This window comes from Diplotaxodon limnothrissa, linkage group LG7 (assembly GCF_057381915.1).
Source record: "Diplotaxodon limnothrissa isolate DT_005_m linkage group LG7, D_limnothrissa_male_GT1.1, whole genome shotgun sequence".
In the NCBI taxonomy this organism is placed as follows: Eukaryota; Metazoa; Chordata; class Actinopteri; order Cichliformes; family Cichlidae; genus Diplotaxodon; species Diplotaxodon limnothrissa.
The window spans coordinates 70,690,800-70,760,766 of record NC_140602.1 but is presented as its reverse complement, the minus strand read 5'-3'; the positions used below and the strand labels follow the sequence as shown (position 1 = coordinate 70,760,766).

The 69,967-nt window shown below is 48.0% G+C and overlaps 3 protein-coding genes across 3 annotated transcripts; all 3 read left to right on the top strand.

The window, feature by feature from the left end:
- The first annotated feature begins 19,339 nt into the window (after positions 1–19,339).
- zfc3h1 (zinc finger C3H1-type containing) lies at positions 19,340–37,912 on the top strand. Its single transcript, XM_085360237.1, has 36 exons — positions 19,340–20,012; positions 20,882–21,268; positions 21,420–21,509; positions 22,278–22,417; positions 22,517–22,925; positions 23,042–23,253; positions 23,328–23,451; positions 23,528–23,619; positions 23,704–23,895; positions 23,977–24,135; positions 24,304–24,441; positions 24,552–24,670; positions 24,748–24,888; positions 24,969–25,143; positions 25,319–25,447; positions 25,877–26,497; positions 26,577–26,686; positions 26,765–26,896; positions 32,759–32,880; positions 32,960–33,061; positions 33,140–33,271; positions 33,349–33,526; positions 33,600–33,786; positions 33,920–34,108; positions 34,345–34,582; positions 34,672–34,777; positions 35,109–35,307; positions 35,384–35,478; positions 35,555–35,665; positions 35,752–35,856; positions 35,931–36,096; positions 36,245–36,345; positions 36,521–36,622; positions 36,709–36,748; positions 36,841–36,903; positions 37,269–37,912. The coding sequence occupies exons 1-36, from the start codon at positions 19,487–19,489 to the stop codon at positions 37,392–37,394; spliced, it is 6,258 nt and encodes a 2,085-aa protein (XP_085216363.1). The 5' UTR covers positions 19,340–19,486; the 3' UTR covers positions 37,395–37,912.
- A 6,094-nt stretch (positions 37,913–44,006) lies between these two features.
- On the top strand, positions 44,007–50,596 carry tbc1d15 (TBC1 domain family, member 15). Its single transcript, XM_085360235.1, has 17 exons — positions 44,007–44,061; positions 44,616–44,714; positions 45,041–45,115; positions 45,298–45,445; positions 45,681–45,888; positions 46,452–46,554; positions 47,214–47,408; positions 47,502–47,630; positions 47,842–47,945; positions 48,065–48,159; positions 48,635–48,751; positions 48,831–48,931; positions 49,003–49,102; positions 49,187–49,284; positions 49,362–49,478; positions 49,550–49,636; positions 49,711–50,596. The coding sequence occupies exons 1-17, from the start codon at positions 44,038–44,040 to the stop codon at positions 49,888–49,890; spliced, it is 1,980 nt and encodes a 659-aa protein (XP_085216361.1). The 5' UTR covers positions 44,007–44,037; the 3' UTR covers positions 49,891–50,596.
- A 3,879-nt stretch (positions 50,597–54,475) lies between these two features.
- tph2 (tryptophan hydroxylase 2 (tryptophan 5-monooxygenase)) lies at positions 54,476–65,630 on the top strand. Its single transcript, XM_085360236.1, has 11 exons — positions 54,476–54,640; positions 60,660–60,794; positions 60,880–61,063; positions 62,639–62,739; positions 63,324–63,391; positions 63,475–63,671; positions 63,888–64,023; positions 64,178–64,304; positions 65,021–65,116; positions 65,206–65,339; positions 65,456–65,630. Exons 1-11 carry the CDS (start codon positions 54,476–54,478, stop codon positions 65,628–65,630), a joined length of 1,518 nt encoding a protein of 505 aa, XP_085216362.1.
- Positions 65,631–69,967: the final 4,337 nt, after the last annotated feature.

Sequence of the window (69,967 nt, the reverse complement as noted above, 5' to 3'; positions counted from 1 at the left end):
TAATAGATCGCTCAGTTTGCATTGTGACAGAGCTGTCTCAATATCCGACCAGATTAAGGTTTTACCCCTAACCCAGTCGCTCACAAATCTTAAATGGGCAGAAAGCTGATACAATCTAATATTAGGTAGATCCAAGCCGCCCCTGGAGCTTGGCAGATGCAACACTGCCATCTTGAGTCTGGGTCTGCGCTTGTTCCAGATGAAAGAGGTGAGCCAACCATTTATGTCCTTCAGTACTCTCTTAGAGAACAAGACGGGGATCATTTGGATAGGATACAATAGCCTGGGCAGCACATTCATTTTGATCAGGGCAATGCGTCCTAGCCAGGAGACAGGAAGTGACGCCCACCGCTCTAGGTCCTGTTTGAGTTTGCCAAATAAGGGTGTGAAGTTGGCTTTGTACAATTGGTCGAGAGACGGGGTAATAAAGATCCCCAAATACACAAATCCATTAGGAGACCATTTAAAAGGAAAGGAAGGAACAGTAGCCGGCATTGTGAAAAGAGTACCGAGAGGCATGGCCTCTGACTTAGCCAAATTGATTCTATAGCCAGAGAAATGGCTAAACCTGTCAATCACCTCAATGAGACTGGGTACGGATGTTACAGGGTAAGTCAAAAGAATCAAGATGTCGTCCGCGTATAAGGTTATTTTATGACACAGCTGTCCAATCTCTAAACTACGTATTGTGGGCGTCGCCCTTATGGCCTCAGCAAGAGGCTCTATGGCCAGAGCGAATAGAAGGGGCGATAAGGGGCAGCCCTGCATAACTCCCCTATGAGTGTTGAAGTAATCAGACCTAAGTCCATTAGTCAGGACTGCTGCCTGTGGATTATTGTAGATAACTTTGACCCATTTTATAAAATTCTCCCCTAAGCCGAATTTGCCCAGAGTATACAACAAATAAGACCACTCAATTCTGTCAAATGCTTTCTCCGCATCGAGAGAAAGCACCAGGCCGTCAATAGATTTTTGCTTGAAAGCTACAATAGCGTTCAGTAAGCGTCTAACATTGGTGGCTGAGTTTCGACCCTTTATAAAGCCTGTCTGGTCCTCCCTTATCAGCACAGGTAAAAAATTTTCTAAGCGGGTGGCCAGAATTTTAGAAAGCAGTTTCCTATCTACATTCAAGAGGGCTATAGGTCTGTAGGATCCGCACAAATCAGGACACTTCCCTTTCTTTAGAATTAGGGAAATGTTGGCTTCCTTCAGTGTCTGCGGGAATTCACCCGTAATGAAGGAGTGGTTGAACATATCAAGAAGCGGTTCCACAATAATATCCCGAAACTGTTTATAAAATTCACAACAGAAGCCATCAGGCCCTGGCGACTTTCCACTTCGCAGTGATTTAATAGCCTTAAACACTTCGGTCTTAGTTATAGGGCTGTTAAGGGCAGTCTTCTGTTCCTCTGACAAATTTGGTAAGTCGAATTGGGTGAAGAAATTATGCATCAGCTGCTCCCCCTCCGGGACTTGTTGAGAAGAGTACAAGGCTTCGTAGAACTTCTTAACACAGTCATTTATCAGTTTGTTTTCATATATCTTGTGGCCACCTTCATCAGATATCGCTGCAATGGTATTCGATTCTGCGCGCTTCTTAACATAGTACGCCAGACATTTACCGGCCTTATCTCCATGCTCGTAGAACCTCTGTCTGGTGTATTTAAGTTTCTTCTCTGCATCTCTGGTAAGAAGGCAATTCAGCGCTGACCTGAGTGCGGTTATTTCTTGCCATAATGGTGGTGATGGGGAGGCAATATATGTTTTCTCCTTATCCATCAATTCGCTCTCTAAAGATTTTTGTTCCTCCATCCGTTGTCGCTTCTTTGTCGCAGAATACGAAATAATTAGGCCCCTCGCATAAGCTTTGCATGTTTCCCACAAAACAGAGGCAGTAGTAGCTGAGGGGGTGTTGATATCCAAAAACGCTTTAAATTCTACAGAGAAGTGAGAGGTAAATTCCTCATCCTTAAGAATAATGGTATTAAGCCTCCAGTGGCGGGACCTATGAAGCGCAGCTTTAAGATCGAGATCCATGATTACCCTAGCGTGATCTGAGATGATTATACTTGTTATGTCGCACGATACTACTGAACCTAAGTCAGTTTTCGGGAGAAAAAAGTAATCAATTCTAGTTTGGGACCTATGCGGAGCCGAAAAAAATGTGTATTGCTTATCGGAGGGGTGAGTATATCTCCAAGCATCCACAAGTCCAAACTCGTCGCATAGAGCGTGAAGCGCTTTGGCCTGAGGAGAAGGAGTTGCAATGCTGTGTGGAAATCTGTCCATAAGCGGATTTAACATTAAGTTGAAATCACCACCAATAATAACGGTAGAGTTAGGAAGAAATGGGGCTAATTCCAGAAACATTTTGGTAAGAAAGGTAGTCGGGTGGGCAGGTGGAAAATAAACATTCAGTAATAAGATATTTTGGCCTTGCAAAATCCCTTTGACTATCACGTAGCGGCCCTTCAGATCCTTAACGCAATCAGTTACTACAAAAGGTACATTTTTCCTAATCAACACTGCCACTCCTCTACTTCTTGTAGTGAAGGATGAAAAAAACACTTGTCCATATAATCCTTGTTGCAACTTCAAGTGTTCATTATTAGTATTTATTTATTTATTGTCATTGTCAAGAACAATGAAATTGCGTTTGGGGCTTCCATACAACCCCAAAAAAAAGAAGAAAATAATAAATACCCCTTAAAACCCAAGTGTACATATTTAACCCAGTGTGACTCCAATGCAATAAGACAATCCTTAGCAATAATGTTCGTAGAAATTCAGACAAAGACCTGAGAAACATGACAAAATACAACAATGCAACCCATTCAATATTATTGTACTGTGAGATATGATATCAGATATGATAGTTATCTATTTAAGAAAGAGGGGGGGGGGGGCAGGAGGGGGAAGAGAATAAAGATATGATGCACCAATGCAGACCAGTTCATTGCTATTAAGAAGTTGGATATGGTTATTGTCCGTGAGAGGGGGGCAGAGAGTTCAGGAGCCTCACAGCCTGTGGATACAGGCTGTTGGCCAGTCTGGATGTTCTGGCCTGTATAGACCTGTACCTTCTCCCTGAGGGCAGCAGGTGGAAAAGGTGGCGCGCAGGGTGATGTTGGTCCCGCAGGATACTGTGCACCCTCCTCAGACAGCGAGTGGGGAAGATATTACTGATCTCTGGCAGACTTGTTCCAATAATTCTGCCAGCTTCTTTCACCACCCGCTGGAGTGCTTGCTGATCGGCCTTGGTGCAGCTGGGGAACCACACTAGAAATCCATACGTCAGAACGCTGCTGATGGCACAGTTGTAGAAGTTCAACATCAGAGATCTGGGAATGTGTGCGCTCCGCAGTCTCCTCAGGTAGTAGAGGCGCTGTTGGGCCTTCCGTACAACTGAGGTGATATGGTTGCCCCAGGACAGGTCCTCGGTCACAGTTACCCCCAAGAATTTAAAACTGCTCACCCTCTCCACCGCCTCACTGCCAATGAAGAGAGGCAGATGGTTGTTATGGCCCCTCTTCCGGAAATCTACAATGATCTCCTTGGTCTTTTTGGTGTTTAAGACCAAGTTATTGTCGTGGCACCATGACTCTAGTTGTTGCACCTCTGTCCTATAGTTTGTCTCATCATTGTTGGATATAAGTCCGAGCACTGTAGTGTCATCTGCAAACTTAACAATGAGATTGGACGCGCAGGAGGAAATACAGTCATGGGTGAAGAGAGTGTATAGCAGAGGGCTCAGAACACACCCCTGAGGGGCACCGGTGTTGACCACAAGGGTGGAAGAGGTGTTCTTACCCACTCTGACACTCTGTCTACGGTTAGTGAGGAAGTCCACAATCCAGTTGCACAGAGAGGAGTTAAGTCCCAGTTGGTGGAGTTTGGGACAGAGTTTGTATGGCCGGATGGTATTAAAAGCCGAGCTGTAGTCTACAAAGAGGAGCCGTGCATAGGTGTTCCTGTGTTCCAAGTGCTTCAGTAATGTGTGCAGCACTGTGGCGATCGCATCCTCGGTTGACCGGTTCTCCCTGTATGCAAACTGGTGCGAGTCCAGGGATGGTGGAAAAGCAGCTCTGATGTGTTTAATGACCAGTCTCTCCAGGCATTTGGCGGGAATGGGGGTGAGTGCCACAGGTCTGAAATCGTTCAGCGTAGCCAGGCGCCGAGCTGCGGCCATCACACGTTGTTTATCAGCAAAGTTGTGAAGCTTCATAATGATGGGTCTGGCGCGCTGGCTGGGGCCCGGCCTCGGTGCTAGAGAGCGGTGAGCGCGGTCTAGTTTGATCTTCCCATTTTTAGTTGTGAGCTCGAGATAGGAGGGGAGCCATGACTCCATGAAGGCGACAACATCATTTCCCTCCGTGCCCTCGGGAAGCCCGACCAGGCGAAGGTTACATCTGCGGCTGCGGTTCTCTAAATCGTCCATGTGGTCTGCCATGTCAGTTACTTGTTTTTCGAGTCGAGCCACTTTCGCCTGCAATACACCTGCCGTGTCTTCCACGCCTGAAATCCGTATCTCGGCGTCTCCCACCCATGTCGCCAGAGCCTGGATCCGAGACGTCTGTTCACGGATTGCGGCCAGCACAGTATCAACTTTAACATCCAATAAAGTTGTAATGCTGTCAGTTATCTTACTCAGAGCCGCAAGGATATTCGGGTCGATATCACTCCCAGTTTCCTCAGCGTCAGCGGAGATTTCTGTGTCGCTGGCGTTAGCTTCTTCAGGCTCAGCCGCCATAGGACCCACAATGTCGCTAGCTTGCACAACCGGAGCTGTCTTTTTCTTAGACTTGACGTTAGGCATTTTAGAAAAATAGTCGTCCAGACTCATTATAGAGTTACTCCCACGCACATTTGTAACGTTTCACCAGGTGAACACGTATTTTAGACGGATAATCGGGGGACCTCACCGGAGCACATCGAGACGGGTGTTCGCGCTACGACGCCATCTTGCCAACCAATTTCATTTTTAAATAAGAAAGCGCAGTAGCCTTTGTGTTCCCTTCTTCAACCTCAACACCATCGGGTACGTCCCTGACCGAGCCTTTGCTTCCCTCCGCCAGCTGCTGATGCTGTACGTAAATTGTGTTCGTGACATCACAAAGTGCTTCCTGTTTCGGGTCCAAATTAAAACCTGGATTGGGACAAGTCTCCTCAAACCACATTTCCACAGAACATGGCACATTTCCGTGCCCTATACACCGCACAGTCACAGGAAGGGAGCTTTTATTCGAACAACAAAGCTGAGCATGAGCACGGAGCTCATGGTGCACCGGTGAAACAGTGAAACCACATCACGGCTCCCCGAGAATCACATTGTCAACACAACAGGAATGAATATCAACAGCCCCACGGGCCTTTGCAAAGCAAATAAATAAATATAAGCACAAAACACTAAAGGGATGATATTCTTGCACTGTAACTACGACATCTCTCTAATTAACGATGGGGCACGCATCTTTTCACTGAAGCCAGAATGTGGGTCTGAACACAGGAACAAACCACCTGTTTCGTTCCGGTGACGCCAACATGTAGAATGAGCAAAATGCTAAAATAAACAATAAATAAAATGGTTGTTTGGTAGATGCCACATCGCAACATTCTCACATGTGACAAAGCTCTGAGCTCACCTCCCTGACGGGTGTCTGGTCTCCGTCCTGGCTTTAGCTCTTACTAATTATATAACACGATTGTGGTGTTTCGACAGAAGAACGGAGACGGCTTGGTTTGTAATGGAACGTATATATTCAGCAGTAGTTCGCCATTTTACATCTCACCATACACTTCACTTCTTCTCTCCTTCCATCATCCTTAGTCACAGAGCCCCCTACTGGTAACTGAGTATATGTTCATATTCAGTCCCCCTTGTAAGCAACCCTTCACCATCTTAGCAGTGTATGTAAACACAACATCTCTCCTCATTCTCACAGAATTCTACTACCTCAGTATTACTTACTTAGTATGGCAACATTACTATTTGCACAGAACATTATCAGTAGTAAACTTTGCAACCAGACAGCATTTTCAATACCTATTTCACTTATAACATTACTGGGTGTTTGAACTATACCCGTGATCTTAACATACAATCTTGTTATGGTGCCTAAATCGTCCTTTATAATGAATACTTGTACCGTTAAGGTTACTGTAGTAACTTAACAACCTTAAGTCACAAAACTCACAAATAAATCACAGTAAATCAATCCTCTATTATACTTGGACCTCAGAACTAGCAGTATGGAACTTAACATTAGCACCCAACAGCTCAAGCGTGTTTTTTTCACTTTTTTTTCTTTTCATTTTTTTTTTTTTAAACTCATTTCATAACATAATCCTTGGTCCAAGCTGGTAACTGTCTCGGTCTGTTAGGAACAGAAGGTCTTTTAGGAGTTTCTCTTGTGTTATTTTCAACCTCGTCACCAGCCTGCAACGGCTCAGCATTCTCTGCGCAGCAGAGTGAGAGACGGGCTGCATTCCATCTCTTTCCATCACTCAAGATGAAGGTGCTCAGTCCAGTCTGTTGCTGCACTGACAGTGGATCAGTGAACTGTCTCTCTCCCTTCCCCACTCGAAAAGGTTTACGTATCCGCACCCTGTCACCGACCACAAGCTGGGGAGGTTTTGCCCCCCTCTTTGCATCAGTGTAGCGTTTACTCTTACGTTGCTGGTGAGAGACTCTGGCCCTGCATTGGTCATACTGTCCTGTGTCTTTGGGAAACGGCAGGACATTTAGCTTTGTTCTCATGGGTCTCCCTCTGAGAAGCTGGAACGGAGCTGCTCCAGTCGTTGCATGAGCTGTAGCACGGTAATTCTGTAGCATCTCTGTCACGGCGGGCTTCCACAGCTTCTGGGACACCTGTGCAGCCTGAACACAGTCCTTCAGCACTCTGTTGAATCTTTCAACACACCCGTTCGCTTGAGGGTGATACACACTTGTTCTGATGTGCTTGATGCCCCTTTCCTTCAGGAAATCAGCAAAGGCAGATGAAGTGAATTGTGGTCCATTATCTGTGGTAAGCTCACAAGGGTTTCCCTCCCGTGCAAAAACTGAAGACAAGAACCTAATCACAGTGTCTGTAGTAGCTGATGAAGTAAAGGCTACTTCTGGCCATTTGCTGAAGTAATCGACCAGTGTGATGGCAAACCTGCAGTCCTGCGACCCGCGGTCAAAAGGTCCAACAATGTCAACGGCCACATGCTGAAAGGGACCATCTGGAAACTGAACCGGCTGTAAGGGAGTAGGAGCAGTTTTGGCCGTTTTGTCACACAATTGACAGACTGAGCACGATGACAGAATCGCATGGACTTGAGTATCCATGCATGGCCACCAGTAAAGCTCTCTGAGCCGCTGCTTTGTGCGAACTATGCCCTGGTGACCTTCGTGTGCGAGGCATATCACCTTTTCCCGCAGGGACCTTGGGACCACCAGACGTGTCCCCCGGAAAACCAACGGTGATTCCACAGCAAGTTCATGTCGCACCAGGAAATACGGCTGTATCTCAGGTGGGAGAGACCTTTTCACCTTAGGCCAGCCTGAGCGGATAACCTGTCGCAGCAGAGAAAGGTCAGGGCAGTCCTCACATTCAGCTTTAAAATCCGTCAACGGTGTCGCTGTCAAGAGAGGAGAAACTTCAGCTATCTCCAAGAGAAGGTCTTTTTCAGCATCAATGTCAGTGCTGGAGTACATCAGGGGAACCCGTGAGAGGCAGTCTGCGATGACATTCTGAACACCAGGACGGTACTGCACATCATACTGAAAACACATCAGCCTTGCAGACCATCGTGCGATTCTCATGCCCGCTCTGTTCATACCTTTGGTGCTGAGAAGGGTAGTAAGAGCTTGGTGGTCAGTACGAAGCGTGAATCTGCGGCCCCATACATATGTACGCCACCTTTCCACCGCCCAGACACAGGCTAACGCCTCCTTTTCTGTGGTGGAGTACTTTCTTTCAGCAGGAGACAGTGTTCGGGAGGCGAACGCCACAACCCGCTCCACTTGATCTGGGTGTAACTGTGTCAACACAGCGCCTAGCCCATAGTCTGATGCGTCTGTGGTGATAAAAGCAGGTAAGTCAGGGTCATAGACGGCAAGTGCGGGACTTTCCAGAAGGAGTTTTTTCAGGTCACTGAAGCTCTCACGCGCTGCCTCGTTCCACTGGAGTTCAACTTTGATGTCTGTTTTCAGCAACTGTCGCAGTGGTTCCACCAGTGTAGCATAATCTGGAATAAATTTACTGAACCAGGATGACAAACCCAGGAACGAGCGCAATGCAGCCATATCCTTTGGAGCAGGAGCCTCGGCAATAGCAGTAAGGTGATGTTGGCTTGGACGTAGGCCTTCCTTTGAGATTACATGGCCCAGGAATGTGATGTGTGACTGGCAGAAGGAACTTTTCCCAGCATTAATCTGCAGGCCGACATCTCTGAGACGTTGGAGAACAGCTTGCAGGCGTGTATCATGCACCTCCTTTGATGTTCCGTAGACGATGATGTCATCCAAGTAGTTGCGAACACCAGGCAGATCTTTCAGGACCGTTTGCATCATTTTCTGGAACGCCGAAGGTGCTGATGCTAGGCCAAATGGGACACGTGTGAACTGGAACAGTCCCTCATGAGTGATGAAAGCAGTCAGCTTGCGGCTCTCCGGATGCAAAGGTAATTGGTGGTATGCTGAGCTGAGGTCAATCTGGCTGTAGTGAGTGGCACCTGCCAAGTCAGAAAACAGATACTCCATATGAGGAAGAGGATGGCAGTCAGCAATAATGCTCTTATTGGGTTCACGAAGGTCAACACACAGTCTCAACTCCTTTTTTCGCTTTCTGGCCACGACCAAAGGACTCACCCACTCAGCTGCATCGATCCTTTCAATTATGCCAGCTTTGAGTAAGCGAGAGAGTTCTGCTGACACCTCTGTACGTACACTTAATGGCAGGCGTCTCAGCTTTTGGCGTACAGGCCGCACATTGTTGTTTACCTGTACTTTATGGATGAACCCTTTAACACATCCAAGTTGAGCTGGTGGAATAGGATCAACATTGTACACAGCAGACTTCTGGTTAGACGAATCCGGCTCATCTGCAGTTTCATCCTGAATACGGTCCACTTTGCCTCCGACGATGCAGACGTTCAGTGCTCTAATGAGGTCGAGGCCTAATAGCGGGGAACCAGCTTTGACAATGTAGAAGGAAGCAGGAACTTTTTCATTCTGTGCATGCAGTGCAACTGATGCAGGCAGACAACCCATCACAGCCAACTCATCTTTAGCATAAGTAACTAGTTTGACTTTAGGTCGCACCAGTGAACAGTCTGCAAAATACTGTCTGTAGATAGTTTCTGGCAGAATAGACACAGAAGCTCCAGTGTCTACTATCAGCTCTACTGTCTTAGAGCCACCTTGTACAGTTTCAATGTCGACAGTGCAGGTAAGCTTATCTTGAATAGCTGCCATCATTTTAGCATCTTGCACGCACAGTACTGCCAATTCTGGAACCACTACTTCTCTCACTTCACTGACTGACGACTTACATACCTTGGCAAAATGTCCCTTTTTCCCGCAGTTATTGCATTTTGAAGAAGCAGCCGGGCAGTTTTTATCATTAGCTAAGTGCTTGTGAGAACCACACCTGAAGCACTTCCGCTGCTGCTGCTTTGAACCTCCCCGTTTGCGTTGGTCTGGAGTGCAGCCTTTAGCGGGGCGAGGTCCTCTCCTCTGGTGAGAGTGGGAATTTGCCGCGTCGACTGTCTGAACAGGCGCGGTCGGACACGAGCCGGGTGTGGAGAGTAGAGTAGCGTTTTTGACTGCTGCTTCTACCTGGCTCGCAATAGTTAGAGCCTTATCCAGTGTGAGTTCATCCTCCAGTAACAGTTTGTCTTTCACAGCGCTGAGATGAGCATTGGAGATCAACTGATCTCTTATCATTTCACTTTCCATTTGTCCAAAGTTACAAGATGAAGCTAATGCTCTCAGAGCCACCACATACTGAGAAACAGTCTCATCCGCTCGTTGCATACGCTGTCTGAATGTATGACGGCACGCCACGACATTCACTTTCGGCACAAAGTGCTTCTCCAGTGCGCTCATGGCGTCAGCATATGTATCACCTTGCTCCGGTAACGTGTAGAATAACCGCTGTCCCTCCGGGCCCAAGCAGTGTAGCAAAACAGCGCGTTTCCTAGCATCCGGCCATGCGTCTCCCGTGGCATTGATTACTAGCATGTAATTGTCGAATATTTTCCGCCATGTAGTAAATGGAATCGGCGGCTCACCCACATGTGGAAGAAAAGATGGTGGACTCGGAACTGATGCACTCATCCTCGTCGCCAATTTGTGGTGTTTCGACAGAAGAACGGAGACGGCTTGGTTTGTAATGGAACGTATATATTCAGCAGTAGTTCGCCATTTTACATCTCACCATACACTTCACTTCTTCTCTCCTTCCATCATCCTTAGTCACAGAGCCCCCTACTGGTAACTGAGTATATGTTCATATTCAGTCCCCCTTGTAAGCAACCCTTCACCATCTTAGCAGTGTATGTAAACACAACAACGATGTTCATGTTAGCATTCATGGTGTCGTTAGAGTCAGAGGGGATCAGGACCCAGGGGAGGATTTACCAGTTTACCTTTTATCTGCGTTAACCTCATATGTACCTGATATTTATCTGGTGTTTATCTGATCGCTAATCAGCAACTAAAAAAACCTTAATCTTTTTTCACTTGGTTTTTAAACCTGATGTGTATCTAATATTTATCTTTTTTCTTATACAGATTTGGTCAGTTAACCAGCATCATTCTGTTATTAAACCTGCTGTATATTTGGTCATTACTCGATTGTCATTTTCCCCTGGGGTGAAGCATTGTTCACCTTTGTGTTTGCTGCAGCAGCGCCTCCGGCTGGAAGCTAAATAATTAACAGAAGCTCTGCTGTGACTTTAACGTGAGTTTTAATGTCTTTATGTCACGTAAATGTTTAAATGTTTAAAGTGAAACAGATGGATGTGAATTTAATGTCTGTTCAAGCCTCTGTGTTTGTTAACAGTATGTTGTGTCAAAACACTGCATCAAGCGCCAGCATTTTTAGCACCGGTAATCATTAATTCTGCGGTTTTAATCCCTACTTGCATTTTATTTGCCCCAAAAACAGTGATGTACAAAACGACGGAGAACTCGGCAGCTCCGTACGAAGACAGACGTGACGAAGAGGCAAAAAAAAGGTACGAGGAAAAAAATCAAAGGAGTGAAAGAGTCAGACCCACACGAGCACAGAGTGGAGTAAGGACGTTAGCGTGCTGCACAACCTTCATCATGCACATATTTATTATTATATGGTCCTAAGTTTGAGTTCACACACTCACAAAATGTTTAGTAACTTCAGATCCTGCAACAAGCCCAGCTCCAGTTTACTTTGGTGATTTGGACGATTTCATCTCACAGCTGCTGTTACAGGCCGACACATCTATGTGTCGTTTCAGGTTGTAGTGTTACACAACATTTTCAGATCCAATAGAAATAAAATAAGTGTTTGGTAATTCATTCAATTTATTGTCTTTATTTATTACTGGCATTATTGTTTCATTCTGTTATAGAATCTTATAGAGCTGGATGTCTCGAGGCCACTTTTACGTGGTCTCGGTTTTGTCTCAGTCTCTCTGTCTCAGATCGACATAGTGGTCGGGAGATCTGGAGTCACCAGTATCCATGACACACAACGTAACGTTCAATAATGTGTCATTTCAAAAGCGTCAGCTCTAAGAGCCGTGCTTACAGAGCGCTTTGTAGTGAATCAGAGTCGACTCCCACTGAGCGAGAGCCGCTCCTCACTTAATTTACTTTGGCTGCTCAGCTCTCACACAGTGGCTCAGCTATGCTCCAATCCCGCCATATTGTGGCCAATCACATGCGAGGATATAGGATAATACCATTATGTGAAAAGCAGAGAGGGTGAGAGACGCGACAGTCAAGTGGAGCGTGCGTCTGTCCTCTCAGTGAGTGAGACAGTGGACAGCGGTGAGGAGGGCTGTGCGAGAGCAAGAACACATAAATATGCCTGAGACCCGTAAACGAAGCAGCATCTGGCTGCAGTTTAAAGATGTTTTTGTCTCGGTCTCGGTCTTGACTCGGTCTGTCCTGGTCTCGATACCCTCTGGTCTTGGTATTGTCTTGGTCTTGGTTTAAGCGGTCTTGACTACAAGTCTAGAATCTTACAAGAAAGAGGCAAAATTGTTTTATTAGCTGCTTCGGTGAAAAACAAATCAACAATCAAAAAAAAGTTTTTTTCAAAACAACATACTGGAAAACAGTTATTCATCACTTGATTGCTTCAATACAACACTGCGGGACTTTTCATGGCTGTTTTGATATCACTCTCTCTCTTAACCAGTGTTGGGTAAGTTACTTTAAATTATTAACTTAGTTACATTACTAGTTACTTCTATCAAAAGTAACTCAGTTACTTCAAGTTACTCGTTACTTTCAAGTAACTAGTTATTAGGGAAAGTAACTGTTAAGTCTAATTGTTGAATGTTGCCATTGTGTTTCTTAAATTTGTACAGTCTTAGTTTAAGCAGTAGGATCAAAGCCATTCCTTTGATCCTGACCACCTCTCCAACCACTCTGTGCTGGGGGAGGTTTTATTGTAGATACATCCTATCTGAAAGATCTGTTTCTTTTGATGTAAGCTTCCTGGGTTTACGACCCTTTGGTCAGCAGGAGGTCTGACACACACACACACACACACACACACACACACACACACACACACACACACACACACACACACACACACACACACACATTCTTACAGAAGTTCACACATATACATAAAATGCTTTGTCTTAGAACCAAGGGGGCGTGGCTTTGTTCTGACGTGTTTTGTGTGAACTGTCTCTCAATAAAAGGCAGCAGGAGGAGGTCAGATCTGGGGGTCATTTTCGTGGTGGACACAGACGAGGCCTCCCTTGCGCAAATAATTGATTGATCGACTGTCTTGTTTTCTTCATGATGAATAAGTCTCTAGAATTAGCGGGGCTTGTGGAAACACAGACCCAACAGTAACTTTGGTTTTACTCAGAATTCTCTTGTTAATGTGTTGCTAACTGGATACCCAGTAAGACTGCCAGTCTTCTAGCTTGCTTACATGTTAGCACTATCCTGCCACAGTGCACTGTGCCACCTACCAACAGAAAGGAAAAGATAATGTGCAAATTTCCACGAGAGAAATCCCACGCCTGGACCGTCGTCGACCGCTGCCAAGATTCTAGCCTACGTCACAGCGTCATGTGCGCTTTTTACATCCAACACAAAAACTGCAGTCGTGGTGCTTTGATTGTACTCAGAACTCAGAAATCCTGCCTTCTGAATAGGAAGATGTAGGTAACACCAGACTGCAGATGCGCAATCTATCAATCGTTTGTTATAAGATTCAGATAATTATTTTTTAAAAGCCAGACAATTTAAATGAGAATAAGAAAGAAAAGTATTTCTTTGTGCCCCCCTCCCCCTGTTAATGCCCGACCTGCCCCCTGGCAACACTTTGCTAGACCCGCCCCTGCACAGTTACCAGCTGTCAGCTACGTAGAAAAGGATCCTGGTGTTATTTGTCTCTCAGAAACAGTTCATAACTTCAACTCATTCCTGTCACCTAAAAGGTAAACCTGTTTCTCCATCACCTGTTCAGCTCTATTCAATTCAATTCAATTTTATTTATATAGCACCAAATCACAACAAAAGTCGCCTCAAGGCGCTTCATGATACAGAAAAAAACCCAACAATCATATGACCCCCTATGAGCAAGCACTTTGGCGACAGTGGGAAGGAAAAACTCCCTTTTAACAGGAAGAAACCTCCGGCAGAACCAGGCTCAGGGAGGGGCGGGGCCATCTGCTGTGATTGGTTGGGGTGAGAGAAGGAAGACAGGATAAAAGACATGATTCAGTAAGGACATCTCCTGGTTTCATCTTCATGTTTCCCTCTCACCACATATCCAAACCGACATCATGACCAGCAGCTTTACAGCTGTGGCTCCAGCAAACATCAGCTGATACTAGAAATTAATATTAAATAAATTCTAACAACAGCTGATCAAGCTTAAACGTGCTGCTGTTGTTTAGCGCGACATCCGCTGGTTTCCTCTTTCTGGCGCAAAGTGGACGATAAACAAACAAGAGAGCCGATCAGCTGATCATTGATCAGTTTCATGATTGAAGTAGAAACAGGAGAGGGAGGGGAGAGGATGAGAGAAGAAGAGGCAGCTGTGCAGCAAAGACACAGAATAACTCCAGCTTTGTGCCTTTTTCATTGTAGCTGAATTACGGGACAAACTGTGTTACTTTTCACTTCAATACGAAACGTGTAATATTTTTTCTGAATACGAGATGATTACGTTTTTTAGGGGACGGTTGGAAACTCTAATAATTAACCTTATGAATAAAATAAAGTTCACTATCAGTAACATCATAGCACCCACCCAGCTGTATAGAAACTCCGTCATGCTAGCTCACACAGTACGAAAAAGTCAGCACAACGAAAATAAACTCCACCTAAACTTGGTTTATATCTGACCCAGATAGACTGCAGGTCATAACTTCTTACCTGAAGTTCAGTTCACCGCCTCGGGGCTCTCCTCCTGCCTCCCCTTTCCTTCATCCACCTGGATCACATTCCTGCATTTTGTTGGCTGGTTTTCCTACAAAACACAACAAACATTAGCCCGCAAAGCCACCGCGAACAAAGCAGCATAGTGCAACAAATTCAATTCAAATCAATATAAGACTTATTTGTAACCTACATCAACAATTATGATAAATTACGTAACAACTACAACAGCAGACTGACCTTCGTGTAAATGCTTGGAGCAGACTAACCTGTGAGCTGGAGTGTTCTGGGACGTTATATTTGGTCTTTGAACGGCTGCAATCCAGGCCATCCGTCGCCTCTTTGTTACTTCGGAAACATGGCTCGAACAATTTCTCTTCAACGACGTAATCTGATAACAACCGATCTCTTTACCCGTCGGCTTCCCGTGGCTGTCATGCGACCGGCTATTGCAGTTAATAATACAACAGCTTCTTGACATTTCTGTGTTTCTTTTTATCGCTGTATAACTGATTTCAATTGAAAGCCTGCATGCGCTAGTACCTCTTGCCACTCATACCTACAATCCTTTGTGGTTTTGACGTCACATTTTCAAGCTCTATTTGTTTTGCTCTACAGGTAACCAGGGGCGGATCTAGAGAAATTTTCTTAGGGTGGCACTTGCCACCCCATGCCACCCTTTTACCCCTGCAGGTAACCCCCAGCTCGTTTCATCAAAGGCTCAGAAATCCCTGATGAAACGAGTTTCCTGCAAAGCTTCAAATCTGAACAGTTCCTTATCAGCAGAATTAATAACAGAAGTGGAGTCACTGTGGAGGGTAACTGGAAATTTGAATTGTTTCCTTGTCTTGGAAAAAAGCATCAAACAGATTAAAAATCCCCAAGATGGTGCCAGCGTGCACGACAAGCCGTCTCTTTGGGTTGTGTCTGCTGGTTGTTGCCTATCTTCTTCTATGTTGCCCTGATGGCTCTGCTTTACTCGGCTATGATCGCCAAACTCTTCTGAACCTTCGGCCACTAAAACCCCGAATGCTTGATTTGGAAAGCAAGCCAGAAAATCTTATCTACCTGATTGCCTACATCGCTTACCATTTACCCTTCTTCGCAGGAAGCGCTCTAGAAGACGGGGAAAACGAGGTGGCATCCTGGTACGCTTCAAGGCTTTCCTGAAATCACATGGAGTAAAGAAACCTTGTACTCTTACAGATGTGCTACTATATTTTCGTCCTCTCTGGGACCAGTCCAGTTACAGATTCAGCTTCCATTGCTGGATCCGGTCTGTTGGACCTCCTGCTCCCTCGGTCCTGCCGACGAAGCCTTCACCTGTCTGGCGATGGGTGCAGTCCTACAGAGGTGGCGTGAATCTCAGTAACCTTCGTCCACTGGGACGTGCTCCTGTTAGCAACACTTCAATCACGCTTCGGATGGGCCTGCTAAACAACAGGTCACCGTCAAACAAGACTTTCATCCTAAATGACTTTTTTATCTCGTTGGGACTGGATTTTATATTCCTGACGGAAACTTTGACCCAGTGAGTTTTCTTCTTTCTCTGAACTCCTTCCCCCGATCGTTCATTTTTCAGAGGTGTAGGGCCAGCTTCAGTATTTAAAAACTGTATGAACATCACTCCAGTTTTAGCAAACTTACACAGGCTCCCTGTAAAATATCGTATTGATTATAAGATTCTTTTACCTACTTTTAAAGTTAAATAATATGGCGCCCTGTTATTTAAACGAACTCCTCAACATGTACGACCCCAAAGAGCACTGAGATGCTCTTAGCACAACCGAGGTCTCGACTGAAGCACAGAGGAGATGGGCCTTCGCAGTAGCAGCACCCAGACTCTGGAATAATCTGCCAGAGGAGATTCGTACTTCAGAGTCTATTCGGTCTTTTAAATCGCGTCTTAAAACTCTTTTTGACTTTGGCTTTTAATTCGAGTTCAGTATGAGTACCATCAGGCCTGTTTTATGTTTTTATTGTTAATTTACTGTCTTCTTATTTACCTGTATTTGTTTCTCTATTTTTTTCTCTTGTTTTTAACCAATTGTGAAGCACTTTGGTCGACTCTGTTGTTTTTAAATGTGCTATACAAATAAATTTTGAATTTAATTGAATTGAAAATCAAGACAACTCAAAACATAAAAAGCAAACAGTTCAGAGCTGATTTTTTGGTATTTTTATTGACATTTTCTTTTATACAGGGAGTGCAGAATTATTAGGCAAATGAGTATTTTGTCCACATCATCCTCTTCATGCATGTTGTCTTACTCCAAGCTGTATAGGCTCGAAAGCCTACTACCAATTAAGCATATTAGGTGATGTGCATCTCTGTAATGAGAAGGGGTGTGGTCTAATGACATCAACACCCTATATCAGGTGTGCATAATTATTAGGCAACGTCCTTTCCTTTGGCAAAATGGGTCAAAAGAAGGACTTGACAGGCTCAGAAAAGTCAAAAATAGTGAGATATCTTGCAGAGGGATGCAGCAGTCTCAAAATTGCAAAGCTTCTGAAGCGTGATCATCGAACAATCGAGCGTTTCATTCAAAATAGTCAACAGGGTCGCAAGAAGCGTGTGGAAAAACCAAGGCGCAAAATAACTGCCCATGAACTGAGAAAAGTCAAGCGTGCAGCTGCCAAGATGCCACTTGCCACCAGTTTGGCCATATTTCAGAGCTGCAACATCACTGGAGTGCCCAAAAGCACAAGGTGTGCAATACTCAGAGACAAAGGAGCTTGGAAAGAAAAGCGTCTGGACTTCTTTAAGTTGCTTGAAGACGTTTCACCTTCATCCGAGAAGCTTCTTCAGTTCTAAGGTCAAATGGTGGAGAGTCCCAGATATAAACCTAGTGGGAGTTTCCCCCCACAGAGGGACAAAAGGACCCCCTGATGATCCTCTAATCGCCTGAGCCAAGGTGTGAAACTGGGTGTGGGTCCCAATCAGCCAGAGTTTCGGGTGTGTTCATTGTGAAACCTGGCCCCACCTTATCATGCGAATTCCTGAGGTCAGATGGCCCAGGATGTGAGTGGGCGTTAAGGCGTCTGGGAAGGGATCTATATAATAATATATATATCTGATTTTAAACCTGGTGTTTACTGATGCCGACTGAACCTCCTCACCTTCATACGCTCTGAACATCTTGTTGGAGAGTCTGTCTCTGACCTGGCATCAGAGCAGCTCAGTCAGCAGAATCAAATCTGTACACATGAATGTTTGTTCCTCTGAAAACCAAGTGATGTTAAAGCCAAAGCTCCCACTGGGCCTCACGTTATTAACATTTATTTATTTATTTAAAACAACACTTCTGGCTTTGATTTACAAACTGCCCTGAGTTTTCCTCAGAACAACAACATCCCAGTGCTCCCAGAAAACACCTTCAGTGGAAACCTGTCAGATCAGTTTTCACCTGTCATACTAAGTCTTTCCGGCTGGCAGTGAAGCTTTCAGTTGTTTAATTTTTCATCCTGACAGAAACATCCTGGTCACAACGTGGATCACTCGTCTGTCCGACTGCTCTCTGACCCCCTGAGTTCGTACGTTACCCTCGTGTCACATCAGCATTTTCTCACGCTTCACCAAGAGCAGAAAGGAAACACCGTGAATATTTTTTAACACCCACTGAAGCTCTGAAAATCTGAAACTGTACCAAACTTTCTCAGAGCTTTGTCAGAACAAAGAAGGAAGAGCATAGTCTCTCTGGAAGGTTCGAAAGGATCTGAAAACCTGCAGCTGCAAAGTCCACAGCCACACCAGCACACTGACAGGTGACACAGAGCGATTACAGGTGTGACTTATGTCCGTTTCAGGAAACTGGGGTCATCGAGCAGCTGTGAGAACCACTCTGAGTCACCATCCACCGTTTGCTGCATCACCTTCTGCTTAAAATGGAAAACTGAAATTTTAATTCACAGAATAAATAATCAATAATAAATGATTAATAGAAACCGAGGCCACCTGTGTGATTTAAAGTAACGTGACTCCAATGATCTTCCTGACTTGTGTCCACCTGCAGCTCCACACAGAACCTCCCACGAGGACTTCATGCTCCACTCCACTGTGTCCTTCATCTTCTTGATCTCCGTCCTCCTCAACCTGCTGCTCCTGCTCGCCTTCCTGCTCCTCTGCTCAGTTCCTACACCTTCCTCCTGCTCCTCACTGTGTCTCATCGCCACCCTCTTCTGGCTTCACCTCTGCATTCACCGCATTAATAAATATAAGCTCTCCTTTCAAAACACACTGCTCTCACTTTATTATATATGCTGGTGGTAGATCTGGCCTTCTTGCTGTGGCCACTTTAACAGAAACACACAGAGACTGATTCTGATTGAGGGAACAGAGAATAACCATCAGTGATGTCACACAGAGGCCTGAGCGGACAGGAAGCACTGCAGCCTGCTACCAGTTAAAACAATAAATGAAAAAGAAAAAAAAAGAAACAAAACGAAACCTATAAACAAAATAAACATGACATTAAATAAGAACAAATGAAAACAAACAAATAAAAAACAAGAAACTAAAAAATAAAAACAATAAAAAACAAAATAAATTAAAATTAAATTAAAACAAAACATACTCAAACAAAAACTGTCAACAAAATAAAAACAATAAATAATGTAAGAACAACATGCGGAGTCCCCGCCTCCCGGGAGGAAGAGAAAAACCCACAGCTCTGCTTTTACGTGCTTTTTCCGGTCTCGCGAAGTCTCGGGTTTTATCGCGGTGATTGTTGGTAGCAGCGGAGCTAGCAGAGCGCTAACAGAGAGCTAACGGTCAGAGCGGAGAGAACCTCCGCGAAGCTGCTTCAGAGCCGCGGAATGAGCTCCTGGTCCCGCCGCTGAGTTTGGCCCCAGCAGGGAGCTGCAGACGGTCACCCCAACATGGACGTAGACGTTCCGAACCGATCCCCCGCGGAGGACGGGGAGCTAGAAGACGGAGAGATCTGCGATGATGACACCGAGGAGAGAGCGCCTCCACGGCGGGGGGATGGGAGCAGGCCCCGTGGCGGTGCTCCTCCTCGGCCGCGAAAGCCGCACAAGCACCCGCACGGCGCGCCGCCGCACTTGGGCCACCCGCCGCCGGACTTCCGCCACCTCATGCCCTACAGCCTCGGCCCTCACGGCCCATTCCCGCCCGGCCACCGGCAGCAGTGCGGGCCGAGCGGGCCCGACCGGCCTCCCTCCCCGCCACCGCAGCAGCAGCCTCCCGGGCTCGGCTCTCACGGGGAGCCCGGGCCGCGGTCCAGCTTCTGGGAGCGGAGCCACGGCGCACTGGGACGCTTCCGGCACCGCGGCATGCCGAACGGAGGCCCCGGGGGCTGGAGCCGGGGCGGCCGGGGGGGCAACAGCAGGCCGCCTCCCGGACGGTACCTGCCCGGAGAGAGCCACAGCTCCCCCGCGAGGAAGCGTATCCTTTCTGCTGTGTCACGTGCCCTCTCCCCCGGGACGGTGATTGAATTAGGCAGCCCGCGAGGAGCCGGTCAGGGTTTCATTGATTACATATTGGTTTAATGAACAGCCCATTGATCTGTGAGTGTTCTGGGCTTCGACTGGTTCACGTTTCACACTCCACCAGGTGCGTGCGTGACAGCAGGAAACGAAACCGGCGCTGTGATGACGTATGTGTGGTTGCGACTCCCCCATCAGCTGTCCTCATTCATCCGCTACACGGTTACATCAGTGATCGATTATTTCCTCGTTCATGTATTGATTGATCGATCATATTGAAAAGATCTTGAAGACAGCTGTGAAAAGCCCAAATCAATAGATCAATACTTTATTGATCCCACAAGCGGAGTTTTAGTGTTACAGATGAAAGATGGTGCAGTGTATAACAAACAGCTTAGAGGTCAGCCTTCTACAAACTACAAATACACACACACAGTGCGTTAATAAATAATGTTTGGATGTGAAGCCAATAATCAAAGGTTCAGCTGACGAACTGACATCATGAGTTCCATAATTGAGAAAGCTTTGATTAGTTTTCAGAGGGCTGCGAGTTTTCTGCCATTTGATCTGCGATCAATAACCCGATGATAGGAGAAATTTGCTTCTTTTACATGGACATTTTTTTTGTGAGGATTTCTTAATTTGTTCGTTTTTTAATTTTACACATTCTTAAAAATGAAGCTTTTCGTTGGTAGCAAAGATTTAAGTCTTTTTGAAAATTTTATTTTTTAATATTTTTTCTTTTAAATCATGACTTTAAAAATGAAATGAGTATTGATCCCTGTTGGTCAGTAATTCTTGATCAGCGTTCTTTAACGCAGACCTCAGAGAAACCTCTCGGGAGGAACCGGCTCAGGAAGGTGGCTCACGGCGCTCCCAGGCCGGAGAGCAGTGGTGACGAGTCCTTCGAGGATCTGCTGTCCAAATACAAACAGATCCAGATCGAACTCGAGTGCATCCGCAAAGAGGAGACGATGGCCCTGGAGCCACGGACGTCACCAGTCAGGGACGACGTGGTGGAGTGCGTAGCCGCCGCTCTAACGGACACCAAAGCTGAACCGGGCCTGGCTCTGAGTCCGGCAGCAGCCGCGGACGAGGTGTCGGAGCTGGAGAGGAAGAAAGTGTTCCAGGCCTTCAACATCAAACCGCTTCGTCAGAAACTCCCCACGCCGGCCGACCTGGACGAGCTGCAGAAGAAGTGGGCGAAGCCTGATGGTGAGTTCGTTATCCGAATGTTTGCTTTCACATCGCAGCTGTAGACGCGCCCCTTTTTACCTGTTTGGCGACTTAAACCATGTTGAGGACCAATCACTTCCTGTTTGCTGTGTAAAGTGTTTCTACAGCTTCCTGTTCTGTGTGTCAACAGGTGAAGGGGATCAGCCAATCACAGATAACGGAGCAGAATTGGAAGGAAAAGGTGCCAATGAAGCAGAAGAGGGGACGCGCGAGAGCGGCGGTGAGCAGACTGAGGCCGCCGGCACGAGTGTACACCGTACCGATGCAGCAGACTCTCCGATTGATCCTCTGAAAGGACGTTTCACTGTAGGGTGGACCGGGGTTGGTTGCCACATTGCTTATTACTGCAACAGTAGGGGGCGCTGTGGGATTCTGCTGATGTCGCACATGTGACTTGCTGATCTGTCCACTTCGCTGTTCTGTCACTTTAATGGGGCAGAGAGATTTTTCAGGTATTACAAGCTCACACGGCGCGAGCTCTTAGAAAAAGCTCAAGTTCTCACGAGCTAGCTAACACCAGATGGTGCTCCGGAGGTCAGCTGGGGATGTCTCGGCCCGAGTGTGACAAACGCTTCTGCAGTCTGGGTACGGCCTCAGTGTCTGAACCCTGACGGTCCAGGTGCCAGGTGTGTGTCAGGACCGTGAGAGGCCCAGTGCAAGGCTCAGCTCAGCTGTTTGTCCTTTAAAGGGTCACTAAACAGGAAGTTCCACCTTCTTCCCCGCAGCTGTAACAGGATGACAGGGTATTCGCCTCTTTCTGCCAGAACGAATCTAAAAAATGAGCCTTTTAACGATGGAACTGAAGGTCGTCATGTTGCCGGGATCTTCGGTTCATGCAGCAGTGAAAACTGTGACAACGCACGCCGGTCCACCCTGCAGAGTCCCCTCACGGCCCCCAAACCAGAGTTTGATTAGCACCATGCAGTGAGGAGCAGGCGACCTTTGATGAAGACGCTGTGTTTTCACTTCCTGTGCAATGTGTGTCCAGGTGAGGGAGAACAGCGAGCAGAAGGAGGAGAGCCCGCAGACGAGAGGCCGTGTGACCCGTGCATCATGGAGGAGCAGGAGAAACCGCCGCCGCCGTGTCCCAGCGAGTCGTCGGCGTCCAGCGAGGACTCTCCAGACAAGGTGAGGCCGTGCAGCTGCTACCCGCAGGGAAAAGATTCAGCCGTTCGCTTCGATGGCGTTTGGTTTGTGTCACGTTACGTCTCCTCTGTGTGTGGTCAGGCCACGGAGAAGGTGGTGGTGGTGGAGGAGGAGGAGCTGTCAGAGCTGCAGCTGCGTCTCCTCGCTCTGCAGTCGGCCAGTAAGAAGTGGCAGCAGAAGGAGCAGCAGGTGATGAGGCGGAGCAAAGAACGCATCACTAAAGCCACTCAGGAGAAGAGCTCAGGCCCCGGGGCCGCCCCACCCGCCAGGCAGAGGGTCACCACCAGGTCTGCTTCCACTGCCGCAGCCGCCACAGAGAGGACCAGGACCAGGTCCAAACCTCAGGACAGGGACCGCGAGCGAAACAAGACCGGGCCCAGACCTCAGGACAGAGACAGACTCAAGCCGTGTCCTAAAGCCGGACCTAAAGGCCCGCTGGAGAGGGCCCGCCCCCCGGGGAAGGCTCACATCGCCAAGAAGATCAGCCCAGGTGAGACAGATGTGCGGGCTGTGCCGCCTTAAATGTGAGCACGCTTAGAAGTGAAGCGGAAAAACAGCGGCCAGCTCTGATTGGCTCTGAGTGTTCCTGTGTGACGTGTCTCACAGTTTCGGTGGCAAAGCAGGCGTTCAGGAAGCAGCAGGTGAGGACGTGGAAGCTGCAGCAGCAGAGGGAGCAGGAGGAGAAGCGACGGCAGGAGGAGGAGGAGCGCCGCAAGCGGGAGGACGAGATCCGGCGAATCCGCGACCTGTCCAACCAGGACGAACAATATAACCGCTTCATGAAACTGGTGGGTGGGAGGAAGAGGACGCGCAGCAAGGTAAGGTGCCGTGTGCGCACGCCCAGTGTGGTCACCTGACTCTCACCTGTGCTGACTCACCTGTGTCTGCTCAGTCCAGGGACCGGGACCACCGCAAGTCTGCAGGCAAGCCGGGCCTGGACACCTCGGGGAACCTCTACCAGTACGACAACTACGACGAGGTGGCGATGGACACGGACAGTGAGACGGGCTCGCCAGGTAAGGGGGCAGGAGGTGCACCTGACGCACCTTTCGCTTCCTGTTTCCCGTTTAAACTGGTTTGTCTGCGTTTCAGTCCCGTCGCCAACGCACAGCAACCTGCTGTCTGTGGAGGAGGCGGCGTGCATCCCTCACCTGTACGGCGCCGACCCCGTTCCTTTCGGAATGGTACGCCCCCTCCTCCTCATCACCACGGTTACCTTCCGAGGAGCTCGCTGATGTCTGTTTTTTTTTTTTCTTTCCACCCCTCAGGAATTCTCGCAGCCCTTCCTCCCCCCACTGCTCTCCGCCATTCCTCCCCCACCTCCTCCCCTCCCCCCTCCCCCAGATGAGCTGGAGCCCCCCCCAAAACCTCCATTTGCTGATGAAGAGGAGGAGGAGGAGATGCTCCTCAGGGAGACCTGCCTGATGTCTATGGCCAACAAGAGGGTGGTGGTCTCGGAGGTCCGCGGCGTCACGTGATGATGTCATGTTTAGATTGTGCTGATGATGATGATGATGATGATGATGATTTTCTCTCTGCAGAAGAGCTCCAGCGCTCCTCCTTCTCCAGGTGGGCCTCCCCCTGCAGACCTTCAGCCTCCACCCAGAGGAAACCTGAGCACGGTCAGTCTGAACACGGTGCCTCAGCCCCGCCCAAACAAGGCCGCCAGAGCACACCTCGCCGCCAGAGCACCGCTTGTGGTAAGAGGCTCGCTGCACACCGCTCCTTATTTAGAAACAAACATGGAGCCTGAAACTGCCCCTCACCTGTCTGCCCCTCACCTGTCTGCCCCTCACCTGTCTGCCCCTCACCTGTCTGCCCCTCACCTGTCTGCCCCTCACCTGTCTGCCCCTCACCTGTCTGTCCAGCTGCCCAGACATAAGACGGTGGTGGTTTCTCTCAACGACTCTGACGACAGCGACTCGGACATGGACGCCTGCAGCTCATCGCAGGCGGTGTTTGGCGGCCTGGAGTTCATGATCAAAGAGGCCCGAAGGACGGTGGAGGTGAGTGCGTTCACCTGAACCGTCCGGGCACGACGACGATCGTTGTGCAGCCGGAATGTGTCTGCGGCGTTGCGTGATGATGTCACGACTCTGAACTTCTTATTTCTCAGGCGGCGAAGCCAAAAGGAGCGTCGGCCTCTGAGAAGGAGAACAACCCGGTCCGAACGCCAGAGGCTCTGCCTGACGCCAAGAAGGCCGAGTACCGCCTACTCAAAGAGGAGATCGCCAGGTACCCACGTGACCTCTCTCAAACACACACACACACACAAAGACTTTTACTAACTCTGTGGGTGTGCACGCTCACAGCAGGGAGAGGCAGAGGATGATGAAGGAACAGAGCCCTCGTGGCTCCGCCTCGCCCGCCACTGCAGACTCCATCGACTCCTCCCTGAAGCCAGCGGTGGAGCTGAAGCTGAGCGAGGCCGAGCTGAAGCTCAGCAAACACAGGTGAGATCTTAAAACACACCGGGAGCTGGTGTGAGGTTTTCGGTGGCGCCGCTTTGACTGTGGGAGTCTGCTGCCCTCAGGGAGCTGCTGCAGAGAGACGAGGCCGTGCTGCGACACCTGCTGCAGCAGGAGCTGAAGAAGAACGAGTCGCTGAAGGCCGCCGAGGCCAAAGTGGCCAAACTGAGGGAGCAGCTGCAGGCGTCGGAGAGGATCGTCGGCGCCAACAAGACGCTCCTCAGGAAGTTGCGCGAGCAGGTACGCCAACTTTACCGCCCCAACTCGCTGTTGGGTGTTTCTCTTAAATCTACACGACCCCAGTGTGGCGTCAGCACGGCGGCACTCAGATGCAGGACATGAAGCTCAGACTCCTCCTGGCTGCTGTGAAGTCTCTTTGTTTGGTGTCGTTTGACCGCCTCCACGTCCTCTGCAGGTCCACCGGGTGGAGCAGCGGGTCTCCGTGAAGAAGACGGTGGCGGTGCGGTTGGAGCAGGAGCTGGTGCAGGCTCACCTGGCCGCCGGCAGGGCGCCCAAACGGCGAGCGGACTCCAGCCGGCCCGCGGTGAGTCTTCCTGTTTCTCTGTGGAACCTGCAGGTTGTGTGTTTGTCTCCTCAGCAGAGAAACACTCAGCCAGAGAGGCTTTTATTCTGAAAAAACAGTTGCATGAAGAATTGCTGTTGAAACTTACAGGTGAGGCAGTTAGCTGTAGTTAGCTGGCTGGTTAGCTAATAAAGCTAATTACCCATCCAGTCAGCTAATGAACAGCTGAGGCAAGGATCAGGGTGGGACCCACAGTGGGGAGGCGCTGGCTAAACGAACTCGGGCTGTTACAGAGGACGCTTGCGCTCACGCAGCTCCTCACGGCGCCGGTAACCATGGATTCAGAGGCGTTGGTGGTTACATGCACCTGCCGATAAAACTATAAGAAAGCTCTGATGGAGCGCCGCTGTGTGCAGGTGTGTTTACCCTGCGTAACGTTATCCTTTCCAGCTCAGCAAGTTGCCGCGGCGTGACGCAGCGCCCCGCGGTTCTGAGCGCCACTTTGCCGAGCTCATCGCTCAGAAGCAACGACTGCAGCAGCTCGAGTCCGAGTACGCGCTGAAGATCCAGAAGCTGAAGGAGGCGCAGGTGCTGCGAAACAAAGGCGTCCTGCCAGAGCTCCCCGTAGAGCCGCCGTTGCGATCCGCCACGCCCCCGGACCCTCAGGTCCAGCCGCCGCCGCAGCCCTCACTGCACGACCTCTCCCAGGACAAGCTGACGCTGGACAGCGAGGACCCCGCGGAGGCCGAGGATCACGAACCAGAACCTGCGCCCGCTGCTGTGGCCAGAGGCGGCCGTCGCTCCTCCTTCCGTCAGTCCAGCTGCTCCTTCACCAAACCCCACCTGGACGCCACGAGCTCGGCTCCGCCCAAAGACGTCGGCACTGCCGCCAAGCCCGTGAAGGCGCTGCCCAGTGGCTCGGCAGGCGTGGAGCTTCCTGCCGAGATGTTCGCGGGGCTGGACGTGGACGCCCTGCAGCGGCTGTACAGACAGAAGACACCTCTGGGAGATCTGCTGCTGATGGAGCTGCAGGTGCTGGGGGAGGACGTGGACCCCGCCCTCGCCGCACAGGTGAGCGGAGACTGTCAGAGGGGCAGCTGAAGGTCTCGGGGGAATTTCACGCTAACGCTCTGTGTGTCCGGTCATCCAGGTGTTTCCGGCTGAGGTGGAGACAGCGGTGAGTTCGTCGGGCGGCTTGGAGCTGAGGCCGCTTCCCTTCGGACCGTACCACAGCCCTCTGCTGGCCTTCAGGTCCTACAGGTAGCTCCGTCGTACCGACAGCAGCAGAGCTCGTATGTGGTCTGTGCGGTCGGCTCACAGCTGTGTCCTCCCGCTCAGGTTCAGCCCGTACTACAGGACCAAGGAGAAGCTGTCTCTGAGCTCGGTGACGTACAGCAACGCCATCGAAGCAAAGAAGTGCTTCTGCCGCTTCGACCTCACGGGAACGTGCAACGACGACGGCTGCAGATGGTGAGCGGGGTGTAAAACAACAAAACAAACTATTTGAATAACGTGATATCAATTCATTAAATCCTGAATCGATTTTTGCATTTAAATGTATCTCCGGTTAAAGCTCAGGAAATATTTCAACAAACAGCTAAAGCAGTAAGTGAGAGCAGCTACGAGGATGTAAAAACAGAGCGTGGATCTTTCACCTGACGGCACGTCCACAGACACGCCGTCGGGCTGAAGGCCAAAAGCTCACAGATCCTGAAGCTGCAGGTTGCATCACTCTAACCGCCAGAGGGGCCGATGGCGCGATATGGCAGCCTCGCTTCTGTCAGTCTGCCCAGGGCAGCTGTGGCTACAACTGTAGCTGCCTCCACCAGTGTGAATGCGAGAGTGAATGAATAGTGGTATTGTAAAGCACTTTGAGGGGTCCCGAAAAGCGCTATAAAATGCAATCCATTATTATTATTATTATTATTATTATTATTATTATCATTATCATTATTCTAACCCAAGTTCACTGAACCAGCAGCAAAAGCAGATCAAACTGAGCTTCACGTTTGATGAACTTCGTCATGACTTTCGCTGTTTTACTTTGACATCAAAGCCTCATCTCTGCTGTTCAAACTGAAGAAATTTAAACCTAAACGATCGCTCAGCTTCTGTAATCAAACCTCAGGTAACGTTCACATGTTGATTTATGGTTTTCTTCAGTGTTTGATCGACTGCAGAATATGTTTAAGGTTATCTGCTATAAAAAGGCAGGCCTGCAAAAACTCAAACTCTTACCAAGTATATTTGTCTTATTTCTAGTCAAAATTATCTCATTACACTTTAAAATTTTTTCACTTATTTTAAGCTAAAATATCTTGTATTAAGTGAAAAAATCTGCCAGTGGAACAAGTGAAAAATCTCTAGTTTTTCTCTAGTTTCAAGATTCACTGTCTTGAAACAAGTTCCTTTAGCTTACTGAAATGTTGCCCTGTAGCTGATTGTGTCTTATTTTAAGTGTAATGAGATAATTTTGACTAGAAATAAGACAAATATATTTGGTAAGATTTTGAGTTTTTGCAGTGAGGAAAGTCTGCTTCATGTTTTTATCCTCAGTTACTTTGACACAAAGTCTCCCAGTGTCAGCTTTGTGCTCACAGACATAAACTAGAAAAAGTTGCATTTCCTGCGAAAGTGCGGTGTGAATGCCGTGTAGTGGAATCTGCTGAAAAGCTGAAGAAGCTGAAGTACACATTAGAAAAGCTGCTGAAATCATAAAAATTGCAGAATTGTAATGAATTAGCAGAAATACAAGACGATTCCCTGAGCTGTCTCGTGAAACATGTTTCCACGGGCGAGATTCAAACCCGGGCCTCCTGCTCTGAGAACCGCTGCTCATCGCACTGAGCTTGTTTAGAGCTGGGCGGTTTTTTTCATATCACGATATGTGTTTTTCATTTCAGGCGATAACGATATCTATCACGATATCAGCCAAATAACTATATTTGTAAGATTTAAATGTGCCGTTGCTCACAAGTAAAATGTGAAATAATCAGCAGCTTGTTTTTATTTAAATATTTATTTCCCATAATAAGTTCAACAGGGTAGATGTACTTAAGGAACATGAGACTTTTTCAGATAAATAAAGGCAAATATTGCAAACTACACAAAAGGCAGCCGCTAAAGCGTTTAAGTTTCAAAATAGAACAAACGAAACAGACTAAATTGTCAATTCCACTTAGAAACAAAATATTAATTCTAAAAATAAATCTTAGTTTGTTTTACAGAAGAACAGACAAAACTGACTAACTTTTGTCAATATCAAATAAACTGAGAACTAAAAGGAAATTCTCGACCTCTCCTTGTTGTACAGCTGAGCTTTTCAAACAGTTGTAACAGTTACTTTAGTCTGACAAAAGCCGAATGATGAATTAGCGCTTCCAGTCAGAGACTGAGCTGCACCGCTTTATCGTATTTCCAGACTTGCTTTCGGCACATTTACAGTGGCTGCTCTGTTTTTGTCAGTCTTGAAATATCAGAAATACCTCCACACTACGGAGCTTCTGTGGCTCTTCCGTTCGACAATCTCTCCGGCATTGGAACCATCATCTGTTTTCTCTTCGGTAACCTTCGGTCACGCTCTCGGTTGATTTTTCTAGTCAGCACACTCATTTCCTCCATTACCCGGCGGCACGGCGGCTGGCTGCTTCCCAAAACAAATACACACGTGCGGCTTGGCACTTGTGCTGTACGTAACAAGTCACGTGACGTGACACTGCGGCTGTGATTGGTTCGGCTCTGCGCTACTTCATTTGGATTGGCTGTCCTTCTTTTTTTTTTTTTTAAGAGGACAAGAGCGGCGAGGTCTATCGCAATAGTTTAATTTTTCTATCAAGAAAAAGTTATTTCGCGATACATATCGTCATCGTTCTATCGCCCAACTCTACGCTTGTTCATTCATTTTAATGGGCCAAAGAACGGCATAGAAATCTTAATATTTTAAAAAGTGTGAAATAGAGCAGGGCGATATGGCCAAAAATATTTATCACGATATATATTTGAAAATTTGCGATAACGATATAACTGACGATATAATTGATGCGAGACAAAATACAACTCCACAACATTACTAGCACAAAAAGACAACCTTCCATTTATTTTCACTTAAACAAGAAGCTGGTTTTTATGTACATTAAAGCTTTATAAAAATTTAACAGTGCAAATGCAAATTCCTTGCTGAAAGTTTAACCAAAAGGCATTTCCAGTAGAAATGGGCTGACATATCCTGAGCATAACCGTGTATAATATCCACTGAAGTTAAAAAGAGGTGCTTTGCAACATTAAGTGTGCAGTACGTATTTTTCGGACCATAAGGTGCACGGGATTATACAGTGCGGCAAAAAAGTATTTAGTCAGCCACCGATTGTGCAAGTTCCCCCACCTAAAATGATGACAGAGGTCAGTAATTTGCACCAGAGGTACACTTCAACTGTGAGAGACAGAATGTGAAAAAAAAATCCATGAATCCACATGGTAGGATTTGTAAAGAATTTATTGGTAAATCAGGGTGGAAAATAAGTATTTGGTCAATAACAAAAATACAACTCAATACTTTGTAACATAACCTTTGTTGGCAATAACAGAGGTCAAACGTTTACTATAGGTCTTTACCAGGTTTGCACACACAGTAGCTGGTATTTTGGCCCATTCCTCCATGCAGATCTTCTCGAGAGCAGTGATGTTTTGGGGCTGTCGCCGAGCAACACGGACTTTCAACTCCCGCCACAGATTTTCTATGGGGTTGAGGTCTGGAGACTGGCTAGGCCACTCCAGGACTTTCAAATGCTTCTTACGGAGCCACTCCTTTGTTGCCCGGGCGGTGTGTTTTGGATCATTGTCATGTTGGAAGACCCAGCCTCGTTTCATCTTCAAAGTTCTCACTGATGGAAGGAGGTTTTGGCTCAAAATCTCACGATACATGGCCCCATTCATTCTGTCCTTAACACGGATCAGTCGTCCTGTCCCCTTGGCAGAAAAACAGCCCCATAGCATGATGTTTCCACCCCCATGCTTCACAGTAGGTATGGTGTTCTTGGGATGCAACTCAGTATTCTTCTTCCTCCAAACACGACGAGTTGAGTTTATACCAAAAAGTTCTACTTTGGTTTCATCTGACCACATGACATTCTCCCAATCCTCTGCTGTATCATCCATGTGCTCTCTGGCAAACTTCAGACGGGCCTGGACATGCACTGGCTTCAGCAGCGGAACACGTCTGGCACTGCGGGATTTGATTCCCTGCCGTTGTAGTGTGTTACTGATGGTGACCTTTGTTACTTTGGTCCCAGCTCTCTGCAGGTCATTCACCAGGTCCCCCCGTGTGCTTCTGGGATCTTTGCTCACCGTTCTCATGATCATTTTGACCCCACGGGATGAGATCTTGCGTGGAGCCCCAGATCGTGGAAGATTATCAGTGGTCTTGTATGTCTTCCATTTTCTGATGATTGCTCCCACAGTTGATTTTTTCACACCAAGCTGCTTGCCTATTGTAGATTCACTCTTCCCAGTCTGGTGCAGGTCTACAATACTTTTCCTGGTGTCCTTCGAAAGCTCTTTGGTCTTGGCCATGGCGGAGTTTGGAGTCTGACTGTTTGAGGCTGTGGACAGGTGTCTTTTATACAGATGATGAGTTCAAACAGGTGCCATTCATACAGGTAACGAGTGGGGGACAGAAAAGCTTCTTACAGAAGACGTTACAGGTCTGTGAGAGCCAGAGATTTTCCTTGTTTGAGGTGACCAAATACTTATTTTCCACCCTAATTTACCAATAAATTCTTTACAAATCCTACCATGTGGATTCATGGATTTTTCTTTTCACATTCTGTCTCTCACAGTTGAAGTGTACCTCTGGTGCAAATTACTGACCTCTGTCATCATTTTAAGTGGGGGAACTTGCACAATCGGTGGCTGACTAAATACTTTTTTGCCCCACTGTAAGGCACATTAAGCGAAACAAAGCAGTCAGATAAATCAAACTTTATTAAACTCATTCTTCTTGCTTCCTCCACTTCTGTACCATTGATTCATTAATGTTGAATCCTCTGGCAGCTGCTCTATTCCCATGTTGTTGCAGTATACTAATGACTAACCTCGTATTGTGGATGGATTATCTCAGTTGTTCTCCTGACTGAAGTTTGGTCCGTTTACAGCATCCTGCCATGCGATTGCATTTGTCTCTAACCATCAGGAACCTTCACGTTAACTTTTATAAGTGGAAAAGTGTTAGTGTTCGTCCTCCAGCTTCACTGTTTATGTTATGCTAACATAGCTGTGTCGCTAGCGATCAGGTAGCACATCATTATATACCAGCTAGCCCAACTTCAGTAACCCTACAAACGTCACTGCTGTTTAGTTTCCTGTCTTCATTTATGTTGGAAGTGATAGCAGAGCTGTACATTTGAATTTTTTCAGAAATCTCTCAGTCAGAACATGCTATATCATGCTTAGCTAACTAGCGAAACTAGCGAGCTAACTTCCGCTAGCTTCCTGCTAACTTCTAATTCCGTTAAATGTAATAAATTTTGTTTTCATGGATGCCTGGAAGTTAAACTTCATAGTTACCCCTGGTAAAGCAGCAATGCTGAACGTTTTATTAAAGATGAAAGAATTTAGACAGTTTTTAACTCTCAGTGATGCTGCAGTGTTGTTTGACCTGAAGCATACGGAGTTTAGGACCCAGATTACTCCCAGATTTAAGAGCATCTTAGTCCGACAAATATGACAATAACGACGGCCGCTTGCATGTTCTGCAAAAAAATGTGCTTTGTCGTGTATCTGACGGACAAACACCAAACCAGTTCCACATCACTGAAGTTGGGTTAGTTTTTACAAACCAGTTCTGGTTCATCTGTTTCACTCAACAATCGGCCATGTGCGTATGAAAACAAAGCCACTGCGCATGCGCGTTTTACTCATTCTATCGCGATATTTCATTTTCCTATCGTTGCCTAACATTATACCGGTATTACCATGAACGGTATAATATGGCCCAGCCCTAGTGTGAAAGTTATGAGCACCAAAAGATATAGCCGGCATCAGCAGAGAGACAAGAACAGTTTAAAGTTTGAACAGTCGGATAAAAGCTGGTTAACCAGCAACACGGAGCAACTAGAATCACTGCATGTCTTTGTGAAACCTCACGTGCGGGTTATATTCCTGAGCCTGACCGCTGAGTGTGCACACACCCCGCTGATCGCTGGTGGACGTCACACCACAAAGTAAAACAACGCAGCGGCACGTTTGCGTGATGTGTCGCCCTGTTACCGTGACGATAATGTTACCCGCCTGAGTCTGTAGCTCTTCCTGTTTAATGTTTGTCCCTCTGCGCCGCAGGCAGCACATGAGGAACTGCACTCTGAGCGGGAACCAGCTCTTCCAGGACATCCTGTCCTACGACCTGTCGCTGATCGGCTGCTCCGACGGCAGCTCGGACGAGGACGTGTGCGCCGCCACAGGTGCGGTGGGTGCGAAGCCTCGGTCTGGTGGTCGGCAGGTGTGTCACGTGGAAGCTCAGGTGTTTGTGTTTGTTTGCAGAGAAGTACATGAAGAGGCTGTTCGGCTCTAACAAGGACCGCATGGGCGTCGACCAGAAGGCCGTCCTCCTCGTCAGCAAAGTCAACGAAAGCAAGCGCCACGGTAGGTCAGCATTCCCGTAACGTTACGCCCACTGCTCCAGCCGCTTCCGTGCTTCTCACCTGTCCCCTCCATCTTCAGTCCCGCCCTACACCACCTACAAGGATGCGAGGAGGTGGAGGCCGAAGCCATCGACGCAAAGTGACCTCAGTCCCGAGGACGACGGCAGCGGCGACGAGGGGATGGCGGCCGGTCACGTGACACCTGGCAGAGGTTAGTGAACGGGGAGGATTTCGTCGTTTCCTCCGTGGCAGGTCTGAGTGAGCTCACGTGTGTCTGTGTGCGTGCAGACAGCGGCGCTCACGCCGGCCTCTCTGCTCTGGACGCGTGCGTCACCTCAGAGGACAAACGCTACTTCATCAGTGAGACGGACGACATCGCCAACCTGGAGGCCAGCGTCCTGGAGAGCCCCCGAGACACTCAGCTGTGGATCAAGCTCGCCTTCAAATACCTCAGTCAGAGCGAGACGTAAGTCCCCGCCTACCTCAAGGTCTGTGCTGCGGAGCTCCACCCTCTTTAACCTTGAATCTGTCCCCTGCAGCTCTGCGGCAGAGTGTTTGGAAGCCGCCCTGAACACGCTGTCACGCGCTTTGGAGAGCAACTGCGATAATCCCGAGGTGTGGAGCCATTACCTGTCCTTGTTCTCCAGGCGGGGCAGCCGGGAGGAGGTGCAGGAGATGTGCGAGATGGCGGTGGAGCACGCCCCTGACTACAGAGTGTGGTGGAACGTAAGTGAGCGTGGTTTGCTCGCAGGAGCCGCTAGCTCACCGCACAGCTCAGCGGGCTAACAGTGGCGCGTTGGTGGTTTTAGCGTTGTTTATCAGGTAAATGTCATAATGACCTCTGACCTCTGCTGCTCAGTACCTGAACCTGGAGAGCTCATTTGAAGGGAAAGACTACGTGTGCGAGCGTCTGCTGCAGTTCCTCCTCGCCGAGGCGTCGTCTGGAGTCACAGAGATGCTGTCCTTCGAGCTGATGGAGGCGCTGCTCTACAGAGTCCAGCTGAGCCTGTTCACGGGCCGGCTGGAGAGCGCGCTCGCCGTCCTGCAGGTGAGCCGCGACCTCGGGCACCTGCCTCACGCTGTGCACCACAAACGTAACGTCAGAGTGGGACGAACATTTTTCACAGAGTTTAAAGAATCAGGTTCCTAAAAAAACAAACAACAAACACAGCTGTTTACGTCAGTGTGCAGCCATGTTGGGGGCCACATGACTGGCTGTCACCTGTATTCCAGAGGGCGGGACTAATGTGACGTGACATCTGCTGTCTGGATTTCTCCTCTCAGAACGCTCTGAAGTCACCTCAGGACCGGAGCATCGCCGACCACCTGATGGCCGCCGACCGGGCGCTGCTCTGGCTCTCCTACATCCACCTGACGGAGTTCGACCGACTGCCGGCGTGCCTGTATGACCCCGCGGAGTCCGGCCCGTCCCGTGTAGTCAGCAGGGAGCCGTTCCTGCTGCCATGGAGGACGCCGCAGGACATCAGCACGCCTGCCGACATCCTCATCGCTCTCTTCCAAGGTATGGCATTGCGACCCAGCAGACACGCGAGGTTCTTGTCTCCCTAAGCTTAACTGGTTTCCACTTCCTGTGTGACTGTTTCCTCTCAGATGGCGTCCGTCAGTGCAGCGACGACCACGCATCTGACAGCGAGAGGACGCTGGCCTGCCTTCCTCTGCACACCAACCTCATCTTCCTCTACAAGTTGCTACAAAGGTGAGCTCGCTGCTGACATCACACTGTGAGGAAGCGGGATGAACATTCGAGTAATCAGAGCCCCGCCCACCTCAGACCGCTCTGACTCTGTGATTGGTCGGTTGACCTCGTCACGCTCGCCACACGGTTAGTGAGCCGCACCGTACCTGACCAGAGGAGCAGGTGTGGTGACGCGAGGTCACCTGTGAGGTCAGTGCGGAGTGCGCCATGTTTGTTCTCTCGTGTGATGTCATCGTGTCAGGTTTGTGAACAGCTGTGAAGTCAAAGGTCAAATCTGTTTGTGCTCGGTGACATCGTGGTCTATGAAGCGCCTCGCTGTGTGTGTGCGCAGGTACAGCGAGGGCGTCGCGCTGTGCGAGTCGCTGCTCGAGTTCTGTCCCGAGTCGTGCGTTCTGCGAGACGCTGTGGCCGACCTCCACCTGCACGGCGGGAGCGGCGACCGGGCGGTCAGCATGTGGCTCCACGCTCTGGCCGAATGCCCCCACAACGCCGAGGTCTTCTACCACTGCTGCAAGTTCCTCATGGCTCAGGTGAGCTCGACCGTGAGTCTGTGAATAAAGTTTAAGCTCCGCCTCTCGACGCTAAGAACAGTCTCTGTGTCCACAGGAGGAGGCGGGCGCCATCACGCCGCTGTTCAGAGGCTTCGTGCTGTCGCTTTGCGAGGACGAGCAGAGTCCGAGGACGCCCGTAGATGTGCTGCGGTACGTCCCGACGCCTCCGTCTTCCCAGCTGTAGTCCGCACGGACAGCTGATGGCGCTCTGTTCTTCCTCCCTCAGGCACATCCTGGGCTTCTCCTCTTCCTCCGAGCTGCTGGGAGGTCCCGTCATCAAGAAGGAGCTGCAGGAGCGGCTGAGTCAGCAGATGAGCTTCCTCCACCTCATTCACTGGTTGGTGTTTAAGGTTTCATAAATGGCGTCCTGCGGTGATGATGAAAGCGGGCGCAGTAGGGTTAACGTGCTCACTGTCGTTGTAGTCGGTGGCAGTGGCTGCACGGCTCGGTGGAGGACGCGGCAGAGGCGTTTGAGCGCGCACTGGGGGCGGTCACCCAGCTGGAGGAGCTTCACAGGCTGTGGATGGAGTGAGTTCACCTGCCACAGGTACTTCCTCCTCGACCGCACGCGCCCGCTGCTCACAGTTTCCCTCTCTCTGCAGTTACCTGACGTTCAGCTGCAGCCCGCAGGCCCGCGCCGCCACCGCCGCCTCACAGTCCAGGACGTTCTCAGACCTGGTCCAGCGCTGCCTCAGCACCACCCCCTCAAGACTCGAGCTCCCCTTCAACGCCGCAGAGTTCTGGAGCTGCTACCGCTTCCACAACAAGGTCAGAGGTCGAGTCTGCTGCCACACGCCATCTTCACCTGCGTGATGTCACGACTCCGTGCCGTCGTCACACAGATGTGAGCGCTCGCTGCCTTGCTCAGCGGCAGGTCTGTAGTTGTAGTCTGCTGATGTCATGTCTCCCTCTGCAGGTGGTCGCGCTTTACCTGAGCTGCCTGCCGCCATCCCAGCATGCACTGGTTCTGGAGAGACTGTGCTACACTATGCCCAATAACACTGAGCTGGGCCTCAGGTACACACTTGGAGGAGGACTGGGTGGAGCTTAATGCCACTTGTCAGTGATTTGACTCCAGTAATGAGATGGAAAATACATCTACTTCCTGTTTGTCGTTGGATTTAAATCATCCGACCGCAGGGACAGTTTAGCTCTGCCTAATCAGCGATGTCACTGCTGTGTGTCTGCTCAGGTTGCTGCACCAGGAGTGGCTGGATGGGAACGTGGAGCACCTGAAGTTCCAGGCCCGGATGCTGAGCGGTAACACCCCCAAGTGTCTGAGCAGCTGGAAAATGTGAGTGCGTGTCGACAGTCCCGCCAGATCAGTGATCAATGATTACTGCGTCCTGATTGTGTGTGTGTGTGTGCGTATGTTCATAGAGCAATTGCTGTGGAGGAGGAGCTAAAGGAGCGAGCTGAGGTGAGTCTGAGACTGAATCAAATCAAGAAAAGAGGGTGGAGTCTAGCTGAGCACTCAGTGGTGTTTGTCTCCGCCCCCTTGTTGTGTTTCAGGTGCGTCACATGTTCCAGCAGGCCCTGCAGAACCTCCCACTGAGCGCAGCCCTGTGGAAACATGTAATATACACACACACAGATAATGACATCACATTAGACGAGCTGTGATTGGACAGCTGCTCTCAGATCTGAAGGGGGGGGGGGTCCTAAAAACTTGGACTGGGAAAAGAAATGCTGGAATCTGATTGGTCAGAGTGTGTGGCCCTGTAGTAGATCTGAGATCAGCTGTTCAGATAGGGCGTCGGCCCATGCTGATTGGCTTGTACTGCCTCGTATTCTATGACCATGTGACTATAAACAGTTTGACTCACCTGTATACAGCATGTTCACCTGCCCTCCGTCCCCGTCCCCCTCCCGCATGCCCCCCCCCCCCCCCCCCCCAACCTTTGTTTATCCCTCCCTTTGTCCCCCCCACACCCTTGTAGCGTCTGCTGCTGGAGGCAGCGGACGGCGGGGCCTCGGAGCGCCTTCGGCGGCTGTGGGACTGCTGTCAGCGGGCGGGGGTGAGCGTGAGCGGGGGCGTCGGCCCATCGCTCGGCGAGGACGGCTGATCAGACTGATCAATAATAGATCAATAATGAGAGGCTGTAGGTGACTGAGTGAGAGCAGACGAGGTAAGCCAGACGTCCCCCTCCCCGGCCGCTGAAGCCACGCCCCCTCCGGGAGCGCGTCGGTGTGAGTGTAAGTATCGAGAGCTGAGTGCCGCCCTCACTCTTCATCACCTTTCTTTAGTTCCTCACTTTTCAGTTGGAGTCATTTCCCTCCCTTTTATATCTCATTTACCCGGCGGGGGGAGGGGGGTGCTGAGGGTGTGTTTGGCGCCTGTGTGTGTGTGTCAAGAGGACGCCGCCGTCGCCTGTCTGTGGACTCTTTAGTTAAACAAACTGAGTGTTACTGAGGCGACGCGGCGAGAAAGGGAGCGGATGCAGAGACTGGACCGACCACCGCCGCTGTTGGCCACGCCCCTCTGAGACTCATGTGCAATGTGCTTTTGTTTTGTCAATCAGCTGATTAAAGAGTATTAGCAGCAGAGGAGATGCGCGTCCTGCCACTGATGTTTTTTACATTCACCTGTTATTAAATTATTTTCTAAAATAAGAGGGTGTGTGCCTCTTCACTGCCTCCGTGTCACTTCCTCCAGCAGCGGCTTCCTGTCACAACCAGGAAGTGACACATTCACATCAGTCGTATTTGACGTGATTCTCTGGCTGTGTCCCAATTAAGAGACCGCACGCTTGAAGTACGCATTTTAAGTGCGGTTACGTCACCGCCACGCGACGACGGCTGTCCCAATTCAAAGTGTGCTTCAAACGCATACTCCAAATGCGCCGTCGATTTCCCCAAATATCAAGCGTGGTCCGGTGCACGCTTCGTGGTCCCATATATCCCACAATTCATAGCACAGCGGTGGATGTGGATAATTTTGCCGCAAAATACGGCAAAAGGGAGCGGCCGAAGAGTTTTTTTTTTCCCAAACTTTATTGAAATGATAAAGCGAACAGTCAGTCATTCCAGTTCAGTTCGTACAGTAGACATACAAGGCAAATAAGAGTAACAATATACAGTACAATGAAATAAGAAGGATAAATAAATAAAGGATAAAAAAAGAAAAAAGGGGGGAATGTGACAGACTTCATAACAACTTTGTATTTGAAAGTTGTGACAGCTCATTCCTTAAACATTTCTGAATGAATTTCAATCAATGATAAACCTTTTTTATTGGAAGTTAATTTAAGAGAGTTTAAGTAATATTCAATTTCAATCAAAAACAAATTAAATGATGGGGTTGAGTTTAGAAATTTACATTTATGTATGTGGAATTTCCCTAATAAGATGGAGCGGCCGAAGAGTGAACTAAAGTACTGAATATGACGTCACTTATTTATGTGCGAATGTTTAATAATTAGTCAGTCATACAAACACAACAAGCTGAAAGTCAGTGATATATGTGTGTGTGTGTGTGTATATCTATCTATATATATATATATAATCAATCATAATAATCTGACAATACTATAATATTGGCCATATTATATTTACATTGCCACAGGGAGTTGACTTTAGTCTCATGAACAACATTGGTGGTGGCTGTAGCTCAGGTGGCAGAGCAGGTCAGCCACTAATCAGAAGGTCGGTGGTTCGATCCCAGGCTGCATGCCAAATATCCTTGGGCAAGATACTAACCCCACGTTTGCCTACTGGTGGTGGTCAGAGGGCCCGGTGGCGCCAGTGTCCGGCAGCCTCGCCTCTGTCAGTGCGCCCCAGGGCAGCTGTGGCTACAATGTAGCTGCCATCACCAGTGTGTGAATGACTGAATGTAGTGTGAAGTGCTTTGGGGTCCTATGGACTAGAAAAGCGCTATACAAATGCAGGCCATTTACCATTTAACTAATTGTTATTTACTAACTAATCTTAAATGACTGTTCAGCACCAGAGGCGGAGCCAGACATCAAGACACGAGGACTAAACCCCAATTCAACCAGACCCAGAACTGATCCTGAATTAAAGCAGGACTACAACAGTTCAAAATCAGGACTACTGAGGACTTAACCAAGACAGAACCAGAATCAGAACTAGATGATAGCAGCACTAAAAATCATCATAGACCTGCACTACACTTATTGTTTAATTCTACCAAAGTACAATATTTAGATTGAGAAAAGTTTATATAATTATTTAGCCTTGTTGTGCAAACAAGCCTGCAGAACTTAATAAATATAGAATTTGAAAAATAACAAACCTAAAAAGACACGAGGTACGAGATACATGAGGACCTGTGATACGGTGATACTTCTGGTAAACAACCATGTGACTAACATGTGTGTCTCACCTGCTGTTGTTCATCTCTGTTCTGTCCTCATTCTCCATCTCCCTCTCTGCTCCCCTCTCTCTCTCTCTGTTCCTCTCCCTCTCTGCTCCCCTCTTCCTCTCTTTGTGCTGACAATCATCAAATATACAGTTGAAACCAGATATTTACCCTTCAGATAAAAACAATTTTTTAATTGTAAGATCAAATTAGACTAAATGTTAATTTTTTTAGATAAATATAAAAACATATTTGTTAACTTTAAGAGTAAAGAGAGAAACTGTCTGTATTTCTTAATTGTAAATGGCACCAAATTGTATTCAAAATTGAGCCACACTTATGGAGCTCCACAGTTCTGTTCCTGGTGTTTTGTTGACATCTCTTGATGTTCCCATGTCACAGAAACAGGCTCTGTGTTTTGCCTTATATGCATCCACAGCTGTGCCACCAGTTTACTCACATGGACTCTACGAACCTATCAGAAGCTTCTTCAGCTCAGGATGGAATCGTCTGGAGTTTCTTATTAATTAACAATAAACTTAGTGTACATGTACTCCTACATTTGATCAAAGTGATTAAAAAATAGAAGCTCTGTCTCTCTTTATTCTGACATTTAACTAATTCAAAATATATTTCAATATTTATCTAAAACAAAAGTTTACTCTAAATTGATGTTGTACAGTAAAAATGTTTTATGTTTTCTCCCTAAAGTGTAAATATCTGGTTACAAATGTGAATATCCTGCTGTGTACTGAAACCCCTCTTGTTTTGCATAGAAATATACTGAACAACATACAAAGCATAATATATAAAATAACATTTACCTGAGTTTTTCTTTGAAAGAAGCCTCGAATGTCCATTCTTATCTTTCAGTACATAACTGAAACCGATTTAGTCGGGGAGGGTAAGAACTGAGAATATGAAATAAACACACGTAAGCTAAGAATCTCTAAAGAAATAGCATTTGTTCGGCTTTTCATTTCGCCATTTGTTGATTCACTTGAAGAGCGAGTAACGTAATATTGGTCAAGTGATCAGTTTGATATCAATCTTTCGTGATGCACCGTCATATTTACATTATTTGTACAGTACGAATGATTTGCTTTGGTACCTGCTCAAACTTAAGCTCTCCTTAGTATGGCTGACTCCGTTTCTCCAACAGCGCACTCACAGGCAGCAGCTGCCCCGCCCCCTCGCTCAGTCGCTGGCTGTCTCCCAATTCAGGGTCTGCAGCCTTAAAGTACGCAGCCTCAACGATCCTCAAGGGCCGCGTACTCAAAGACCGCTCAGGCCGGAAGTGCGAGGCTTGTGTAATGGGCCGGTCTAGCCTCCGTTGCGCTGATACTGTTGTTTGTCAATAAAGTTTTAAAAAAAAAAAAGCCTCCGTTGCGGTGCCCAGGTAGCCTAGCAACCATGATACTAACAGCTGGAAACGTGTCATACAGCTGTGTTTGACAGAGATGAAGGAGAAAATCTTTTGTTCATTTGTTTGTTTCTACATGAGCTTTGATCATTCTCTGTGAGATGAAGCTCAGCTATTGGACGGCGTATATTTTAAAGTAAAGGCTTTAAAACCAAGTTAGTACAAACGTCACTAATGTCACATAACTTTGCCGACATGTGGCCAACAGTAATGTTTAATGGTCTTCGTTATTAAACATTTGCACATAAATAAGTGACGTCATATTCAGTACTTAACGTTTACTCTTCGGCCGCCCCTCATCCACCGTTTTTTTTCTGCAAATTTATCCACACCCACCGCCACGCTATGCATTCTGGGATATGTTGGGCCACGAAGTCTACACTGCCACATCCTTAAAATTCAGGGAAATGAAGGACGCATTTGAGGGCCGCATTTCGAGCAGCCTTTGAATTGGGACAGCCTTCGTCGCGCCGCTGTGACGTAATTGGCCTTGAAGTCCATACTTTAAGGCTGCAGACCCTGAATTGGGAGACAGCCGCTTAGTGCCTGAGCTCGGATCATACCAATATCAGGGGGGATTCACGCACAGTCGTAAATTCCCACAGTGTGCACTATGTGCTTCGAATATTGTGTGTACTTTTTGTTTTATACAGTTGTCAGCCAGGCATCTAACTATGAAAAATTACACTCCAAAAGACCCCGGGCTTCTGACAAAACAACCCGGGCTTAAGCCCAGTAAGCCCCCCCCACGTCCGCCCCTGTTCAGCACAGAAATGAAGCCCAACAATCATGTTTTACAGTGCCGTGGTCTCAGCCTCAGATACTCAACTAAAGTGATGTCATGACAAAAATGAATGACCAACAAAACATTTTTCTCCTTCATTTCTGTCAAACAAAGCTGTAACGTGTCTCGCGGTTAGTATCATGGTTGCTAGGCAACCTGAACAGCAGGACGAAGCTATACCGTCCCATTTCACAAGCCTCTCACTTCCGCACTTCTCGTACTTGTAGTACGCGTAGTGCGCGTACTTCAAGCGTGCAGTCTCTTAATTGGGACACAGCCTCTGACTGAGGAGAGCCAGCAGGCGTCTCACCTGTGCCTGCAGACCACAGGTGTGTTCACCTTTCAGCATAAAGTTCTTGCTGTGTCTCAATACACTGATCGGGTTCATTGATGATGTCATCAGTGTGTGACAATATCAAAACTGTTAGGCTGACGAAGACATTTTTCACGTGTGGCCAAAGGTGGAGCCAGCTGTTCCAGGAGGATGCAGTCACTGTGAGGCATGAAATAAAAACATTGAACCTCATTTTAATCCGTTTTTGTCTCATTTCTAAGAGTTTGATCATTCCAGACTTTATTTTGAAATGTCGGGATGTGTTGCTCATGAAAGAAACAATTTTTTCTCCAACTTTATTTCAACAGAATCTTCAACAAAAAGCAGAAAACTGCACGATGTAAAATTGTAGTGCAAAATTATGATACAGTGGAAGAGTATGTACAAATAAATAGGACAGAAATGCAGATTCAAACAGGGAAAGGCGAGAGACACCGTGAGATTATTAATGGTTTTAAAGCTTTCTTGTTGTAAGAGGAACAAATTGTTCCGATTCTGTCCTGAGAGTGGAGAAGTCACATTTATGGATGTGGAGTTTGATTAATGAGAGTCTCTCACTAAAGTCTAAACCAAAATACGTTTTGGTAGAAAAGATTTTGATAAGATGCTGTTAGAGATGAACGTAGTGACATGATTCCATAACAACTGAGTAAAGGTGAATTTTCCAAATAAAATCTCTTCACTTTGTTACTGACCTTTATCCAGTCTGCGTCCTCGACAAACTGAGACCAGAAAGAAACCGACTGAGGAGCAGAGGTCAGAGACGTAGAGCGTTAATTAAGTAGTTAGTTAACGAATGGATCAAAATTATAGATGAAATACAAACAATTGACCTACAGAATAAGGACTCAGGAAGATCAATACCATAAAAAGTGGGAGAAATGGACTGAGTACATAAACCCAACAGGATAAAGACCAACACACTGATAATGAGAAATGATCAAACTGTAGAAACAAGGAGATCCAACATGGGTTTGTTTTGTTATCCTACCTGTTGTATTTATCTTTTTGTTGTTGTTGTTTTGTTTTGTTGTTACCCCCCTGTATAATGTTTAAAGAAAACAATAAAAAGAAAGTAAAAAAAATAAATTCAGTTGAGTTGAAAAGATACCAAACAAGGCAATGGGGGAAAAATAAAATGAAACAATCTGAGGGTGAAATACAAACGTAAACTCAAAGGAGTCACACATCGCCGGTTGTATTTCAGACCTCAGTGGGTTCATCCAACAAATCATGAAAAATGAGGTTTACATGTTTGTTCATGACGGTGCAGATTTCTGACATTTTGTGTAATTTAAGCTGCAACAATGTGACTGTTTTCTAACAAAAACAGTGAAACTTAAGTTAGACTCGTGTTTGTAAATGAAGCGCCCCATGTTGTGTAGCTTACTGGAGTTTATACTTATTGGGCTACATATTTATTTATCATACAGGCTATACAGTACATAGCATCAAAACTCACATGTTTTATGTAACTAAAGTGTGTAATCATGTGGGCTACAGACAATAATTAAGTTATTGACTATATTTATATGAAAAACGTGCATACTTACTGCATTTGAATCATGTAACCACATGTAACCATGAGTGTTTGGGGGGGGGGCTTCGACTTTGCCACCCTAAGAAAATCTCTCTAGATCCGCCCCTGGGCTGTAACATCTATCCGTGCGTTTGTCAGTTTTTACTTCTTTTGTCTTTTTTTTTTTGGGCCGTCAGCTGACCCGTTGAAGTGGGCGTGGTTCTAACCGGAAGCTGACCTTTTTAAACCGGAAGCTGAGCTGTCGGTTGTGTTTTGGAAGTTGGTGGTCACGTGAGCTTCCGTCGTCATTGGGAGAGTGAGTCCAGACATGGCGGCGGAGCCTGCGTTCAAGGTAAAACATGATCGCGTTTCCGGGATTCTGCCGCGGAGGCCGGAGCTCCGCGGCGGGGAGAAGAGAGCTCCGTCCTGTCGGGCCGGGAGCTCTGTCCTCCGGCTCTGCGCCGCTGCTGCTCGGATAGCCACTGAGCTCACCGACCGCAGCTGCCTCGGGAGGCGGCTATCCGCCGGCCTCTGTCCGCCTCTCCGGCCCGGACGCTGTCTGCGGGCGGCGTAGGGCTGAGGGTCGGGGCTCTCAGGGGACAGGCTGGGTTAAGCTAGCGTGCAGTGGTCCCTGGGCGGACCGGTGAACCTCAGCAGACCGCTTCAAGTTTGCGTGATTGATCTCAGGGGAACCTGATTGATTTTTTTGATTAGTATTGATCAGTGGTTTTATCTGAAGCTCTGATTGCGGGTGGCACAGGTGTGAACAGGTGTGCCACCTTCTCGCTGTATCGCAGGTTATTTTTCCCACAATGCCCTGAGTCCTCAGACGTCATGTGATGTGATCAGACTTCCTGCCTGCTGTATTGATCCTTCAGCTGACCTCACTGTGACTCTGCTCCACAGGTGATATTTGAACACGAGGGAGTCTTCCTCCATCCCAGCAGTGATGAGGAGATCGAGCCAGACTTCCTGGTTTCAGGAACCCTCCGGATCCTTGAAAAGGTAACAGTCCCGACACACTCTGGTATCGATTAGTCTGCCTGGTCATCGATTAAGTATCAGAATGTCTCTGCGATGGAACGACTTGAAGAGAAAAACATCCTCACACACCAGCAGCATGTTTGATACCAGGGCGATAACCTGATTGCTTAATCAAAGACCTGTTAAACTGCACATGATTGGCTGGAATAAAGCTCCGGTTTGTCACTGTTATTGATTGTTTATAGATCTATGCGATCGGAACAGAAGCGCTCTTTCTTCCTGAACGCTCCTGTGATTTGTTTGATTGATCGATGAAGTAATGTGTCAATGTGTGTCCTCGCCGTCAGGACGCCGAGATCATGGTGGAGTATAGACCTCTTGAGGACGGCGTCGACCCCTCAAACATGCTCTGTGCTGGGAAGGTTTGTCCAAATACTCCCACTCAGTAGAGTTCAACTTTATTGACTCAAATTGAGTATCAACAAACCGAATTTCCTGATTTGATTACATTCAAACTTCAAAGTTTCCAAGAACAGATTTTTAAACAAACCAAAAAAAAACATAAAACTTCATGTAAAGGTGATTTAAGAGTGTGTGTGCGCAGGACTCGAGCTCGGTGGTGGAGTGGGCTCAGTGTCCAGGTGACCGTCCACAGTCTCAGCAGCTGTTGGAGGCTCAGCTGAGCTACGAGACAGAGTGGGACATGGTGAACGCCGTGTCGTTCAGGAAGAGGCGGAGCTCCAACATGGAGGGTGAGCGGCTGCTTTAACCTGCTCGGCATGTTGGAATCACGTGACTCAGATTCAGAGACGATGAGGCAGCGATGAGGAATTTTAATGCTGTCGACTGCAGCCTAACCTCGAGCTGCCGGGCTGCATCTGCAGGTCGTGAAGACTCTCAGCAGCCTGAGCCAGACGGGTGCATCGGCTGATCTGAGCTTTTATTTTGAAATCCCTGTTTTTTCTAATCCCTGCTTCCTGTCTCCAGGTTCTCTCAACAGCAGCCACGAGAGGAGCCGCTTGGCCTTCGCCTTCAGTGTCAGTGACCTCCGCTCCGTCACGGTGAGGGAGGAGGGCTGGACCTTCATCATCCTGCAGCTGAAGGACTCCTCCACCCCGCTGCCACATCTGCACTTCCACCAGGGTGGCAGCAGAGCGTTCCTGGACAGCCTGAGGAGGTTCGCTCTGCTCATAGAGTGAGTCCAGCGGTTGATGTTAAGCTCTGACCCCGCCCTCCACCTCAAGGAGGGCTGTTTTTTTTTTTCTTTTGTTTTTTTTTTTTTTGTTTTGTTTGGGGGGGGGGGGCTGGTCAGGTTCACATACAGATCAAGTTATTGGTGTTTGTGTCACAGACAGTTTATTCAAGTTACTCTCAGTCAGGAAGACATATAAATGTTACTCCACCTTGGGGTGGGGGCTGCGGGGGGATTTGGCGCCGGCGCCGCTCTCTCGGGTCATTTATATGCTAATGGCTGATTTCCACAGGCGTGCGGCAGCGTTCCCGTCCCTCTGATCCAAATATCGGGTGAGGCGGGGGCAGATAGCTGTTATTAAAGTTCTTATCAGGCTTCATAATGACGTCCCGCCCACGTGCTGCCTGCTGATTGGCTGATAGAATCTGTACACCCCAAAGAGACGAGCGCTTCCTCTGATGTCTGATTTGCCGCTCGCGCCGTGAATAATAAGCACCCGTTTGTTATCAGAAGGCCGGCGTTGATCCTGTGAGCTGTTACTGAGGTCACATGTTTCCTGTTTGCAGGTCTCCCAGCGACCACACGTGCCTGCTGGTCAGCACGCCAAACAAAGCTCTGTCGCAGTCCTTCGAGAACCTTCTGGACGACAACAACTTCGGCCTGGTTCACGTAAGAAGTTTAACCATCTCTCACTGCCAGCTGTTAGGCTCAAACATCTGGATTCGCATGCACAAACATGCACGCACACGCGCGCACACGGGGGTGCAACTATAGATTATTTGGTCGTCGATTAACCTGTCTGATTTCTCTTCGATTATTTGTGTGCTGAGTGCAGTCTGGGCAGGTGATGCAGCGATGCTGCCCCCACAGCTTCCTGTGGTGTACTGCAGGTACAAAAACACATTTATGAGGTTTTAGCATGCGACATGTCAACGTCATGGAGTGCGGCGACGTGCGCACAGGGACTCTGTCGCACTGAAACATGCTGCACATAAAAGTGTGAGCATCACATGGTCCTCATAGTGAGTGAGGGGTTCAGCAGCTGTTACCATGGTGATTTAAACGGACACATTAACGTGTGATCTTCACGCAGATGTTTCTGTGGAAGCTGCTGTGCATCAGCGCATTTATTTCAAACTAAATAAATCTGTGTGTTGGTTTTGTGAGCGAGGTCGCTGCGGTGGGCTGTTGGCTGCTCTGGTTTCACACGTAGAATTCTGTCTGTGAAAACACGTCGTAGGATTTATTTTCAGATGACGTTTGGAGTCGTGCGCTCCATCTTGTTCCGGCGTCCGTCGGCTGATGAGCTCTGCGTTTGTCTCCTGCAGAAGTTCAAGCGGGACCCGTACGTCACCACGCTCGGCGGCTTCTCCAAAGTCACAAACTACTTATTCGACGCGCTGCGGGGGATGGAGGAGCAGCAACAGCGCCCCCCAGAGGAGGTGGCCGACCTGCTGGGCGAGGTCATCCCGGGGCTGGAGATCAACCAGCAGGAAGAGCCGGGCTTCGAGGTCATCACCAGGGTGAGGGGTCTAATGTGATTGGCTGTTAGGCAGACGCGTGGCAGCGGGTGTGTCAGCCGTGTGATGCTCTTTGCTCACCTTTGACCCCGTCAGATCGACCTGGGCACGAGGCCCGAGGTGAGCAGGAAGTCGCCGCTGACTGCAGACGACTGGGCGCGACACCAGGATGCAGACGGGAGGATGAAGGATGTCCCAGACCTGAAACACGCCGTCTTCAAGGGGGTACGTACGTGTCTGTGGGTGTGTCCAGCTCTGAACCAATCAGCTGACGTGATTCTTAGCAGCATCACTCATTTATTCAGTTTTGGGCTGTTTGATCTTCACTTTGGTTTTTATGCCTGAGTTTACTGTAAAGCACTCGTTGGTGTTTTGACCTGTGACACTGATTGAAACGAGCAGAGACCACGCCCTGACGCGTCTGTGTCGTCTGCAGGGTCTGTGCCACGCCCTCAGGAAGGAGGCCTGGAAGTTCCTGCTGGGGTATTATCCCTGGGAGAGCACGCACGAGGAGAGGAAGACCCTGCAGAGAGAGAAAACGTACACACACACACACACACACACACACACACACACCTGATTACCCTGACTGGTGTGTATATCATGTTAACATGAGGGGTGTGTGTGTGTGTGTGTGTGTGTGTGTGTGTGTGTGTCAGTGATGAATACTTCAGGATGAAGCTGCAGTGGAAATCTGTGAGTGAGGAGCAGGAGAGGAGGAACTCCAGACTGAGAGACTACCGCAGTCTGATCGGTGAGCAGCACCTCGGCTCAGGCCTTGTTTGGTTATTTGGGCGGGGCTCCTGATGGAGAGCAGTCCAGTGTAGCGGGTGGATGACGTCACATTTGAAGGTGTTTGTGATGTTTGATGTGCCAAAGAATCAGAAGCATTGATGAGCGATTGATTCTTGCTCTGATGCTGGAGATGATGTCAGCGTGGAGTCGGGTGCAGCAGGTGGGTGAGATCGTAACACTGTCGCCGGGATCAGATCTGAGGCGTTACCTGTAAAGTTAAAGGAGTTTTTACGTGTGAAATACTGCAGTACGGGGAGTGAACGCAGTACTTCAGTGAGGTACTCGAGTGAATGCTCAGTTACTGCCGCGGTGAGGTGGAGGGAGAGCTGCGGGAGTTGAGCAACGACCGCTTTGGTCTTCTGAGTTGGGTGGTACAGCTTGCCGTGAGGGGGTAAAGGTCAAAGGTCATGTGACGTATGTGTCTGCGCTCTCAGAGAAGGACGTGAACCGAACAGACCGAACGAACCGCTTCTACGAGGGCATCGACAACCCGGGCCTGGTCCTGCTGCACGACATCCTCATGACCTACTGCATGTACGACTTCGACCTGGGTGAGCGAACGCTTTGCCTCCGCAGGTACGGCGCTGCTTCCCGTTTCCTGGTCGTGACAGGAAGCTCTCTGTGTTGCAGGTTACGTTCAGGGCATGAGCGACCTGCTGTCGCCCATCCTCTACGTCATGGAGAATGAGGTCGAGGCTTTCTGGTGCTTCGTGGCCTTCATGGACCAGATGGTGAGTCTGATCTTTGCTCTGACAGCTCGGACGTTTAACCGCGTGCTGATTTACCGCCGTGTGTCCTGCAGCACGAGAACTTTGAGGAGCAGATGCAGGGCATGAAGACTCAGCTGATCCAGCTCAGCTCGCTGCTCAGGCTGCTCGACCTTGCCTTCTGGAACTACCTCGGTACGCCGCCTGCAGCTGTGCGTGTGTGTTTGCTGTGAATAGCGGCGGCTCTGAATGACTCCGCCCCCTCTGTCTGTGTCTCAGAGTCTCAGGATTCAGGATACCTGTATTTCTGCTTCCGCTGGCTGCTCATCAGGTTCAAGAGGGAACTGAGCTTCGTGGACGTGCTGCGGCTCTGGGAGGTTGGTGTCCTCCTGCGGGGTCGGAGGTGCTGACAGGTGTCGTTCTTCCTGTGGTCTCACGTGTGGTTCATCCTCAGGTGATGTGGACCGGGCTGCCCTGCGAGAACTTTCACCTGCTGGTGTGCTGCGCCATCCTGGACTCAGAGAAGCAGAAGATCATGGAGGAGAACTACGGCTTCAACGAGATCCTGAAGGTGAGCATCGCCCCAAAGCTGCCCGGAGATCTGTGCATACCTGAGATTGTTCACCGACCTGTGTGTTTCAGCACATCAACGAGCTCTCCATGAAGCTGGACATCGAGGAGATCCTGCAGAAAGCTGAGGGCATCTGTCTGCAGATCAGGAGCTGCAAGGTGAGTGCAGGGAGCGTCTTCTGTCATGGTACGTCCATCTGACCCCTCACCCTGACCTGTCTGCTCCTCCTCAGGACCTCCCTCGCCCTGTCGCCACCATCTTGGGCTTTGACATCGAGTCTCGCCGTGCAGGCTCGACCGATTGCGGCTCGGCGGCGACTTCCGGAGCAGCTCGGCGGGAGGTTGGCGTCTCCAACGGACACTCGAGAGAAAGCAGCTGCGAGCAGAGTGGCAGAGGGGCCTTTGTATCGTAGTGAAGAGTGGAGATGGACTGTGTGTAGGCGGGGTGAATCTGTGGCCCCGCCTCACTGGAGGAGGGTGTGTGTGTGTAAAGAGATTATTAAGAATCTTATTTTTGTAATTTCTTGTATCGTGCGGCTCTAATCGGGCATTCCTCCACTCTGAAGCCTCATTCATCCTGATGAAGAGGAGGTGGAGCCAACCAGTGACTGAGCAATCATTCACCTGTTGGCTCCGCCTCCTGAGTGTTACAGATATGTTAAAGATAGGGTTAGGGTGGAGCAGTTGTCTGGCTGTAGTTTGAATGAATGAGGCTTCAGATCCAGGAAGTTCTGCCAACAAGAGCCCTGATTGGCCATGCAGTGACAGAGGGAGGAGCTCTTTCTGTTGACAGGAGGTGCCTGTGTTCCTCTTCCTGTTGGCGCTCTGACGTTTTTCTCTGTACTGAGATCAGATTAAAGACGCCACGTCATCAGCTTCTGTCACCATGACGACGGCGAACAAACCAAAGAAATAAAGTTTGTTTCCTGCAGCGTGAAACCGTCTCAGCTGTGACATCTGGATCACACTCACACACACAGTTTCCTCTCAGGGTTGAAACACTGAATCTGGTTCATGTTGTGAGTGCAGACGACCTCAGCGTCCAGCATGGCTCCACCTGAGGAACGCTAACAGGTGGTGCAGTAGAGCTCTTTGGTCTGCATCGCCTGCCTGATGTAACGAGGACACAGCTCCGTAATGCTGTAGCCTTACCCAGGCACTAGGGGTGCAACGATACTGGTATCGATATTGAACCGTTCGATACAGTGCTTTCGGTTCGGTACGCATATGTATCGAACAATACAACATTTGTAATTTATTTTATCAACTTTCCTTCTGACGATGCTGTCTGTGTTGAGCGCTCAGTGAATCTGTGTTCGACTACTCCGCCTAGGCTGCACTGTCGAGCGCAGATCCAATGAGCGCAGCACAAGCTAGCGAGACAGAAGTTAAGCTCCTTGCAACATGGCAACATGGACCTCCCCCACCCTCATTCAGATCTGGCGTTTGGAACTATTTTGGTTTTCATGTGACGTATGACCCTGAAGGTAAGCGCGTCATGGACAAAAGTAAAACAGTATGTTGGATGTGCCATGCAATGCTCAATTACATGGGTGGGAGCTAGTGCGTTAGCGCAGTTAACTCATTAACGTGTTGGCCGTCTAGCCCCATGCACGGGGCGATCCGCGGTAGCTCGTTAACGGAGATTTGCCGTGTTGTGGCGTTAACGTCATTTCAGATTAACGCTGACAGCACTAGTGGGAACACAACGAATATGACTGCACATTTACTCCGACATCATCCTAGTGCAAAGACAAGTGGAAGCAGACAAAACAACAAGCACGCATGCTACAAACTTTACCCGAGTCATTTACAGCCGTTAGCACAGGATTCTCCTTATGGGGACCTGATATGTTTAATATGCTGCTGAGAATATAGCCCAGAAGAAGCTATAGTAGAGCTTTTATTTTGGAAAGAGACATTTCTCTGTAATAAACTCTTTTCCAAAGATGAGAGATTTCTCCATTGAATTTATTTTTTTACTTTGTTGTTTCAGCAACATTAAATTTAAAAACTGCACGTTTGAGTTAAAATATATATTTATAATTTTAATAAATGACAAATTAAAAAGCATGAACATTTTTTTTGTATCGAAAAAATATCGAACCGTGACACCAAAGTATCGAACCGAACCGTGAATTTTGTGTATTGTTGCACCCCTACTAGGCACTGATGCCACAGGTGGCTGGGTGGAGTCCTGAGTGGTTCAGGGCCTCCACCTCCTGTAGACTCAATGATGTAGCAGCACACAGCCCTGAGGCCTGTCTGGGTCTAAAATCGCCTGCTGCTTGTAGTGAGGTGAAGTGGTGCAATACACCCTTTGCTCTTTAACGTGACGCATGTTGAAACTACAGGGTGCTGAAGGCGGACTACAAAAACTAAATCCTCTTCGATTTGTGGAGATGATATGAACGAGGCTGGCGTTGAGAGGAGGAGCGTCTGGGGTCGTATTCACCGACGTCAGCACAAACACTTCTTTGAATCCTGAGGCTCAGTTTGTCTGAAATCTGTGGTGTATGTGAGTCAAACACTCAGGATTTACCGAATACAATCAAACATCCTGCGCGTGTTGTGGTCGCTGCTGCTGGGACGGTTCAGCATACGGGGACACTGAGTCCGACTGCACCATGTTCACCTCCACCCACACACGCTGAACTTTGTCCTCATAAATATCAGCAGCTGTAGGTCTGCTTCCACCTTAAAATACGTTAAGGACTGAGTGCCATCTCTCTCTCTTATTGGAGCTGACCTGTCAGTAACCATGGAGACCACAGCTGGACACAGCATCGCAGCTCGTCACGGGAGGCCAGATTATTTACGATGATGCTCGCGCGGACGTTTTCGCTTTGTGTCACACGCAGAAGGAAAACACACCTGCAGGGCCAAGCTCCAATCAGAGAGCTGCGCCACTGCACAGTCAGAGTGGGAGGGGAGGTGGAGGGCAGCTGCTCTGCTTGCATCGATGTGAGGAAATGATTCGATTCATCTTCATAAATGTCACGCCTCCTCCCGTTTGCTCCAAATGTCACCTCAGCTGCTTTCATGCGACTGTCAGATATCTCCTGGCCTCCTCCTCCACCTCCCCCTCACCACCTCCCCCTCCTTGCCTCCTTAGATTGGAGAAGTTTGGTTTTAAAGGCGACGAGGAGGAGGAGGAAGATGAAGGTATCACCTGCAATCAGCTCATAAAGCCTCAGGAACAAAGCAGCCGCGGCTCCTCCCGATGCAGCTTTCATTTCCTGTGTGGCAGGAAATTGTCTCCGCACGCTGATAACCGCGGCTGCCATCATGGCCGTTTATCAGCCAACCATCAGCCGTCCATCACCTGCCCGCCCACAGGTTTAATAGAGGACTCCGCTCCTCTGTGCCCACAGCTGATAAAACCTCAAACTGAAGTTTAAGATCTGAAACGACCAATCAGAGCACGGCGCCATTCCAGACTCAAAGCTCATTAGGCCGAGAGCTGCAGATGTTTACAGTCGAACCAAACCACCCTCTCTGATGTCTGGCAGTCGGGGGGGCGGGGCCACAGCAGGATGTACAGGTGGGAATCATGTTTGATTTGTGGTCACATGACTTTCTGTGGGTGAAGGTCAGCTGTGTGACAGGATTTATGAACATAGGCAGGTATTTAAGGTGTGTGAGAGCAGGAAACACGCCCCTCACCTGCGGGAGTTGTATGGTCCGTCCAAGCCGGAGAGGGCGGAGCCGTGGAGCCTTTCTTACTCTTTATGTCCTACCTGTCACATGACACTCGACGTCAGCGGGAAATCGCTCAGGTGGGGTGACCAGGTGTGTCAGGGTGTTACGAGTTGAAATATTGAGGGTGAGCACAAAGACAACGATTGGTCCAGGAGAGTTAGGATGATTTAATGAACACACGCGTGGGGACATGAACACTGCACGCCGACAGCATCGATCTCCGCCCAACGATACACAAGCAGTTGTTTTCATAACATCAGGGTATTGTTTATGACGCCCCCTCACGCGTCAAACAGATACAACACATGCATACGTTTCAACACCACTAATGTTCTGTTGACGACTTTCGACACATTTAAAAGGACATCTTCTCCGTCTCGAGGCCAGGTGCTTCCTGTTAATAACTCTCGCTTATCTCCTGGAGCAAACTGTCCCTTAGGCAGACACAATTTTGCATCACAAGCTTTTGCAAACTATTATTTGAACTCTTACCTAAACATGAGTCTAACTACTGTGTGTGTGTGTCTCAACCTCCAAATGCACTCGGCCTCACCCCGCCCGTTGATGCTTCTGACCTTTTACCAGGCAGAAGCTCTCTGTCTCCTCTATTATCAGAAAACAAGGTCCTGACTCTGAAAACAGTATTTCTTATACCTCAGCAGTATCATGCATCATAAACAATATCATTCATTCACAATAAGCCAGCAGCCTAATGTAATGCAGTTTAACAAATGTAACTCAGGAGAATAATGCAAACTAAAACTACATAATAATTCACAGTCATTATTCAGGGGCATAACGTGGCATTAATATCACAATCTCACTGCTTTTAAACACGCAGGTCCCTGTGTGCGTGTGTGTGTGCTCCTTTAAACATCTTTGTGGGGACCAGTAATTGGGAGGACCAAATGGCGGTCCTCAGCTGTGGTTAGGTCATTGTTGGGGTCAGGCATTAGCTCCTATTGGTTAGAGTGAGACAGCAGGTAAAGTGTTACATCAGCTCAATGTCCTCAAGGAGATGTGAAAATGAGTGTGTGTTTGTGTTCAGGTGTGTCTCTGAGCTGCTATGTGTGCTCTAATGATGTCACTCTGCTGCCAAAGTCTCCGCCCACCTGGAGACTGCTGTGGGTGGAGCTTACCCCCCCTCCCCCTCCTGGGGGAGTATTTTTGAGGAGGCGGGTCGGCAGCGGCTCACAGCTCCAGCAGCATCAGCAGCAGTATCCTCCTCTTCGTCCTCCTGAGCGGCGGCAGAGCGACAGGCTGGAGTCCTGGTACTCGTACACTCACTGGTTCCCGATGGCGTCGGGCCACGTGATGAAGGACGATGGCGAACCCATCCCCAGGATGCAACCGGCTATGATGATGTTCTCCAGCAAGTACTGGTCGCGGCGCGGGCTGTCGCTGGACTCGGCCATGTTTGACCAGCAGCATCAGCGGCAGCGGCACACCGGCGGACAGATGGTGAGGAGTCTTCATCCTCCTCCTTTTAGACTAACTGGGTACTTTTACTCGAGTACTGTAGCTGAGAGCAGCTTCAGGACTTTATTGATTGCTGATCAGGAGAAGATAATAAGAAACTCTTTATTTCTCAAATTCTGCTCCAAAAATTCAAAGTCAAACTAATTATTTCTACTTTTAGTACTTTTTTACTTGAATTGGCTCATCACACAACCTTCTTGCTGAAGAGCCTTTGAGCAAGGCAGTAATCCCATCAGCTCAGAATATTCATCCAGGCAGCAGAAACAGATCAAACGATTTAAAAAGAACTGCCCAGAGCGATCAGATCAGTAACTGAAGATTCATCTCCACACTCTAGTTCGACCCTCTGCTTTATGGAGGAACAAATGTGCCAAAAGAAATCTACAGGAACTAATGAATCTGACATGAATTTATGTTACAGAGTTCTTTCTGTGATACTCGTTATTTACATTCACTTTAATTTATTTATTCCTTTTATTTCTGTTTTATCTCTGCACCATTCTCTCTATTTACATCTTTTTCTAATGGCAGGAAATCTGTCAAAGAAAAGCAGAAAAACAAATGCAAATACAATTTAAACCCTAGCATGAAACGGTCAGCCTAAAGTGATGTTTCTGGACTGTATTTAAGCAATATTTCTTCTTTTTCTCTGGGCCAACATGAAAAACCTGCAGTCAGGCTGATGGCTCTGCATCGTTTACATCACACGTTAAATATTCCCTCCATGCAGCTTTGCAGGCGGCATTTTCCTGCCAGTCGGCTCACAGGGATCGAAGTTCGTCCACGAAAAACAAAAACCGTCCACAATCCAGACACTGAAGAAGAGCGAAAGATAATGTCCAGGCTCAGCATGAGGTAAAGAGTAGACTCAGAGTACACACTCAGAGTTGTGTGTCCGTGCTCACTGTGGGGTCTTTGCTGTCAGAGTTCTGGGTAAGCAGCGTGTCGTCGGTTGCTAGGCTATGGGCTGTTTGTCCGAGCATCCGTCGGCAGCTCCACATCTTTATTTCATGACGCTAACAGCTGTCAGAGCAAGCTGCTTCACGCCGTTGCCACCGTGTGTTTGAACAGCAGTTCTGGGGAAATTTGTCGCCGTCTGCATCAGATAACGCTCCACGCCTTTATGAGGCCGGCCTATCAGAGCAAGCGATCATACTGATGGCGTTACTGAGAGGAAGTCACCCAACCAGAAACAGAACTGTGCTTTAGTTTACGCAGTGGAAACAAAAGCACGCAGGTAAAAAGGTTTAGGGTGGAGAAAAGGCTCCATCAGCTGATGAAGGTCAGGTGGCCAGCAGACACACTGGTACAGTTTAAATTCATTCACAGCAGCAGAAGCACCTCAGCCTGACTCCCGCTCAAACACTGCCCCCTGCTGGTGGGAGTCTGAGCTAAATCTGCACAGGACACAGACGACTCACCCTCCTCTGTCACTCCGACCCTCTGCATGTTCCCTTCACTGCATCCATGAACCTCCTCTGAGCTCTTCTCCTCCTGCCTGCAGCTTCTCCCTTCACCTTTCCTCCTCTGCACAGGCTCAGACCATCTCAGCCTCTCTGAGTCTGAGCCGTTCCCCTGATGACAGGATTCTGTCCACACTGCTCACTTCCAACAAACATCTGAGCATCTCCACATCTCCAAACCCCTGACACTCTTTCTCCACCCACTCCACCCTGCCTGCACGCTCCTCTTGGACCTGGAGGTGCTGCTTCCTGTCCCGTTGGACTGAGGGCTGACTCACTGTCGCCCCCTCAGGTGCAGGGTGGCATTAAAATCCACAGGAAAGGTGAAGGGAGAAGCTGCAGGCAGGAGGAGAAGAGCTCAGAGGAGGTTCATGGGAGGGCCTAATGAGCAGGGGCGGATCTAGAAGGGTGGCATGGGGTGGCAAGTGCCACCCTAAAATGATCCCTTGCCACCCCAGTTTTGCATATGACAGTGTTGTTTATTAAAGTAAGACAGCATTAACAGTTTGAGCGTAGTTACAGTCAGCAGTGAATATAAATGCTAAAACTGAATATATTGCATAGTGTCCCCCCCCTGCACCAGTAACAAATGGTTCAGCCCATAGCAGGACCGGCTTTTTTCTTGTTTTCAGCAGCAAGCGATGCTCATGATCGTGCCAGAGCACATTTTGAACAACACCATGGGAATTTTGGATTTTACACAGGTGGGTGGATGTTACACTGTGGAAATGGAAGGAAGGTGAGTGTTATTAACCCTCTGTGGTCCACGGACACGCTGCACCTCCAGATCACATGACTGATGTAAGCTGACACAGCAACAAGCTGCAGCCACGCTGAGTCTCTGTTTCAGCCACATTGAAAGTTCGGACTTCAAAGTTTTTAAATTTTAATTACAGGCCAGTAAATCCAGAGTTATGATCATATATATATCAGCCACGCTTCGTTCTAAATACTGTCGTCACGTGTGTGTTTTAAGCGTTTTGTAAGGACAGCACGAAAACAGGAAAGAAAGGAAAAAAGCCACCTCTTTCTTATTGGTGGAAAAATGCACCATGTCGACCAATTAAAAAAAAGTCAACATGTGGGATTTGGTTGTTTAGGAAGAGGGAAAAGTTTGGGGAGTGACGGTAACAGGGCGAGCGAGACAGAGCGAGAGAGAGAGTTTAGATGTGGCAGATTTGTGACGTTTAGTGTGTTGTGTAGTCGTTCTGTTGTGTAGTCGTTTTGTTTAGTGTGTCAGTGAGGGCACTAATGACTGTCAGAGGCACATTTGCAACGTAAACACTGTCACTAAGTAGAAAACCAGCGGAGTGATACACCTGCTGTTGTCGGGCCTGCAGGTTTGTCCCTGTGCTCTTCTGTCTTTTGGTGGACAAACTTGTTTTTTACTGGCACACATCATTTGTGGGGCATCTTATTGCCACACCTGATTGTTCTCTCATTTTAGTTTTAGTAATATTTTTAAATGGTTGTAGAAAATGAAACAAACGGTGTATTGGCTGCATTTTTAGATAAATAGTTGTTTATGTTTATAAAATGTACGTTTTATATTTGCATTTCAAGTTATAAACATTTACCCAACATGTCTGTGTTTTTTTACAGTAAAAAAACAACTAAAGTCAGTTGAGCTGAATTTAGTTGTTTTTTGCCTGTAAAAAGGCAATTACAAGAAAATGGAACAAGATAGACCCACCATCACAGGACGAATGGATCAAAATTATAGATGAAATACAAACTATGGAAGAATTGACCTACAGAATAAGGACTCAGGAAGATCAATACCATAAAAAGTGGGAGAAATGGACTGAGTACATAAACCCAACAGGATAAAGACCAACACACTGATAATGAGAAATGATCAAACTGTAGAAACAAGGAGATCCAACATGGGTTTGTTTTGTTATCCTACCTGTTGTATTTATCTTTTTGTTGTTGTTTTGGTGTTTTGTTTTGTTGTTACCCCCCCCCCCCGTATAATGTTTAAAGAAAAACAATAAAAAGAAAGTAAAATAAATAAATAAATAAATTCAGTTGAGCTGAAAAGAAAAAATAAAATGAAACAATCTGAGGGTGAAATACAAACGTAAACTCAAAGGAGTCACACATGTCCGGTTGTATTTCAGACCTCAGGGTTCATCCAACAAATCATGAAAAATGAGGTTTACATGTTTGTTCATGACGGTGCAGATTTCTGACATTTTGTGTAATTTAAGCTGCAACAATGTGACTGTTTTCTAACAAAAACAGTGAAACTTAAGTTAGACTTGTGTTTGTAAATGAAGCGCCCCATGTTGTGTAGCTTTCTGGAGTTTATACTTATTGGGCTACATATTTATTTATCATACAGGCTATACAGTACATAGCATCAAAACTCACATGTTTTATGTAACTAAAGTGTGTAATCATGTGGGTACAGACAATAATTAAGTTATCGACTATATTTATATGAAAAACGTGCATACTTACTGCATTTGAATCATGTAACCACATGTAACCACCTGCATGAGTGTTTGGGGGGAAAAGGCTTTGATTTTGCCACCCCATTTGATTTCTTTGCCACCCTAAGAAAATTTCTCTAGATCCGCCCCTGCTAATGAGACCTCCATCGCATAGTCAGAGGCCTGATTGGTTGATGCTTCTAAACATCTGTTTTGGCTCTCGGCGAAGGCGGTCGCACTTTTCTCCTCTCCTCCTCCTCCTCTCCCTTAGCTTCCCTGCTTAGCCTCTTATGTCCTTGTCTAGTCTCGTGTTTTTTGTATTACTTTTCCCTGGAACAGTCTCTCACAGTCTGTTCTCTAAAACCTAAAAGAGGAATTATGGATTTGATCAACTGGTCTCTGAATGCAATTGACACCCCTTTCTCAACGAGAAGTCTGGGCTCGGGTGAGCCTGAGTGCTGAAGATATCTACCTATTCGGAACCATGATAACAGGGTTCTTGCTGATCGGAGCTGGCTTGGCCCTGACTTATGGAAGAATTAAGGAAGCGGAACCGGCTGTTCAAACCCCCACAAGGCTGCCCGCTGGGATTGGAACGATGGGACGAGGCGTGAGTTTTTCAAAATGGGCTCATTGAGTGCAGCATGGATAAGATCTTGGAGAACGCACGGCTGCCATGAATACTCAGAACAAGACCTCTGAGTGAAAAACTGGATTACATCTGGAGGGGCTCGCTCGAATAACACCTTTGAGCGCAAATTGGATCACATCTTGGGGAAGTGCACTGCAGTCGTGAGTTCTCAGAACCTGCTCTTTGAGCAAAAGAATGACAACATCATGGAGCGTAAGTAACATCATAGAGCCTCCCCATGATGGTATCAAACTTCTGTTCCGTGGTGTTATCATTCTTGTGATTCTGAGACCCCACAACTGCAGTGAGCCGTTCTGCGATGTGATCCAACTTTCGCTCAAGGGTCTCATTTTGAGCAGGCCTCTCTCTGATGTATCCCAATATATGCTCAATGGTGTTATTGAGTCTTCACGGCAGCTGTAAGCGTCTCCAAGGTGTTAGCCATGCTGCGTTCGTTGTGAGAGGTCGCGCCTCGTCCCATCGCTTCAATCCCAGCGAGCAGCCTTGGGGGGGGGGGGGGGTTTGAACAGCTGGTTCTGCTCTCATAATTCTCCGATAAGCCAGGGCCAAGCCAGCTCAGATCAGCAAGAACCCTGTTATCATGGTTCCGAATAGGTAGATATCTTCAGCGTCCTCGATCGACAGTCCCGCCAGGCACATGATCCTCCGATTCTGCCACCCGTCCATCGTGTATCCGGCAGGGAAAGTCCCTCCAGGGCACTCGGGCTCTCCCGAGCCCAGACTTCTCGTTGAGAAAAGGGTGTCAATAGCATTCAGAGACCAGTTGATCAAATCCATAATTCCTCTTTTAGGTTTTAGAGAACGACAGTGAGAGACTGTTCCAGGGAAAGTAATGCACACGAGACAAGACAAGGACACAAGAGGCTAAGCAGGGAAGATAAGGGGAAGGAGGAGAGGAGAAAAGTGCGACCACCTTCGCCAAGAGATAAGCACGCACTCATCCCCCTCCCTTTCCAAACGCCTTCGATGCTTGTTTCCTGCGGGGGAACACGGCGGGTCTGTGTGCCGCGCTGGAATGGTAGCGCTGTGCAGGGCGGCTGCTGTGTTCGCTTCAGATTACTCCTCACCCCCCACCCAATCCTGTGGCTTGTCATGTCTTTCACAGAGTTGTACTGTGGACATTTATGTGCTTTTTGTGCAGAGGAGTTTTTTTGTTTCCTGTTCTTGTGCTGTCCTACCATGGAAGCACAGCATGAGTAGAGGTCTCTTTTTTTCCTCTTGTACTTTCCCATTGTAGTGTATATTTCAGTGTTTTTCTGTAACGCTACCGATCTCCGACTTGTATCCCCATGTGATGTCTTTGTTGTGTGTGTAAGCTTGGGGGGCGGTCCCATTTCACTGCAGGGCAACCTTCATGTGGCGAATAAAGCTTTGATTGATTGATTGAAACGCTTCATTTTGTCACAATAACCTCACGTTCTTTGTCATGTTTGTGTTGTTGCTGTCAGTCGAGGCGTCCGTCCTTCTGTCCCATCAACGAGAAGCCGGACAAAGAGGGCACAGAGGATTCTGGGAAAACGGCAGTGGTGTTTTCTCTGAAGAACGAGGTCGGCTGTCTGGTCAAAGCTCTCAGACTGTTTCAGGTCAGGAAGCCCTCAAAAACAGATCACGCCTGAACCTCTGCCCCACCTCCATCTTCACCCTCTCTGTCCTCGCGTCCTCCTGCAGGAGAAGCACGTGAACCTGAACCACATCGAGTCTCGGATGTCGAAGCGAGTTCCTAACGAGGTGGAGATCTTTGCAGACTGCAGCTGCAGCAAGAAAGAGTTCAACGAGCTGCTGGAGCATCTCAAAGACCACGTCAACATCGTGTCCTTCAATACGCCAGCACATGTGTGGTGTGCTGAAGCAGGTATGAGCGCGCTCAGGCGCACACCTGGATTTCTGGAGGCTTTCTGCTTTTGTCTTAACAGCTACTGCTTTAGTTTTAGTCAACTAAATGTGATGCGATTACAGCAGACGTAATCTGAAGTTGATTCAGTGACTCAAATCTAAAATGTAAAATTTGTGTTTTGAGCGGTGAGTGATTCTCCACGATGTTTACAAAGACCGCGTCTCTTCTTCTCTCCCTCTTCTGTTACGTTTTCATGGGAGTGGGCTGAACCACCCCTCCCTCGTTGTTTATCAGGAGCAGATGGAACGCTGCACAATGAGGTCACTTCCGATTGGATCACTTTCACACTCACCCCACCTTTTCTGTAGTACCTGATTAGTTCTGATTGGATCTCTTCATCTTGTTTTGACTAAAGTGGCCAGTTTCTAGCCACGTGCATAAAACGGCAAAGGTGGAGGAGAAGAGAAGTCGTAGGTGTTCACGTGCCGTGGAGCGATATTTAAATGACCACGCCTGTTTTACCACTGGAGAAGGCGTCCCCTTCACCAAAGAAACAAAAACAGGAAGGAAAGAGACTATGTCTTCGACATCTAAGCAAAATCATATTGTCTTCCTCCGCAGCTCAAGTTCATCTCCTGAGCTGAAGTCAGGGAGCTAATACATGAAAACATGCATAAACTCGCTCATTCATTCCTGATATTGTCACATTTTGCCAGTTAGTGTCCTAAAAATCACACTTTTCCCCTGATAAACAGTTTTGACATTTTCACATTGTAAAAGAGCAGCTAACACAGGCTAACAGAGGCTAAAAAAGCAGCAACACAAGCTATTGCAGCTAACAGAGGCTAACAAAGCAGCCAACACAAGCTAAAAGCAGCTAAAACTGTAGCTAACAGAGGCTAACAGAGGCTAACAAAGCAGCCAACACAAGCTAAAAGCAGCTAAAACTGCAGCTAACAGAGGTTAACAGAGGCTAACAAAGCAGCCAACACAAGCTAAAAGCAGCTAAAACTGCAGCTAACAGAGGCTAACAGAGGCTGAAAAAGCAACCAACACAAGCTAAAAGCAGCTAAAACTGCAGCTAACAGAGGCTAACAGAGGCTAAAAAAGCAGACAACACAAGCTAAAAGCAGCTAAAACTGCAGCTAACAGAGGCTAACAGAGGCTAAAAAAGCAGCCAACACAAGCTAAAAGCAGCTAAAACTGCAGCTAACACAGGCTAACAGAGGCTAAAAAAGCAGACAACACAAGCTAAAAGCAGCTAAAACTGCAGCTAACACAGGCTAACAGAGGCTAAAAAAAGCCAACACAAGCTAAAAGCAGCTAAAACTGCAGCTAACAGAGGCTAACAGAGGCTAAAAAAAGCCAACACAAGCTAAAAGCAGCTAAAACTGCAGCTAACACAGGCTAACAGAGGCTAACAAAGCAGCCAACACAAGCTAAAAGCAGCTAAAACTGCAGCTAACAGAGGCTAACAGACACTAACAGCAGGTAGTGGACAACACTGTGAAATGAAAAGCTATCATACAGAATGTAAAGGTTTGACAGGCCGCAGTGTTTAAGCGTTGTGAGACTTCTCTGTGTTCTTCTCAGATGAAGACGAGGTTCCCTGGTTTCCCATGAAGATCTCCGAGTTGGATCAGTGCTCTCACAGAGTGCTGATGTACGGGTCCGAGCTGGACGCCGACCATCCCGTGAGTCGTTTCAGTTCAACTTTATTTATAAAGAACAGCTCACAGATGCCTGCAACGTGAGTTCATCTTGCATTCGAGACAAAGAGGGGGCCAGACTGCAGTGTTTAGGGCCTTTGTGTGCAGGTCAGGGTGTTAAGTTTCTCCTTCGGGTCTTCGGGCTCATCTCTGAGTTCACCTCTGGACCTCCTATAGCTGTTTTCATTCAAGAGGAAAACTTTAACTGAGTCTGCAGCTGTCCAGCCTGTAGGTGGCATAGATCAGGAAGTGAGACCTGCAGAATGAGTTCCTCCCCACAGGTTGAGGTGCTGAGTTCAATGTGCTGCTCATCTGCCCCCTCACGTGGAAGAGGCAGGGCTTTTTACACACACCTGCCCGCTCTTCGATCCACACAAAATAAATTCGTCTTTGGGGCTTCGACACACTGGAGGAGGTCCAGCTAACGTGTCAGATGTCAGCCTTTCTTGGTGGGACGTACGAGTGGCAGCAAAGCTGCGAGCAGCCCATAGGTGCACGCAGAGGTGGCAAAAAGCTGGGCATGATGGGATATCTGTACTCTGACTGTGTGTCCTCTTCCTTCCTGTCAGGGGTTTAAAGATAATGTTTATCGCCAGCGCAGGAAGTACTTTGTGGAAGTGGCCATGAATTATAAGTTGTAAGTATGTTCGTCCGTTCGTCGTGTTTTCTCGTGTTTCACCTCTCACGTGTTTCACGTCTCGCGTGCCCCTCCCCCCACAGCGGGCAGCCCATCCCTCGTATCGAGTACACGGAGGAGGAGGTGAAGACGTGGGGCGTGGTGTTCAGAGAGCTGACCAAACTGTATCCGACTCACGCCTGCAAAGAGTACCTGAAGAACCTGCCGCTGCTCACTGAGCACTGTGGCTATAGAGAGGACAACATCCCGCAGCTGGAGGACGTCTCACTATTCCTCAGAGGTACGTCTCTCTGAACACGTTCACCTGGACTCAGGTGACCCATGAGTCACATTACAGATTCCAGAAGTTCTGCTGAAACATGAAGCGCTGTTGGTGGCTGCCCCGCCTCTTTGATGACATAATCCCTCCACGGTGATGTTTTTTGATGGATGAGAACGGGCCAGAGCTGAACAGGATGATGACCTCACTTCCTGTGTGGCTTCCTGTGTGTTTCAGAGCGCTCTGGCTTCACCGTTCGCCCGGTGGCAGGTTATCTGTCTCCCAGAGACTTCCTGGCTGGTTTGGCCTACAGAGTCTTCAACTGCACTCAGTACATCCGGCACAGCACCGACCCGCTCTACACCCCCGAGCCGTGAGTACCTCCACCTCACATCCACCTTTCATCCATCTCTAGTTTGATGAGTTTGATGATTTCCAGCTCAGCATCACGCAGACAAAGAGGTGAAATCCACTCTGTGTATTCAGTAGTTGTAGTGATCCATCTTTCCTCCTCCTCCTCCTCTCAGAGATACGTGTCACGAGCTGCTGGGTCACGTCCCCCTACTGGCTGATCCAAAGTTTGCCCAGTTCTCTCAGGAGATCGGTCTGGCCTCCCTGGGAGCGTCTGACGAGGACGTTCAGAAACTCGCAACAGTGAGTTTCATCATCATGGTAACGCTGCAGAGGTTCGAATCCAGCTGTGGGAGGTTTACGGAAGACTTAGGATAAAAGAAATTGAAATAAGCCAGTAAAATAATAAATAAATATCTCTTTAAGAGTAATGGTACTAAAAATAGCAGCTGTATGAGATTAAATATTTTACACCCTATTACACGTTAATTATATTAATTTCGAAAATTATTTCTTCATGTTTTGTTTGAGAACGATGAGAGTCCTATTCTCACCTTATGTAATGATGAAGTGTCACCTGATGGTGGCGCTAGAAGAACATGTTTCATCACCAACATGTTTTAACTGTACAGCATCACTTTAAAGTGGATCTGTTCTGTTAGAGTAACAGAGTAAAAGTACTCAGTTACTTTGAAGCCCTGTAACTCAGTACAAAACAGAATCAACAACGCAAAGACATGCGCTCTAGAGACTCAGTTTCACACAGTTTTTTATAGTCATACATCTCCATGACATCACAGAGATGGGACAGAAGCCCCACCCAGCTGCTGCTCAGAGCTTCTGTTTGTGAGGGTTAGCGTGGTTACACCCCCTGTGGTGCAAAATGATATTACATGAAAGCACAGGCCATCTGAACAGCTGATGTCTCTAACACAGAGGTTTGGACATGATGCCATAGAAACCAGTTTTTAAAGGAACCAATCAGTGATCAATCAGTGATGGAGCCTCGTGTGTTTCAGTGTTATTTCTTCACCATCGAGTTCGGACTGTGCAAACAGGACGGTCAGCTGAGAGCTTATGGAGCCGGTTTACTGTCGTCTATTGGAGAGTTGAGGGTAACACACACAATGCACATACGCGCACGCACACACAGACGCACACACGCACGGTGGAAGTGATGTTTGTCTGCTGATGTTTTTCCCAGCATGCCCTGTCTGAAAAGGCATGTGTAAAGATGTTTGACCCGAAGACGACCTGCAACCAGGAGTGTCTCATCACCACCTTCCAAGAGGTTTACTTCGTGTCGGAGAGCTTCGAGGAGGCCAAGGAGAAGATGAGGTAAGCAGCGAGTAGTCACTGAACGCATCGTGAATGTTTTAAAGTCTGAACAGGAACTAAACTCCTGCCTGGACCGAGCCCGCCGTGACTTCCTGTGCGTGCTTCCTTTCCCGCAGAGAGTTTGCAAAGACGATAAAGCGCCCGTTCTCGGTGTACTACAACCCGTACACTCAGAGCGTCGACCTGCTCAAAGACACCCGCAGCATCGAGGATGTGGTGCAGGACCTGCGCAGCGACCTCACCACTGTGTGCGACGCCCTGGGGAAGATGAACACCTATATGGGCATCTGAAGCTGGGGACGCACCACCAAGCTTCTGCAGAACATCAGCCGCCATCACGCGTCCATCTACGCCTCTGAGTCCAATGTAGCAACCACAGGAAGTTATTAGCTATCATACCGGCTCATAGTCTGTATCACAGCGCCACGAATCCATCAATGACGACTTACTGACCAGGTCAAAGGTCACCGAGACCATGCCCAAGCATCTGCAGGTGTTTCCTCATGAAGGCAGATCCAGAACGAGGAACGCTCCCTGTAAGGCTTCCCACGCCGATCCAAAGCTGCGTTCACACGAACCACAGAGCAAAGTTTCACCTCGCTGTGTGCAGCATTCACGTCCCCGTGTTGCTCCGTTTGACTGCCTGCAAAGAGTCAAAGGCCTGTTTTTGACACTTTCAAGCCGTCTACGTTCGTCTGAATCCCGTCTCTTTCGCTGCATTTCGGGCTGAACTGCTGAAAAGCATGGCGGCGGTTAGCTCAGTACGATCAGCTCATCAGAGCAAGATGTCGTGAGTAAGAAGGATGTCCAATAAGACCCTCGCACATTGACTCACCTCTTTCAAAACCCCCTTCAGCCAACCGCCATCCATCGTAGAAATGAACTTTTGGTAAATTTTTGCCTCGACAACTTGTTTCTCCTTTACTTTGGCGCCAAACTGCACAGGCAACCATGGCACTCTCTCAGCTGTGTGATGGATCCACAGTTTGGCTCAAAGTGAACAAGAAGCGAAATCGTGCGACTCCCGCCTCATTCGCGTTGCGATTCCTCTGGCGTCCGTCTGAGCTCTCGCCATACTTCCTGCCAGCAGGATCGGGTGAATACATTGTTTATTGGATCAAAACGCATTCGCCTCTCTTCTTGTTGTCTCGTTTTCGATGTCACAGCGTGAAAGCTTCCCTTCGTGCTTGGTGTGAACGCTCCGTCTGAAGGTCCTCCCCTCTGATGAGCTTTGAGGTCTCGTGACTATAGAGCATCAGTGAGTCATGTGATCTGACTGAGGGTTTGTGTGATTTGTGGACTGAACAGGCGGCGCTCTCAGCTGATTGGCCGCGGCTGACTGAACTTCCTGTGCTGCTGTGTTGCTTCTGTACACGCCTGTAAATGATGGACCATTAAAGCTCCCGAGTGTCGCAGGTCTCTGTGTCTTCATTTTTACCTGCAGTGAGAGCATCATGCCTGCACGAGCAGAGGGCGTCCGACGGGTGGGGCTACCTGTGGTTTTAGTCCAAGGTTACAGTCTGCTGAAGTCCTCTGACACTCACCCCCACCATGGTACAAACTCAGTGTGTCATCCAGATGTTTGTGGGTGGGGAACAGCTGGGGGCTTTAGGGTGTTCGAGAGATGTTTGACTTTTAACCGAGACTCAAAGTCATTCCATCAGAATTGGCTTTTCAGTGAGTTTGTGTCGGTGGGACGTGATCCTGTTTCCAGGCTTCATGGCCCCATGCCCAGCTTTAAGCCAGGTTTGAATCTGCTGCTCGTAGAAAGGAGAAGTGCCCTCTCTCTTTTAACCATGTTCAGACAGAGTGCAGGACGAAGGAGATGAGATGTGGAAGTACTTCAACTTTGTTACTGGGAACTTATGAAGAAGAGAATAAACATGAAACTAAGGTTAGACAGCAGGAATATGAGGAACAACACGACAAAGGATGCAGACAAAGGGTTTAAATTCACAAAAGCGAATGGGCAAAGTGGAGACACCTGGGGAACACAAGTGAACTGAATGTGACTAATGAAGCAGAACTGCACACGACACAAAGAAGTATCAAAATAAAACAGGAACTAACAGAACAGGTGACACTTCAATACCAACAGAAAGGTAAACCAACACAGGGACCAGACTGACGACTAAACACAGATAAGACATGAAGTAAATGTACACAACCTACAACTAAACACTGGGTGATGGTTACACTGAGAAAGAAAGCACATGATGACAAGCCTCAGAGTTGATAATAAAGGGGAGATGCTCACAAATAGTAGGTGCTACGACCTGAAAGGTGAGTACGAGGTGCGACCTGTAATGAGTGACCTGAAGAGCTGAGACGGCGAGGACATGTCTGCAAAATACGGCGGCGCACGATTGTGCACAGCGCCAAACGTTTAGGCCGAGTTTTTAAAAGTGATGAAGAGCAAGCAAAACGTGCGACCTCCTACAGCAGCAGCATTTCAAACTGGATTTAAAGACGTAGCCTGGAACACATCCAGCTGAAACTCATCAGAACCAACATAATAAAACTTTTACTGTCAGTGACGTGGCTAAAAGAGCCTGACACAGGTGTTTACTTCCTGATCTGTTAGATCCTCTGATGAGCCCAGAAAAAAGTCCCTCCCTGGCTCTTCGGACTAATAATTCCTACTTAGTGATTTTCCTTCTTTTACCGAGTCACCTCCTTTCAGCTTCTGCATGCAGTAGCGGTTTTAGATATGGGCGACACGGGCGGTTGCCCGGGCGGCATCGTGGTGGGGGGCGGCATCACGGGCATCGGCAAAAAAAAAAAAAAATGCTCATGCTGCCCCAACATCAGCCAGCGCATACTGGGAATGTCACAGGCACTGATCGGTTTTCTATCGCCCCTTTGCTGGGAGTAAGGGCGCCCTCCGTTTGCGAGGTGCGCCTGCTGCTTGCGCCACAGGGAGGAGATCGGCGGGGAGTAGCATCTAATAACCAACTCGCAAAATAAAACAAAATAAAAACAAACCAACAAACACGAAAACACCAGACATCCTGATACAGACATATAATCTGCACCGATGTTTTTTAGAAATTCTGTACACGTAAAGTGAGCGCGAGAGCCCTCGGTGCGCGTGCTCGCTGCTGAAGTCAAAGTAAACTTTATTGTCATCTCCGCTACAGACAGTCCAGCATATAGAGACGAGACGACGAGGCTCCAGCTACAGCAGTGCAAGGAAACAAAGAGGAGTAAGAAAATAAATATACACTTTAGGACTCGGGGTAAAGGATCAATAACAATTTAAAATTTACAGTTTGATGATTTAAAGCCTCACACACAACCTGTGGAAAGGGGAGGGGCCAGCTGCTTCCAAATAAAGCACATTTCATTCATAATGATGTAAATCCAAGCCCATCATGGATTCATGATCTGAATCCTGGGTTGTGTGAAATCCCAGAAATGCACCTTAGACAAAGGGAGTCTGTGAACTAAGGTGTCGGTGTGTTAGGGTCTGTTAGGTTATGTTGTGATCCTCGGGTTGGGGGATTTGTGTTCATGCTGGAGTGCAAAATTAAAACCAAGATGGACAAGAAAAGTTCAAAGCCATCAGGTGCTCAGTTTAGAAAAAAGAGAAAAGAAGAGGAGGAGAAACGAGCAACAGCTGCAGGTAAGCAGATGTATGATTGGATAATGGCAGGTCATCCTGAACCAATCAGAATCAGAACACTTTATTAATCCCTGAGGAAAATATGTGAGTTACAGTTGCTCCAAGAAGAAATGGTAAAAATAGCAACAGTAACAGACTAAACTCCAAACAATACATTATGTTAAAGATTTTAATAGTAATCAGTCAGTGTCAGTTGTTGATTTGTCCTGTTCTCATTGTATGACGAATTATGATGGCTGTTTGGTAGCTGTTTGCATACTATGCATACTCTCTCTCTCTCCATATGTGTGTGTGTGTACAACAGTTTTATGTTAATGTACAATCCTTAATATGTTTTGCCTGTGTGTGTGTGTGTGGGGGGGGGGGGGGGGGGGCAGAGGGAGTGCTTGCCCAGCGCTCCAAACAGGCTAGGACCGCCAATGTCTGCAGCGTCACGGTTTAAACTGGGACGTTTCCTTTAAACCGACCCCCTTCCACACGGTTTGGTCTCATGAAAGAGGTGAAAGGGTTTTAAAGAGGTAGATGTGACTCATAAACACTTAAAAGTAAAGAGACAACCCTCTGAAGGATCATTAACAAATAACAGAAACTAAAGACATGTTTTTGTTGGTAAAATAAAGAATTCAGGTGGTTGACTTTTAGTTTCAGTGGACTGTGACGACAGACTGAAACGTTCACGATGTGTCACAGTCAGGCTACGGCACAGAAACACCTCTTCTGTGGAACCAGCTTCCAGTTTGGATTCAGGAGACAGACACTATCTCTACTTTAAGATTAGGCTTCAAACTTTCCTTTTTGCTAAAGCATATAGTTAGGGCTGGACCAGGTGACCCTGAATCCTCCCTTAGTTATGCTGCAGTAGACGTAGGCTGCCGGGGATTCCCATGATGCACTGAGTTTTTCCTTTCCAGTCACCTTTCTCACTCACTATGTGTTAACAGACCTCTCTGCACTGAATCATATCTGTTATTAATCTCTGTCTCTCTTCCACAGCATGTCTTTA

What these genes read in the sequence shown, in the direction of transcription:
- zfc3h1 (XM_085360237.1), top strand. Translation starts at nt 19,487, where the DNA reads ATGGACGTAGACGTTCCGAACCGATCCCCCGCGGAGGACGGGGAGCTA. An exon ending in CTGAAGCTCAGCAAACACAG is followed by an intron (nt 24,889 to 24,968) that starts GTGAGATCTTAA and finishes TGCTGCCCTCAG; the next exon opens with GGAGCTGCTGCAGAGAGACG. An exon ending in TACCTCAGTCAGAGCGAGAC is followed by an intron (nt 33,527 to 33,599) that starts GTAAGTCCCCGC and finishes TGTCCCCTGCAG; the next exon opens with CTCTGCGGCAGAGTGTTTGG.
- tbc1d15 (XM_085360235.1), top strand. Translation starts at nt 44,038, where the DNA reads ATGGCGGCGGAGCCTGCGTTCAAG. An exon ending in ACAACTTCGGCCTGGTTCAC is followed by an intron (nt 46,555 to 47,213) that starts GTAAGAAGTTTA and finishes TGTCTCCTGCAG; the next exon opens with AAGTTCAAGCGGGACCCGTA. An exon ending in CATGTACGACTTCGACCTGG is followed by an intron (nt 48,752 to 48,830) that starts GTGAGCGAACGC and finishes TCTGTGTTGCAG; the next exon opens with GTTACGTTCAGGGCATGAGC.
- tph2 (XM_085360236.1), top strand. Translation starts at nt 54,476, where the DNA reads ATGGCGTCGGGCCACGTGATGAAGGACGATGGCGAACCCATCCCCAGG. An exon ending in TGTGTGGTGTGCTGAAGCAG is followed by an intron (nt 61,064 to 62,638) that starts GTATGAGCGCGC and finishes TGTTCTTCTCAG; the next exon opens with ATGAAGACGAGGTTCCCTGG. An exon ending in CCGCTCTACACCCCCGAGCC is followed by an intron (nt 64,024 to 64,177) that starts GTGAGTACCTCC and finishes TCCTCCTCTCAG; the next exon opens with AGATACGTGTCACGAGCTGC.